At 37.6% G+C, this 62,432-nt stretch overlaps 5 protein-coding genes across 10 annotated transcripts; 3 read left to right on the top strand and 2 right to left on the bottom strand.

Annotated features, from left to right (window-relative positions):
• Positions 1 to 2,016: 2,016 nt before the first annotated feature.
• cdc42 (cell division cycle 42) lies at positions 2,017 to 13,854 on the bottom strand. 2 transcript variants are annotated; one of them, XM_039673644.2, is made up of 6 exons: positions 13,753 to 13,854; positions 8,522 to 8,664; positions 8,313 to 8,385; positions 6,878 to 6,987; positions 5,539 to 5,736; positions 2,017 to 2,694 (listed from the first exon to the last, which is right to left on the bottom strand). In XM_039673644.2, the coding sequence occupies exons 2-6, from the start codon at positions 8,624 to 8,626 to the stop codon at positions 2,605 to 2,607; spliced, it is 576 nt and encodes a 191-aa protein (XP_039529578.1). In that variant the 5' UTR covers positions 8,627 to 8,664; positions 13,753 to 13,854; the 3' UTR covers positions 2,017 to 2,604. The 2 variants fall into 2 exon arrangements, with proteins under 2 accessions (XP_039529578.1, XP_039529579.1); XM_039673645.2 differs by lacking the exon at positions 2,017 to 2,694 and adding an exon at positions 3,862 to 4,594.
• A 2,602-nt stretch (positions 13,855 to 16,456) lies between these two features.
• Positions 16,457 to 19,978, top strand: ap5b1 (adaptor related protein complex 5 subunit beta 1). Of its 2 annotated transcripts, none has more exons than XM_039673615.2 (3): positions 16,457 to 16,574; positions 16,685 to 16,846; positions 17,178 to 19,978. In XM_039673615.2, the coding sequence occupies exons 2-3, from the start codon at positions 16,703 to 16,705 to the stop codon at positions 19,836 to 19,838; spliced, it is 2,805 nt and encodes a 934-aa protein (XP_039529549.2). In that variant the 5' UTR covers positions 16,457 to 16,574; positions 16,685 to 16,702; the 3' UTR covers positions 19,839 to 19,978. The 2 variants fall into 2 exon arrangements, with proteins under 2 accessions (XP_039529549.2, XP_039529550.2); XM_039673616.2 differs by having other exon boundaries at positions 16,486 to 16,529.
• On the bottom strand, positions 19,979 to 34,024 carry c21h1orf50 (chromosome 21 C1orf50 homolog). Of its 3 annotated transcripts, XM_089124825.1 has the most exons (6): positions 33,886 to 34,024; positions 30,995 to 31,058; positions 22,304 to 22,419; positions 22,137 to 22,223; positions 20,840 to 20,971; positions 19,979 to 20,433 (listed from the first exon to the last, which is right to left on the bottom strand). In XM_089124825.1, the coding sequence occupies exons 3-6, from the start codon at positions 22,382 to 22,384 to the stop codon at positions 20,248 to 20,250; spliced, it is 486 nt and encodes a 161-aa protein (XP_088980951.1). In that variant the 5' UTR covers positions 22,385 to 22,419; positions 30,995 to 31,058; positions 33,886 to 34,024; the 3' UTR covers positions 19,979 to 20,247. The 3 variants fall into 3 exon arrangements, with proteins under 3 accessions (XP_088980951.1, XP_039529552.1, XP_088980950.1); XM_039673618.2 differs by lacking the exons at positions 30,995 to 31,058; positions 33,886 to 34,024 and adding an exon at positions 23,094 to 23,253; XM_089124824.1 differs by lacking the exons at positions 30,995 to 31,058; positions 33,886 to 34,024 and adding an exon at positions 23,094 to 23,227 and having other exon boundaries at positions 22,304 to 22,453.
• On the top strand, positions 24,959 to 34,842 carry p3h1 (prolyl 3-hydroxylase 1). The gene is made up of 15 exons (XM_039673617.2): positions 24,959 to 25,498; positions 26,333 to 26,485; positions 27,386 to 27,575; positions 27,801 to 27,932; positions 28,904 to 29,043; positions 29,202 to 29,291; positions 29,385 to 29,437; positions 31,013 to 31,134; positions 31,211 to 31,368; positions 31,476 to 31,568; positions 32,298 to 32,436; positions 32,536 to 32,626; positions 32,707 to 32,782; positions 33,897 to 34,037; positions 34,274 to 34,842. Exons 1-15 carry the CDS (start codon positions 25,043 to 25,045, stop codon positions 34,754 to 34,756), a joined length of 2,517 nt encoding a protein of 838 aa, XP_039529551.2. The 5' UTR covers positions 24,959 to 25,042; the 3' UTR covers positions 34,757 to 34,842.
• A 13,999-nt stretch (positions 34,843 to 48,841) lies between these two features.
• Positions 48,842 to 59,132, top strand: cldn19 (claudin 19). Of its 2 annotated transcripts, none has more exons than XM_039674250.2 (5): positions 48,842 to 49,502; positions 54,163 to 54,327; positions 54,751 to 54,835; positions 55,603 to 55,746; positions 58,982 to 59,132. In XM_039674250.2, the coding sequence occupies exons 1-5, from the start codon at positions 49,280 to 49,282 to the stop codon at positions 59,028 to 59,030; spliced, it is 666 nt and encodes a 221-aa protein (XP_039530184.2). In that variant the 5' UTR covers positions 48,842 to 49,279; the 3' UTR covers positions 59,031 to 59,132. The 2 variants fall into 2 exon arrangements, with proteins under 2 accessions (XP_039530184.2, XP_039530185.2); XM_039674251.2 differs by having other exon boundaries at positions 48,843 to 49,502; positions 58,554 to 59,132.
• The last annotated feature ends 3,300 nt before the right edge of the window (positions 59,133 to 62,432 follow it).

The raw sequence follows: 62,432 nt of genomic DNA, 5'->3' as shown, positions 1-62,432 counted from the left end.
TGCTTCACTTGGTCTAACGTTACACTATCACACTAAACAGCATTTAAATGTGTTGAAAGTTATGTTAATAATTATTGCCAAGTTATAATGTAACTAGCAGTAATCTAGATCAACATTAGAATAACACACTGACCATATTCTAACATTTCATAATATTGAGCTAACGTTATAAAACATTGATTTGTTTTATGTGCATTTGCTCACCTGTCTAATAAAGCTGTGGTGTCGTGACTCGTGAAGATCTGTCGAGTCCAAGCTAGTCGCGGACGTGGAGCTCTCGGCATCTCAAAAACGCCACGCTGATATTGATCCTCATTTTAGTTCTTGTTAGTCCCAAAGTCTGCTTGCCATGGTCTATGTTTGAAAGAAACGCTAAACGTTACGCACTACACAGTTGTCCACGTCTGTCGCCATGGTTACGGCATGGCTACTGCAGTAAGAACGGAAACCGAGGAGCAGGAAATATATAACACTGTGCAAGTTCTTTTGGGGTATTTTACTACAAAATTCTTACATATTGTACCATTAACAGACATAACCAAGCTCAAACGATCCTGCAAACCTCATTGGTTCTTGCTGAAGCTCAAACGTGCTGCGTAAAAAGATAATAAAGCTCATTGGTTCTCACACCTCAAGCGAACATGTGTGAGCTTCTGTTTACCACAACTGATGTGCGAGTTGATGAATGTTTCTCTACATTTATGATGGATGGATGCGCTTCTTTGGGATTCAAAATCTAATGCGCCATCCACTCCCATTATAACGCTTGGAAGACACAGAATATGTGATTGTGTTTCACTGAAAGGACAAGGATGGCTTGAGGGGAAGTAAATTATGGGATAATTTGTGGGCGAACTAACCCTTTAAAATCAACCAACCCTGATCAAACACACCTGAGCAAGCTACTCAAGGTCTTCGGGATCACTAGAAACTCACAGGTAGGTGTGTTTGATGAGGGTTGGAGCTAAACTCTGCAGGACAGTGGCCCTCCAGGACCAAGTTTGAGAAACCCTGCTTTAAATACTGCTATTATAAGGCAAATTTGAATGGATATTTGCATTTTCACATAAAAAGACTGAAAATGCTCACTAAACCTTCACTGCTACAGATCACCGTCAAAGAGACTGCCTTTTACTTGTCTGGTCATTCAGCACACCCTGCTGGCAGAAAAGACTCACAAGAGCAGCTGTGTTAAATCACACTGACCAACAGCAGTCTTGAGCCCAAAAACTGCTGAGGAATACAAAAAGTCTTGAAGAAACCGCCCTTTATCAAATGAAAAATACACTGGCATTCTAGAAATGTTCTCTTCAGCTAACAATGCATTTAAGAAATGGATTAGAACATGATAAAGGCAATTAAGGTATAAGTTTAATATTTTTTTTTCTCAAAAGAATGCATATACAGTACAAAGGAGAGACTTCATACACAGCATTTGGTTTCCACCAAACAAAAACAAAACAAACACGTAACTAGGGAGGGGAGAGACTGGAAATCACACCAATTTTGATCCACCTGTGTTGAACTATTAAACTTGGTTCTGTTGAGTGTTTAATGTCTGTGAGAGAGGTCATCTTGCACGACCACATAAACTGTTGCATGCTTAATAAAAAAATAATATAAAAAAAAAAACACAGGTGGATCAGAGAATCGCTGGGATCCAGCCACTGAACAAAAGGAGTGAAATTAACCTTTGATAAAACAAAAAAAATAAAAAATAAATCACAAAGGAAAAACAAAACATTTGGTAAAATAAAAACAACTGGAGCCTACAACATCTTTTGTCAGCTTACATAATTATTATTTAATGTTAACCTATCCAAAGGAACCTGGAGGCTTACAAACATGCATCACAAGTTCTGAAAAAAAAAAAAAAACGCTTTCATGGTCCCTAGCAACGCATTAGAACACGCCACATGTTCTGCTAACACTGTTAGAAAGATCCCTGCTTGAGATAGACCAATTTCCTTTAAATATGGAGTCATCCACGCAAAATAACCGAACCATTCACAGGGCTTTTGTGTCGAATGCCTATTCAATGGGAGTATTGGCAAAAGAATAAGGAGCTATTTCTAAGCACTTCAGGTGATGTTGTTCAAGGGATTACGGCAGAATTGCGAACGCGTCTCGGAGTAAAATAATTTTAGTTTTATTTCTTGGGCTAGTGACGTTTCAGACCAGGTCAGAGTGTTTCCGTCGCCATATTGAACGCCGCACAAAACGTTTGCACAGCACAATGGAAATTGATACAACCTGAATCTAGTGAATGCAAAGCATTATTACCGTATGTGTTACATTAACCCACTTAGATGTCAAAATTCAGCTGGCAAACCAAGGCAGCATCTCTAAATCTCACCATGAAGTACAGAAGACAGACTCCTGGAATCAAAACTAGAAAAGGCCCTCTAGGTTTTTATATTAATGTGCATGTGGGTTGTGTGTTTGTCATATGTATATGTATACGTGTATGGTGGGTACTCTATATTTTTATTGCAGAGCAAATATTGAATCTCACTTCTTTTACACATTGCTTTTTAAAGTGTAAAGCTGTGGACCAGCCTTAGCAGAGCAAAGAAGGGAGGGGGAGATGGGGAAACAGGGCGCTCATAGCAGAACACATTTACGCTTCTTCTTGGGCTCTGGAGGCTCCAGGGCTGCCAAAATCGCCTCATCAAATACGTTCTTTAGGCCTTTCTGTGAACACAAAGCAAGGGAGAGATGGACACTCAAAATGGGTCAACACGGACAGAAAAGAAGAAAGTAAATCGATGGGTGGGTTGGGAATTTCTTTCACACACGCATGATTGGATGACTTTGGACATCTTAAAATGGAACATAAAATAGCATCGTTGAAATAATGGGTAAATGTAGTGAAGGGAATGCATGAAAGTGCCACAAAGTAACGTTTATAGAGGAACAAAGCAAATGGGAATAAGCCAGAAAAGAAATCAATTTATCCATAACTAGGTCCACACAGAATTTGTGCATTTTCTGGATTTATTTTGGAAGAAAACCTGCTAAATTGATTTTAAAAAACAGGTAAAATTATTTCAAATTGAGCATGAGTAAAAAAAAAGATGCATTTGGTTGGCCAAAACTCCATAAACTTTACAAATCTCTATATATCAGCTGCAATTACTTAGATCAGAACCAGTGAACTGAAAATCAACCATGCGGAGCAGTCATTCAGACACAAGGTGTCAAACAAGAAAGTGGAAGTGCAAGCAAACACGGGCTCAGAGACTGAAGGGTTGGTGAGGTGAAGGGCTGCTCAAACAGAAACTCAAGCCTCTGGGTGAAATAACAAACAGACAAATGATCTGCCAAAGAATGCAACCTGTTAGAAGTCTGGCCATATCTGGGTGTAATGAGCAAGAACAACACTTTCGTGAAATTTCAGATCACTTCTGTTTGTTGACAAGTCAGGTGACAGCTAAAGCAGGGGAGAGTACGTACAATGTGCTTTTCTGTGCACATGCCCAGATTAGGGGCAAGGAGGAAGTGCTGGGTGCTTGGAAACAATAAGTATGGCATTGTTCGAAGAAATCGTCCAAACAAGAGTGGTCTGAGAAGTTATTGTCCAGTCCAGCGCTGTTAGCATCATGTCTCAAGTGATGGCTGTGATAAGACCCCACTGTGTGAGTTATAGTGAGAAGGATTTATCAGAAAACAAATGGTGGAATTGCACTTTGTGCAAAAAAAGTGTTCATAGTGTTCAAAGTATGCTATATGCATCCTTAAGTTATTAGCCAGTCACAAATACATTGGCATCAACTGACCCTGCCCAACTCTAGCTTTAAAACAAACACATTTACCGTTAAAACAGCATTAATTCATAATTAACGAGAGAGACGCATTGAGTAATGGCAATTGCAGCTGTCCTTTATTAATGGCACATATTTCACAGGATTATATTAAGCCATTTAAACTCTCAAGACGTTGTATGGATAAGAATGGCACCAAACTGCAAACTGTAGCCATACGTAAAGATTAGAATTAACTTTATATGATACAATTGTTGCAGTACAAAATAAATACACTGACATAAGGAATGATTCTTAGAAATGCAAATAAACTGAATTATTTTACCTTTCGCCGCTCATAAATAACTTAAAAAATAAAAACCATGAACTTTAATGATCCAATGTCTAAAGCAACATATCAGTATTTAAAGCAAAAACTACAAATGCAACCCTTCATTGTAAACTTCCACATTTTTATTTGAAAATCAAAGTGCAAATAATAATAATAATCTGTAGAAAGGAGACAAAATGTCACTCCCAAGAACTGGGTCTAACTTTAGCAATCTCCAAAGACAACAAAAGTTAGAAAAAGGAAAATAGCAAAAGCAAATCCTTTAGTATTGTTAAAAGAAGATACATATTTATGACGTCACTTAAGAGATTGGGATACTTGTCTTTTCTGTGGAGCAAGAGGTAACTAAAGGAAGCAGCAAACATCTGGGGAAGAGTGGGTTGTTAGAAAGAGAAAGAGAAAGAGAGGTTTAAAATATACAGCACTTCCGTTTTCGCTGCGTTTCAGGAGGTTCGAGGGCAGCTAGGATAGCTTCATCAAATACATTCTTCAGACCTCGCTATGAACACAGAAGGGAAGGGAAACAGAATAGAGCACCAATGTTAGCAGTTACAGAAAACAGGAGAAAGAGAGAGAAGAAGAGGTGAGATACAAGAGGAACTAGCACATTTCAAAAGAGAACAGCAGCTAGCAAGGAAGAGAGGCTGCTTGCAGAAGAGTACGTTGCACTAAAACAGTCATTCTACAGGAGCAGATGCCGTGCAGGCCTACAGACGACACTAACGATTAAGGAAATGGATACATTGGTTGATTAAAAACGAAAATCAGATTTAGACTGCCAACTGCAAGATGTATTAAACATTGCTTTCGTCACGTTTCTTCTTTAAACAGACTGCAAGCAGACACTTATTAAGTCGGCAACCAAAATTCAAAAAGTTAGACAACACCAAATTATAATAATTACTTTAATATATATTCTTGGCATTATTGTGCAATGCTCAACGCATGTTACTCTAAAAGAGAAAAAACAAACTTACCTTTCACCACTTAACACTAATTTTAGGCCACATGAATGCAAAATAATACTCATCAATAACATCTTTAGACTTTCTATGTGCGGTTTTATGTTGCCTATAGTATGAATATTCGCATTAGATAAGAATCATCTATCACATATTGCATTATATTTTAATATGCACGCATCACCAGGCAAAGAATAGCTGGTCAATGACAGATAGGCCTCTGACCACCAACCGAACCAAAGGTCAATCCTTAAACCTTATTAAAAAAAATAAATAAACAAAAAAAATCACCAATGTCTCTGAGCCTCTGCCATGAAGCTTCCACTTTCTTGTTAATGTACATAACACAAGATAGCATTCTTTAGACGCTGAAATCACACTGAGGATATTTTAGTATATTAGATGACCAACTAAAAGGCAGTTTCTGTTTGTAATGTAGATGATATACGTTCATGAACATATATGAGGTGTACCCCCTTACCTGTGTCAGAGCGGAGCACTCCACATATTTGACAGCCTTCAGATCGCGGGCCAGCTTCTCTGCCGTCTCCGGAGTGATGGGTTTCTGTTTGTTCTTGGCAAGCTTCTCAATGGTAGAAGGGTCATCTCTCAGATCAATCTGTGTCCCCACCAGCAGGAAGGGGGTCTTTGGACAGTGGTGGGTGATCTCAGGTACCCACTGAAGGACAAAGCATAAAGGATCAGGCTACTTTTTCCAATTAACACATGTAATAGATCTACAACTAGTAATTGACCAGGCTGCATTTCTCAAAAGTTGATCAAGAACCATTGGAACCAATGATCTCTAAGATCAACTTAGCTTAGAAACAGCCCAGAATGATTACCAATCGACAATATGCAACTAACAAAATGTCTGCTTCTGGCTAGGGCTGTCGCGGTTATGGAATTTCCCTTGCGGTAATGTTGAGTGGCTCAATAGCGCGATATGCGGTATTACCGCCATTTATTTATTTATTTATTTAATTTATGTATTTGTTGCTATATAAATAAAGTTTACGATGTGGACAAAAACGAGGACATTTTCAGTAACCAATGTAACCGAAACTAAACAGCGTCTACAGTATGCGCATTGAAAGACTTTCACTCAGCGTGCATATTGTTATGACAACGGACTTTGAGCGAGTCATTGAACCTTTCATTCAACGAACACGTTTAAAAAAAGCTGATTCATTAAAACAAGATATGTAAAGAAACAATATGTTAGGCTAATTATTTTTAACATTGAGATTCAACTTTTCAAGGCTCAGCTGAGCAGCAATGCGTCGCATGGGCAACGCTAAAGCTGATGCTTCACTTATTAGAGACCAATATAGCATTGATTTAATGCGTGACTCACTGATTTTATTTCACCGCGGCTTCCTTGTGCTGTGTGATGCTGACCAGCGGTGCCTCTGACGCGCATTTATGGGAAAATACCCGTGAAGAGAACGTTAATGATGATGTGACGAATATTTCGCTTCCCTTTGACACGACAAGCTTTTCACGACTTCAAAGACAGACGCAGTAATCGCACGCGCTCTGCAGATCTCTCTCATTCACTGTCTGTGTGAAGCCTGTAGGCTACACATCACCATGATAAACAGTCTTGTTATCATTATGAACTTGTTTAACATTCAATACACATGCATTAAGTTCAAAACAAGAAGGGTATAGCCTTATAAAAAAAAAAATACGTGAATATCGCGGTTGCTGCGGTTACGTTCAATCCTCTGCGGTTGACTTGTCAGAAGCACGGTACTACAATATTGCGGTTACCGCGACAGCCCTACTTCTGGCTGGTTTGAATGATTCAAGCTCACCTTTTCTTTGACGTTTTCAAACGAAGAAGGTGAAACAACTGAGAAACAGACTAAGAAGACATCTGTCTGAGGGTAGCTCAGGGGTCGTAATCTATCGTAATCTTCCTGACCTGCAGAGACATGGAAATAACAGGATACATTAAAACTAAGAATACAGTTCTAAGTCATTCAGTCATGTGGTCAATGTTGCACTCGAACACATGCACAGCGAAAGACTCTGGTCCCACAATCCTCCAAAATAACAGTTCCAAGCTCAACCACCCTCCACAGGAATGTGTGGCATTCTCCAAAGCTCCCGAGGTTTAATTTTCACAACAATGACGATCATTAATGTTTTTTTTTTTCCCCATCAGTGTGTGAGCTCCACCCTTGCATACAGACATTGTAAAAGCCAGATAATTTACTTCTGATTCAATAACCCTTCATGATAATGAACGTTAATCACTAGGCTATTAGGGCTGGGTAATAAATATCGATTTCTTGATATTAATCGATTCTCATTTTTACAAACCGATATCGATTCTTAAATCTCAAGAATCGATTAGTCATCCTGTTTCATTTGAATGAATGAGACATTCTATCGCGGCTGCGCATATCCAACAAATCGCACTAATCTTTGTCCTGCTTTGTTACTATTGATATGAAACAAAGTCTCAATTTTCAAATTACGTCCATTTTCTTTAGAAATTCAAAAACATAAATAGCGTTTTGCCGTTTTGGCGCTGTGGCGTGAGATCGCTCTGGCGCAGTTCCAGAGAAGCAGCAGCGCTGATCTCTCTTCCGGTTTAATAATACCAGCTACAGCGCGAAATAAACATGAATGAGCATCTGAAAGTGTGTTAAAAGATCGAGTACAACAAATCTAAATCCGTATCATGTCACATTGATTCGCTCAATCTGCGTTTCAACCGTGAAAAGACGTCAATTACAGCTTGTAATCAATGTCATGTATCGTCATATTTACCTCAGAAAACCCACGTCAACTCGTTAGTCCACACTCGTTAGTGTTCTTCAATATTTAATGCATATTTGAATAAATCTGGCAAGTTTTTATGACAGCCACCATTTGAATGTTTATATTTCATATAATCTTCTTATTATAAAAATAAATAAAAGTGTAATTTAAGTGTTTGTATAGCTACAAAACAGTTCATTATTACCTTCATATTAGGTTAATGAAGCCTAGTAGGCTACAACTATACTATATATATAGACCATAGTTTACAGCATTTAAGAGATTTGATTCCCTTGAGAAAAATTGCCATTTATTGTAACTGATATCCAAAATAATCGATATTGAATCGAATCGTAATCGAAATCGAATCGAATTGCAAGCTTGTGAATCGAAATCGAATTGTGAAATTTGTCTCAATACCCAGCCCTATAGGCTATATGTGAAAGTTTAAGATGTTGAGGAATATATGTTGTACCGTACCTGCGGTATCAAACAGCCCAAGGGTGTACGGCTCACCACCAATCATAACCGTAACTGCATAGTTATCAAAGACCTGTAAGCAAGCAAAGAAAATGTCCATTGTACTTTCAGGAAGTTTTTTTTTAGTTTTCAAAAACACTAAAATAATTAGAAATGCAGCAGGATATATGATTTTATATAAGTGAATGTGAAATGAAAATGTGACTCACCGTTGGTACATATTCGGAGGGGAATTTATTAGTTGTATATGAGATTAATAGACAGGTTTTACCCACTGCACCATCACCAACAACGACGCACTTGATCGTCTGCATAGCTGTGCTTTTACAAGTCCACTGTTCTCATTCAAGATCTGCAATGAAAGACAAAAGTGTTCACATGAGACACATGTTGAACTACATTCAGTCAGAGTTGCTCTCCAATGGTGTCACTCGAGTTCAAAAGGTGTAAATGGAGACACTATAGCACATGTGCATTACACAACACCTCCAGGTCCTCTAATATCATGTGTGCAGAGTAATGTGCAGGCAACAGTAAACATCACAAAATGTACCTTTAATTTTAATAAAATGAATTGCTTAATGTAGCTAAAAGAACAAAAAAAAATCTAATATAAGTTTGCAAGAAAAATGACAAGCCAAGACTTAAAAATAAAATTAAAAATTATCTAATCTTTCTTGGATTTTACCACATTTATTTAAAGGGAAAACAGAAAGAGGTTGTGTTGAGGTTGTGTTGCAAGCCTGGTTCAAACTTCCGAAGCATTAACCACTACGCCACAAATTATTGATGACAATAAGCTATTTATAGGTTTTAGAGGCCAAAGTCAAGTTAATGTAAAGCCTCCTATTCTGTATCTGAACTGACCGTATGATTTAAATCAGTGTTTCCTGCAGCACAAGACAAACATACACTGGAAGCAGTGCCAAATGAGACAGTACTTTAAATGAGTTATAATCAATCCATAATGAATGGCTACTACATCAACATCAGACTCACTTACTGTTAAAAGGTTCATAAATGACACAGTTTTTATAATAAATTATATTTTGATAAAACATATTTTGCATTGGTGGCAGGTGCAGAAACCTTTTTTTTTATAATCTTATCATCTAAATTTGTCTGTATTTACCAAAACACCAAAACAGACTTGAAGAGAGGATCTCTCATGCCTTTAGATACCAAAGGTGTTGTTGGTCTGCAGATTCAGATTATTTTATTTCATGCCATGTCAGCAGTCAGAGCTATTTTCATGGCAAAAATGAATTTACAAAAATACAAACATCATATAAATACAACAAAAACAAAACAAATATAAACAAGAAGTCATATTATACAATATATTTTTTTTAATTAACATATGATAAAAAACCCAGAACCTTTTCAGGCATAATCTCATTAAATATGTCCTTCAAAGAAGTTGTTGGTCTGCAAGTATAAAACACCCACATTAGAAACTGTGAGAGTCTTGGCTGTGTGATCAACTCAAAATGTGAGAAATTATTAATCTGTCCCCGCTTTCTGATGCAGAAGACGGAATACATAGTTCAAATCAATTTCACACTCTTCAATGCTTCACAGACAGTTACATTTGCACAGCAAAACATTTCCTTTAATTAGTCTGACATGTTACTGGTGATGTTACACATTATATGCATCAACTCAAATGGTTTGTGCAAAACTAAGACTAGTGCATACTACCAGAACCAGACTGAAAATTGAACACCCTTAAAAGGTTAACAGTAGCTATATCAATACAGACACCTTTTGTTTAGATTTGTAATTAACTTATTCTGATAAATACTGTTTAAATGAACGCTAAATAAAGTAAGTGATCAGGTTGATGTGCATAATGTCACAAGCTTCAAACTGGATTTGATCGTTTGACATGTGCACACTGCAGGAATACAGTTTCCAATCATTTCTTATTTTCAAAATGCAGACTTTATATTTAGTTTTCTATAGAGATTGGATTCGGAAAACTTAAGTTTAAACCACCCCTTACAATCTGAATGAAATTATATCGGATTTGCGTACTAAAGACAAACTAAATCCAACTTCAATTTGCTCAACTGTATTTAGACAAACACACTGGAGTTTATGCATACAGCATATGCTGAGTTTAAGCACTGAGTTTATGCATACAGCTCACAAGCAAAGTTCTTTTCTCTGTAAATTTAGTCTCTGATATCTTTTACATTTAAAACATTCAAATTTCCCCCTCTCTGACAGGCCAGTCGGCCCCTCCCCTGTTCTGATTGTGGGTCACTGCGGCTTTAAACTCAAGCATAACGTCATTGGTTTAAGCACATCGCTAACAGCGGGTCAGCATGCTAAACCACTATTCACACAACACAGATCCCAAGCCTGTGGAGAGGAGAGACACGGGGCAAAATAAAATAGTACAGCAATATCCCTTTCCTTTGGTGTGCGGAGGTGTACGGGTGACTGAAGCGTGAGACCGAGAGAAGCACTTCCCACTGTGTGTGCCGTGCCTGAGCAGAAGCTAAGCCTCTGCAGAGCTGTGTGAAGCAGTAAGCGGGTGAGCCTTCAAGCTCACAGATGGTCAGGACGAGGAGATGGAAGCCCATCCCGGCTGTTTCCTTCCCCTCGCGCACCCAAACCAGAGGAAGCAAGGCCTGACCTCATTCTACTGTCAGTGGAAAACACACAATCAGAGTGCAGGGATCTATTGGGTCCTGTCACCTGTCCAACACAAATTATTGTCTTATTCTTATAAACTACATCGCAGTTACAAACACTCTCGGAAAGTCTCCCCTGAATTAAACAACAAAACTCACATGCTCAAATCTGTATGACTATGATATATTAAACAACCAATGACATCCTGAGCAATCATATCGAGGGAAAATTTCCATGCGGACAAATGCGAGTGGAAAGTTTTGAACTGTATCAAGGCCAAACTTCAGCTCACTTCAAGCAATAGACTTCATAAAGCAATATAATCCAGACCCATGTGCATACCCAGACTGTAAATCCCCACTAAAACCAGGGCACATTTGGACAAGCCTATGATTTGAATCAATCTCACCTCTATTTATTATTTTTTCCCTAAATCCACCCTTATTTTTTTTTAAATGGAAAATATTTGACTACATACCACTAATAAGACTTGACTAAACACACATTCAATTATTAAATATGCTGTGGGTATAGAGAAGTGAATGACCGATATTGCTTTTTTTATGAACAATATTACTACACTATTTTTGACAAGTCTAATAAACAGCCTTATAAATGAAAAGCAAATTTGAATTGTTTTTGAATTTCAACTTCTGACAACATCATAAGAGAGATTTGCAATAGAAATAAATTATACTTATTTATTAGTAGAGGCACACTGATACTAAATTTCTCAGCTGATACTGATAGCCGATTATTTGGAACGGTTTCTGCCGATTATCAATAGTTTGATTTTTCTAACAGGAAAAAAAAAAGAAATCTCTCCCAACCGGGAACCCCTCTTATTGGTACATTACTATGATATTTGAGGTACAATTAACAACAGAACATAAACTACTATATTTCCAGGACAGGTATAGTAATTAAACAAAAACTGAATTGTATACAAAAAGTTGTACATAAGGTAGTTTCATAAACACTTGTCTTTATGACAAATTAATTCAAACATACATACATGATAAATAAGATTTTTTACATGGCTAACTAAGGAACTGTGAACATTGAATACCATTCCAGAATCCAGAGGTAAATGCCAGGTTAAGTGACATCTTTCACACTTTTGAAACACTGATATACATAACATTAGATGTTCAGGCATGTTTTTTTGTGTTATAACTTTTATTAATGTGGAAGAAAAGATTGACTGCACTGCCACTAGAACTGAGGAACTACAGCATCACATTTAAGAGCACCAAAACAGCATTTAGGCCTATGGTTTGAATTTTGTGATCAAATGGATAGAATTTATAGATTTCATATCAGAAGCAAGGCACAAAGCTTTGCGATTATTGGACTTCGCGAATATTGATTATTGGATGTTTGGTGTAGAGAAAAACCACGGACCTTGCAACCCAGGCTTGAATATGGTCAAATGAAGTCTGCTTTAACGCAGCAATTTTTTAAACTGTTATTGACGCATTCAACAGCCCTAAATTTGACACAAGAGACAATTTTGACGCACATTTCTTAAATTGCAGTTTAATTTTGCATTTAAACCAATACCGCGAGAATATCAGTTAATCGTGATTTGAATTATCATCTATTTCTACTTTAAAGCACAAGGCTAGATCAGTTCTAGATGCTAGATTTGCCCATTCTTCTCGTTCAAGTTCTGCCTTCTTCCTGTGATAGTTTAACAATCCATTTGTGGCAGGAAAAGCATTTCCTCAGTAACAAGAAGCGAAAGAGAACTTGTTGCAAAATACACATTGATAAAGTAAAATGTATGCTGTGTCCTCCCCGATAACTTAAATTAATTTGAGAATGAGTGATGCTTTGGTACTTTACATCCTTCAGTGTGCAAGAAGGGGAAATAAACCAAAAACAGCAGTAAAAGGATGCAAATATTCACCATTAATGCTGAGTGAGTGCTTCTTTTTTTTAATTTTCAAGACCCAAAACCTGCTGACAAGTCGATAACAGTGCTAAAAACACATGAAACTATAGAAATAATATGTGTTAAAGAGACATCCCTGACACAAAATGTGTTTGGCAGCAGGAAACGATGGTCAGCTACCAATAGAACCACAAATCACTCAAACTATTAATATCTATCGAGTTTGAAATGCAGTGAAGTTTGCAAAATGTTGCCGAGATCAATAACACAATTCGGACAATATCGTCCATGTTAAACAAACAAACTCAGATTCAATGCAGGATAATTAAAAATAGATAAATGCAGCATAACGTTACTTCCATTTCCAATGATGCTGTAACGTTACAACTGAAGGCCATCAAAACACAACATTTCAACTGAGCAAACATGGACTGCACAATTCTTTTATATCAACCAGAATAAATCCATCTGTATTTAAGATACATTAGCAATAACATGCTAATATGTGAAAATATTAAATAATTATGACATCTATCCGTCGTCAACAGGCGACTGCAACGGATGACAGATTGAAAGCCAGAAAGGTCTTTATATGAAATACTGTCATATCATAAATCAATTATTACATTAAAACAGACACTAAATATGTTATACAATATCACGACAAAGATATTAAAACTGCCTATGGCCAAATCTGACCGGTTCTCCTCAACCTCGTTTAGCCGTCTGTGCTAACTGTCCTCCGGTGCCATTAAAAACGTTTAATTCGTTAAATACTCCTTCCAAATACATATATTAATACCGTACATATTCATAACTCGATATTCCACTGGTTCAAACGCTAATATTGGTCAAAGGAAGAGAAATATGGTCAATATTTTGAGCGTCATTGGCACTCACCGTATCCTTTCTGTTTGTTTCTCTGCGCCGGGCGTTGGCAGGTCCGCGCGCTTGGGGTTTCCAGAACTGAAGAGCAGGGGCGAGTCGCGCGCTGCGTCACTCTATCGCACTTCATTAGAACCTCTTTTACAGTCTATGAACTAAGAAATTTTTGATATTATATTTTTTGTCACTTCTTTTTTATATATGTACAGTATACCATTTATGCATATCGTTTTTATTTGGATTAAGATGAATATTTCATCAAAAAGGAGGTAGAAACACATTCATGTGTCATTTACAAGTTCAAATTAATTTGTTCAACAAAAAATAAAATAATAATACATTGATAATCATGTATATCAAATATTATTGTTATTATAGATATGATGAGAATATGAATACAACATTGATAGGCACATGTAAAATGATGTCTTAAAAAGATAATATATTTACATATTTAAGTATTAATCACTAGAATGGTCGACATTTCTTTTCATATACATTTTGTATTCTGCTACTGCTATTTTACATTTCTTCCTTAAATTGTTTTGCACATATTGACTGTAATGGCAACAATAAACTCTTCATTTTCAATATATGATGAACATCATCTTAATTTACTAACCATGACATTATTATCAATTGTGAAGGGTATGATTTTATCTACTGATTTTTTTTCAAATTCGGGTTGCTTTTTGACCTACTTCTCTAAATACTTAAAACACCACACGATGGCAGTCAAACAAAAAACATGTGCTGTGTCCCAATGTGAAGGCTGCGTACTTCGAAGGCTGTAGACTTCGAAGGATGCAGTCTATTTGGCCTTCGAAGGACGCTTCATGTAGCCTTCGTGGGATTTCCTAATTGCGCAACCAGGTGTTCCCTATTACTGCTCCTGGCGCCAAGCAACGGAGCGAGAGTACAGCTGCCACCCTGATCATTCATTTAATGAAACTGAGTAAACAGCTATGGAGAAAGGCTATTGTCATTTTGTTGTTTTATATTTTAATGGAAATTTTATGTTTTATATAGTCCTGTCTTTAAATGAGGGGCAATATATATAAAATCACATAATTTCAATTCACATAACCACTAAAAAAATATTTCGAGTCATGTATTTTCGGCTCAAGAGTTGGCCAGAGCTGGTTTAATGCTAGAGGCTGCGTCCTGAATAGCCAGATTACACTGTAAACTGTTCAAATATTGGGTGTTAACCTACGTAAATATTGTAATGAAATAGCCTAAAAAATAATAATGATAAAACATAGGCACATATATAGCCAATAGCCTATTCAAATGTTAATCGTACCATACGATTTTGTAGGGTTTTCTTTTTATTGTCTAAATGGACCATGGTGAATATATTTATACAGGCTGTCAATCCTATTTGAATATTTTAAACCAAATATAAAAAGTCCAGTGCAAACGTACTCCCGCTCGTCGTCGTCAGCTGTCAGTCACAGTTGCTAGGCGACAAGAACAATCCTCCGCAGGCTAGACCGGTCCGAGCGCTTCAGGTGCGCACTTTGATATGGGACGAAGTTGAAGTTAGCAACAATTTGTTAATATTGTGACAATGGACCAACAATTTGTTACTTTAATTTTTAAAATAACCAGTGGGAGAATGTAAGGAACTTCATACTGCGAAAGTATTCATGTACAAATGTGAAGTAGCCTACCCTTTTCCCTCACAGGACCACAACACTACACATTTTACATTAAACCACACAAAACAAAATTATAGTTTAAATGTATCAACCTTGCAAACACTCACAGACCCTTACAAAAATAAACAAATATCCAGAGCCATGAATTCTCTTTTGTGTACACATTTAAAGTTGCACAAAATAATGAAATAATGAATAATAAAGAAATACAATGTACAAGAAATGCAATACAAGGCTATAAAAGCCGTTTTCGCATTTCCACTTGACAAAACCATGCAATGCTGACGAATGAGTTAAGATGAATAATAAGAAGAAAAAAAACGAAAAACAAAAACAAAAAACTTTTGGCTCTTAACACTGGTTTCTCTGGCTATTTGAGTAAATAAAAACATAATACTTTTACATTTAAATGTGAATTTGCCGTCCACCACTGAACTCTCGGCCACCCTTTTTTTAAATAAAAATGCTGTCGTCACCCGCGCAATGATTTATGGGGTAGGATCGGGTAGGATAGTCCGCGAAGTGTCCATTTATGTATCGTTCCTTTCACGGGGAAATGAAGGGTGCATTTGGCGTCGCTTTTGAATTAGGTAAGCCTTCGTCGCGCTGCAATGACGCAACCGCCCTTCGAATACGGCCTTCGGAGGATGCATAACTGAATTGGGACAGCCTTCATCCCACCGAGATGACGCAATCGGCCTTTAAATGCGGACTACGCGGATGCAGCCTTTGAATTGGGACGTACTTCGTCGCGCGGCTGTGACGCAATCGGTCTTCAAATACGGCCAACCGTCCTTCAAATACGGACTTCGGAGGATGCAGCCTTCACATTGGGACACAGCTAAGATCACATTGCCGTGTCAAAATAAAAGTCCACTGTTTAATCTCAGTAATGTAAGCGTAAACAATATGTGTAAAATTAAGAGAAAATTCTAATAAAAAAACTGTTTTATATATTTATAATTACTATACAATTAGATAACAAAAACTGACATAATTATTATGGAATATTGGAATATTGGCAAAGACCTTTATTTTGAAGTATATAGATTTCTGTCACTACCTGGTTTATCATATGACAGCCAGGGAACACATGATTTTCAGAGACGTCAATAGATGGACTAAACAGTAATTTGCTTGGTTTTTTTATGTTTTTAATGTGTTATGTGATTGGTGAGTCGTTAAACTTAAAGAATGCACTTGTTATTTTACTGTTTGTGTACATTATTAAATCAATGTAGCGTCATTGCCGTGAACATAAATTCTTCTGTTCTGATCTGAAGTCACAGTTTATCTCCAGAATGACTGTTGCGGATCTCTGGGATCAGAGAATACCTGCCTTTCTACTGAGTCCGTCTCAGTTTTTGGCCACCACCACATCTGAGAGTTTCTTGGCTGAACTTCTAGACGAACTGCGGAATGATAAGGCCAATGATCAACTCAAGGTTGAAACCTTAAATTAAACCTTTTAATAAATAACAAATATAGTATATTATATTGTTGTCCTTTTATAATGTTTAGTTAACGTTATATGTTTCATAATAAAATGACAATATATAAAATGTATAAAAGTTCATAAAAGAATGTTCAACATTTTATGTGTTAAATTAGCCAGATTTAGCTCTGTTTATTAGCCAGAGGCGCAACTCACTATTCAGTATGGTATATTTCAAAAGAACAAACATGCTACCATCACATTTTCTTCATTTTGTGTGCATTTTCCCTGTAACTAACTCACGTTTGTTTAATATTGTTATTTCTCTTCCTTATTATAAGATACTCATTGTGTCCGTGCTACTGGAGCATCCAACCATTCTCTGCCCTTCTACTTCAGTGGGAGAAGAAACGGCCCTTGAACTGCTGTCAGTCTTCTCTCACACGCCACAGAAATCCATCAGCCTCAAGTGCAATGTCATGCTGGCCATCACCAATGTGATAATATGCACGTCCTGCTTGGCCACCCACACAAAGATGGCTGAAGACTGGCTGGACCTTCTATTTCAGACAATTCAGGACACCAATGACTACAGATGTGGGCTTTCCCAGCAGCCTTTAAGGGCCACCGCCTGCGACTGCCTCCGAGAAATGGAAACCTGTAGCCCCGGTCTTCTTTCTCAAAAGTTAGAGGCCCTGTATCTTCTAAAACAGCAAGAAACTACAGTTCTGCATCAGTCCTACTGCATGCTGTATACACTAGGGCTGAAGAACGCCATACGGATCTTGACGAACCAAAAAGATGTTACTGACCTAGTGTTTAAGAGCATCCTAGGAGGAAATGAAGGGTTTGCATGGAAAAGTAACCAGTTAGGCTCGACCTTCTTGCCGATAAACATGATGGTGCAAGTCCCACAATTGCCACCTGGACTGGATTGTAAGGAACTCAAATCTATATTGTCTTCACTCTTGGAGGAGTCTTACCTGCTAACACCCACTTCCCAGTCTGCCCTGCTCAGGGAGCTTGTAGAAGTTGTCGCCATGGTGCCGGGACTTTCTCCAACGTTATTTAAATCGCAACTTCTGAGACTCTTCGGAACTGCAGAAGTCGAGCTCATGCATGCCACACTCTTCATGAAAGAAACGTTCACAGACAGCCTTTTCACAGCTGAGGATGAGAACTTCCTCCTCAAGCGTCTCGTGAGCACGGCCCAGCATCCTCTCCTAAGAATTCCTGAGAAGCTCTTCTACATGGACTGCATTCTGCACTTCCCCGAGAACCGGCCCATATCCAGTAGCGGAGAAGAGAGTTTACCGGTGCTGGTTACGCCACGTCTGGCAGCATCTCTTCTTCCAACAGTTTTCAACGATAGTGCTACGATGCTCTGCAGGCTAAACCTTCTTTGTCTGGTGTACCTAGAAGCAGATGAGGGCGAAGAACAGAAAGGGATCGACTACCTGTTTGATCACATAATGGCCCTTTTGAGAATCGTAGACGGAGATGGTAGCAGAGAAGTGGTGGTGACCTCTTTCAGGGCGGTGTATATTTTTCTCATGCACTTCAGCGGCATGGAAGAACTCTCTGAGAAGCTGATCGACAAATTATGCGACATGTATTCCCGACAATGCCGACTAGCTCCAAATTTGATTGACCTCGTGGACCGCACCCAGGAGTGTTTCGACGACCATGTCTGGTCTGTTAAGTTGTTGAGAGGGCTTCAGAAATGCATTACGGAAATGCCTCCATTGCAGTTGACGATTCATAATTTGAGCTGGCACTTGAAAGTCTTGAAAAGAGTGGCTAAAGAGGGTCGGATCACCCAGAGGAACACCATTTACCTTCTTCTCAATGTTCTCATCAACTCCAACTTGTGTGAAAGAGGCAAATGGCAGGTTGGAAACGCAGTTCTTGCGGTTTGCCGCAATCTTTTGGAGCACCCTTCCATCGATCAAGTGTTTATCGAGTTGGCTGATCTTTTGCAATACATATCGGTTCATTATGACGACACGGACATTAAGGATCACGCTCGATTCTACTACTCATTGCTAACCAATCTTTCATGGGAAAAGATGACGGGGGTTCTCGCCAAGGGTCCTGATGGAGGACGTGCCAAAGAGCGGTCGCATTCTGCCACAATGGCTGAGAGCGAGGGGATCGCCAGTAACCTGACTGTGCGCAAAACCGAGCGGCATGTTTTGCGACTCGTCAAGGTGCAGGAGAAATCCTTGCAAGTCTCTTCGGAAAGTCCAGAATCGTTGGAAGCAACAGAAGAGACTAAGAAATGGTTGGAGGTTTATCAAGAACAGTTCCAGGTGCCGGGTTTTGGGTCGGAGATCACTTTGAGGTACAATCTGACTCATGCAAATGAGGCTGATACTTTATTCAGTAGAGTCTTTACGATTTGTCTGCATTTCGAGCGGAAAGATTTAAATTATGCAAAGGTAAGCGATATACATGTACCATGTGTGTTCAGAGACCGAAAGCCACCCGAGGTCAACGTAAAGCTCAGACCATTTCAACCCTACCCCACTTCTTTATGCGTCAGTGCAATATTTACCACCCAAGATGGACGCACTTGGCACAGCCGACTGCCTGACGTGAGCATTTCATTCCCTGAGATATTCCTTCCTCTGCCTTTACCGCTAAGTACATCACGTGCATGTAAAGAGGAAGTGTTCGACCGCATCTGGGAGGCCGCAGCCTCTGGGAGTCCTGACAAATCTGCCATTAGTCTGTTCTGTTTCAAAACTGGAGATGAAAGTCTGGCTGATCTGATCAAGACACATTTTCAGGGTTACCTGATTACTGACGAGGAAAGCAAAGGATTGTGGAAAGTCTTGTTCTTTCTTCCACCAATGTGCCACGTCCTTTTGAAGATTACTCAAGCTGAGGACGCAGTTCAGGTCAGCATCGCAACGGACAACTGGGAGCTGTTACCCTTTGTGAACTCTTACCTCCAAAACATTACTGATCATTGTAGCACAACAGGAACAGATGGCTAAATGGGTGCTTGGTTCATTCGGTCAATTCATTGATTTTTACCAATTCAATTTATTTTATTGCTTCCTTGTATTGATATAACACTGTTTTTTTGTATTTAAAATCTTTGAGTAATGTGTTTAATAAAGTATATGTAAGGCAATGTAACTGAACCATTTAATGAAAACCAAATGTCAAAAAGATGAAGTTCTTAAATTAAGATACATTTGAGAGAGCAGCATTTAAAATGGAAAAATCGGAGCATAAAGACATTAAATGCATGATTGAATGACAAGTTCAGCAGTAGTAACAGTAGTCAAGTCTGCAAAACTGAATTTTCATTCAATTTATCCTGTATATTAATAACCAATAAGCATCTTTTAAGACCAGTTGGCCTCCAGATAAGACAGTCCATGAGTGAGCTTTACTCTTTCACTCTGATATACCCTCAAAATTGGGCTCTGTGCAGGCTGGTAGGGCGATTTGCCTGTTCAACAGTTTGTCCATGATGCTCATTTCAGCGTCCCGCTTTTCAACCTCCTCTTGTGGTGTCCAAGACATGTCGTGTTGGAGTTTGTATCCGCCAAGGAACTTGTGAGGGCAATTGGGACCCCATTCCTGTAAGAGTTTGACATAATATTACATTACCATAGACCTGCATTATATGACTGACAGACAAGAATGGTTTGACCTAAAAATATCAAAATTCAAAATACTGTGGAAACAAAGACACCTACATCTTGGATGCCCTTGAGGTAAGCTATAACATATCAAAAATTAAATTCAAAGTGAACTACCCCTTTAAGAAAACAATTGTGTAAGTGACTTTTTTAAATCTTTCATTACTAACCACTGCACAAATCCTTATTTCCGAGGTTATGGTGCAATTTCAGTAATGCATCCTAAAAATGTTGTTTCACTATCATTACTACTCGACACCAACATATTCAGATTGATCTCACTTCTCACTCATAACATAACAGCTGATATGACCAAGAGACTCATAATGTGGCAATCGACTCACCCGAGGAGACAGAATCGAGAAGTATCTCTGTCCGGATTCTCGCATGTAAAGATAATACATGTTTCCTGGCTTCTTCACGACATTGCAGGCGGCGTGGTGAAGCTCAGCGTCTTTCTTGGCATCTTCCAAAACCTGAAGTGTAAACAGGAAGTGATTTAACCATTATGTATTTGTCACATTTCAGATTATTTTATTGGCACATATATTTAAAGGTAGGGTAGGCATGTTTTCATAAACACTTTGTAATACTGGTTGAAACTCTTCACATCCTGATGGCAATAAATAATAGAAGTGGTCTAAATTTTAAAACATGTTCATATATCTTCTGTGGAAGGTATAGGACCAAAAAACATTAATCCAAATTCCTCCTAAACCAAAACAACGAACTAGGGATGCACTGATATGAAAATTTTAGCTGTTACCGATAACCGATAATTCTTTATATTTGAAAGCCGATAACCGATATATCGGCCGATAAACTTAAATCCAAATTTTTATCTAATTTTGAGAGCCTGATTACAAATACAAAAGTCTCACAATTAAATCCATGTCCCAAGCACACAATTATAAAGATGTTCTCATTATAGTGTCGTATAGCCGATATGATAGATTTGCTGCACATGTTGTACCGAACCGTATTTTCATTTTTTGAAGAGATTTCAATCATATTTCAAGAAATTTAAAAACATAAACAGTGCTCAACAAGTGTCTCAGCTGAAGGGAATAATACATTATTTATCGGCTTTAATATATCGGCCACATTTTTTTACCAGGCCGATAACGATAACATTAAAAATGAACATATATCGGCCGATACCGATATGCTGGCCGATATATCGTGCATCCCTACAACGAATCTATGCTACGTTCACGCCACGTTGCAACCATAATTACAAGATGCCAACCTGTGACGTTTTACCCGGAGCTGTTGGGAATATACGTTTCTCTGCAGTCACATGGTACAAGTAAGCGCTCTGTAAGTTGTTTACATTCATTATCATTGTAATGTTATGTACTTTGATACAAGAGATAATTTAACTCTAAAGACACTTTGCAGAATCTGCTCTGGCTGTGTTTGCTTTCATGTGGAGAAGGCGTGACTTTGGAGAGAGAGAACTCTGAAGGGAGGGTGGGATCCTATGCTTTCAAAACTAACTTGCGATTGCAAGCCTCTCCGAAATTGCAAACCCTACCTTTAAGACACATATTGAAGTGCTCCTCCCAATACAACTCCAGTGACATTTATCAGACTGCTGTATAATAGAAATGGTCATTTGATTTGACAGTGCAATCTCACCTTTCTTGCTTGCTCCTGAAGGTATCTAATCTGGTCCGCAATGACTGTCAGTTTGTTGCAAGCATTGGCTCTGATAAATTCATCTCCCTAAAATTCCCACAGAAAAAATCTATCATTAAAAGATGATAAAATTGTATATCACAAGTGTGATCTAAAGCATCACTTACCTTCTGTACTTGTTGTGCCAGAGCAACTAGATTCATGGGATCCCCAACCCGGTTAGTCTGGTAGGGACTCACCAGCGTCATTCCACTTGGGTTACTGCTGGCCTCCACCAAACTTACTGTAAGTTAATATTAATGTCCACATGTAAAATCCTGTTGCATAGTAAAGACATGTTTTTGTATTTATAGTAAAAATGATGCATAAAATCCAAAGAATAATCGTATAAAACTGTACTATGGTAACCATTTCATAGTTCAGCAAAAATGGAATAGTTACTACAATAACTATATTAAATTTCTATGTAATTTCACTTCCATAAAAAAGAAATTACAAATGCTGGAAAGACTTCAAAAGCTGCCTGCACTGAGATCTGAGATACCACAGTAATTCATTAGGAAACTACTATGGTGAATTGTGTAAGGCAATTATGCAACCGGTTAGATAAGCTCTCAAGAGTAAAAACATCATGAGGGGCAGAGCAGATACTCGGGGTGAAACTACTACTTCTTTAAAGTCCATTTTGGATCTCCGTATATTAAAAAAGAGAGCATATTATTTATGATCGTATTTAATTAATCATATTTTTCTATTTTTTACAAGTTCCACACTGACACCAAATGTTTGCAAAAGCCAAATGTAATGCTTGTGTGAATGAAATCGAACAGTTTGAAATTCTGAAAATGCTGTTTTCACTCTAATTATCACTCATGCAAGTTATGTTGCGTTTACAGTGAGACAATACAGTTGTTCAATATAATTTCTGAATTTAACATTGAAAGCCTTTTGTCTTACCCGTGGTGGTTTTGTTGGGTTGGTTTGGCAGACTGACTGTTTTATCCATTCTGTAATAAACTGTCCCTCAACTCTCACAGAAATAGACTTCTCGCCGGTCTCACAAAAAATTCTGGCACAACACGGTCACGTTCACGTAGGAGGCGTTTCTGGGGTCCTACTGTTGTTGTTGCCTTGAGTAGTAGCCGTGATAGTTGCCTGTTGAAAGATTCCTCTATTTTTATCGTCTAATAATTTCCACACATATTTAATGAGGGGTTAAACTATAGCACATGTTTCTATGATAATAATTTTTAATATTGAAAGAAATATCATTATTTATAATTCGATTATTCAAATTCTAAGCGATTGTGCATGTTTCGAGGCAGCCTTCGCGTATCGTGTTACGCTGACTGTAGAAAATGTTGAAACGTGAGTTTTCCTGCAGTTATGAAAGATCCGAGTTGGAAAATTATAAAACCAAAAATTGTCTGCACAAGTTTATCATTTGTTTTGCTCACCACTTTTGGACTTTTCCTGTTATCTGAATTATGCAAGCTGTTTTTAACCCAGTTATTAATTATAAGGACAATCAGTTTATTTTGCAATGTACCGTTGCCGGTCGATTTTTGCTGCCTTGTCGAAAAATGCTACCGTAGCGCGAATTGATCACAGAATGCCGATTAAAGTCGTATGAAATACAATTATAATACAATTCTAAGTTATGAGTAGCTACTGTATACTGTAGACTAGGCTACTGTTTTTTTTATTTTTAAAACGGTGTGAAAAGTAAAAATTATCATAAAATATTCATCTTTGACTTGTCAAAGTACACCTTTCCTCATAGTAAATGAAACTTTCAGTTATTCTTTTTCAGCTGGCTGACTGTACAAATATTCATATGGTAGTAAGCATTTTTTAAAGGGAAATTATACATTATAACTGGAAAATGAACCTTTTGTTAAAAAAAAAAAATACTATGAGTCCGCACAAGCGCATAACCGGTAAGTAGCTAATCTCGACGGGGGTAGCATGAATCGTCAGCAGAACACCTGTTGGCAGGCGTCAATGACTCGCAATAATATGACAATTTTTGTCATTCAAATACATACTATGGTCGCGCTGCTTTCCCCCACGCCGACCACGCCCCCCATGACGCGTTGCCGACTGTATGCTCAAACTAACTAATGTTAAAAATGTGAAATCATAATCAACTACCCCTTTAAGTAGCCTAGTAAATTGTGTTTCATAATGACTCAGTAAATAATGTTTACTGTGTAAAGTAACCAGCTTTTTCTACTGATAAAGAAAAGCAAATGAAATGTAAAAATATGACCAGACACCACTTTAAGAGATTACTGGACCCAATTGTAATATTTAAGTTACTCAACTCAATTCACACAGTTTTAGTACACTGTATATATATATATATATGTTCAACTTCATGATTTGTAAACACAACATTTTTTTCTTTTGTCAAATCAACTTAAATAATTAATGTAGTTCAGATAATATAATATTTTGAGTTTCTGATGATTAAATCAATCTCCCCCATTGTATTAACTCAATTTTTCCATTTCAATGAACTTTAGGAATTTTTAAGGCAACCAGGTTACTTCATTTTTTTAAGTTAAACCAACAATATTTTCTTTTACAGTGTAGGCCTATACTTTATGCATATACTTTGCTGTCCACTCGATTAATTGCGATTAAAAGTTAATCTATAAAGGTTTTTATAGTATATAAACTTAGATTAATCGTTTTGACAACACTAATACTCATAATCTTAGTTCTAAATGCCTTAATTCACTCAAATCTGTGTCTGAATCCATATTCACATAATTGCCCTGAATGTCCCAGGACTCGCAGAGGCTTTCACACAGTCCTGGAGCTCCACCCTCTCCAAAGACTTTAGGAGACTGGAGAGTTTCCAAAACCGAGCTCTACCTCACAGGCCTACGGTCTCCAAGATGTGGACCTCACTGTCCCTGATCTCAATCCTCTGCATTGTACATTTCACCTTGTGTGAACCCCAAATCAATGGAATACTTGAGCCTTACGATCTGCTTTTTGACAACGCGGTGGAGGCGTATTATAAGCAGGACTGGCTGGCTGTGATCCTCAACATGGAAAGAGCTTTGCGGAATAAAGGAGCGCTTCGTAAAATCCAGACGTACTGCCGCTTATCCTGCGCGAATAACACCGCTTTCGGGGATTCTTTTCCAGGTTTGGGTGTCCCGGTGCCAGGAACCGGAGCCGTGGAGGATTTAGCGTTTTTCCAGACGATTCTCAAACGGGCCGACTGTGTGAATGCATGTGAAAGCGAGAAACTGGGACCGCCGACACTTTATAAAGTTAGTGAAACTATAGAGCAGGAGTTCAAGAAGAGGACGCCTTACAATTATCTGCAAGTGGCTTACTTTAAGGTAAAAATAAATAAGAGGCAAGCATGAATGAAATGCATGACAAACTTTTTTTTATAAAAAAACGCAAAGGCATTTAAAAAGTAAGCCGGAATGGGAACAAAATCAGTGCGTCTCATTGGACGAGCTTATTGTAAACATTAATCAGAGGACACCGAGTTGTGTCAGATGCTGTGCATCGGATGTGCATAACTGTTCACAGCGCAGATAGCATTGCATGGTTAAATGTTTGAGAAGCTCATCCACGTTTCCCCAACCCCCCCAAACTCACTTCACTGTGCCACGTCTTTAGGTGGAGCCTTGCAGTCTCAAATGCTACAGAACTCAAATGAGAGGCTCTAAAATACAACTGCCTATTAAAATTATGGTTTAAAATGAGATATCCGGGCACGTGAGACTCAGACTACTAGGCTTAATGTAAATGCATAGTTCTTGCATTAAAATCATGCTCTCAAAGTTATACTTTAGAGACCAAATTGTTGCTAGAATATAGCTAAGCATAACAAACAAAATAGGAAATGTATATATATACACATACTTATAAACATTTTTTAATTAGTTTGTTTGTGTGCATATAGGCTATATATGAGTTTTGCATTAAAAATATATAATTACCATAACAATTAGAGTGAGCTGTTGAAATGAAGAAAAAAAAAGATGACTTAGACTTCTACATCCATGGTGAAAATGATAATGTTTAATTTATATAAATGCTTTTGTTTGTCATGCTTAGCTAGCTATAATCTAGGAACAATTTTGTTCTAAAGTATAACTTGGAAAGCATGAGTGTTTTCTAACCAATATATCTGAATATTTTGGTCCTCTTTGTACCTACAGATAAACAAGCTTGACAAGGCAGTGGCAGCAGCAAATACATTTTTCATAGCAAACCCTGAACATGTCGAGATGAAACAGAATTTAGAGTACTACAGGATGATGGCTGGGGTGCATGCGACTGATTTCAAGGACCTGGAGGAGAGACCGCACATGGTACGAGGAATGTTTATTAATCTGAATATATCAGAGATGATGGATGAAAAGGAAGGTGGGTGGATGGATGGATGAATATATAGATGGATAGATGAATATAGGTAGGTAGATGGATGGATGGATGGATGAATTGGTAGCTGAATGGATGAGTAGGTAAGTGAATAGATGGATGGATGGATAGATGGATGGATAGATGGATGGATGGATGGATGAATTGGTAGCTGAATGGATGAGTAGGTAAGTGGATAGATAGATAGATGGATGGATGAATAGGTGGATGGATGGATGAATATAGGTGGATGGATGGATGAATTGGTAGCTGAATAGATGTGTAGGTAAGTGGATGGATGGATGAATATAGTTAGATGGATGGATGAGTTGGTAAGTAGATAGATAGATAGATAGATAGATAGATGGATGAATTGGTAGCTGAATGGATGGATAGGTAGATGGATGGATGAATATAGATGGATGGATGGGTAGATGGATGGATGGATAGGTAGATGAATGGATGAATATAGGTGGATGGATGGATGGATTGGTAGCTGAATGGATGAGTAGGTAAGTGGATGGATGAATAGGTAGATGGATAGATAGATAGATAGATAGATAGATAGATAGATAGATAGATAGATAGATAGATAGATAGATAGATAGATAGATAGATAGATAGATAGATAGATAGATAGATAGGTGGATGGATGAATAGGTGGATGTATGGATGAATATAGGTAGGTAGATGGATGAATGAATTGGTAGCTGAATAGATGTGTAGGTATATGGATGGATAGGCAGATGGATGGAATGGATGATGAATTGATAGATAGATAGATAAATAGGTAGATAGATAAATATAGTTTATAAAGCTTTAGTATAATTGACTGTCACTGTTGTTTTCAGGCTGAATTTTTAGAAGGCAAGATCCATTACAGTGTGGAAGATTTTGCGCCAGCCATCGAGCACTTCGAGGCCGCTGTTGAGGAATACTTCAGTGCTTATGAAGATTGCAGAGTTCTCTGCGAAGGAGCGTTCGATTATGACGGTTACAACTACATGGAGTACAAAGCCGACCTCTTTCAATCTATGACAGGCACGTGGGATCCTGATGCTTCTGGTTTGGAGTTAACACCAGATTGTGCTTGTTTCTCATGGAGAAGATTCTCTTTGATTTAATCATTTATGTAATTTTGAAATCTCGTGGCGTTTGATGTCTTATTCGAGTTTGTTTTTTTCCTTGTATGAATTTGTGTTTCTCTGAATGTTTCATGAATAAGGATTTTTGAAGTATTCATGTCTATATTTGCTTTGATCATAGATCATTACCTTCACGTTTTGAGCTGCAAACAGAACTGTGTCGTGGAGCTGGCATCCACCGCTGGAAGAGACAAGCCTTTTGAAGATTTCCTCCCCTCACACTTTAACTACCTTCAGTTCTCATACTACAACAGTACGACTATAACACTCTTATTCAGCATAATCCGATTCAATGTTGTTATTGTTTACTTTTGCAAAACTATTAAAAATGGTGTATAATGTATGTATAATTAATTATAAAGGTATTCATATGTACATTATATCTCTTCATAAATAATTGTAACCATATTTTAAGAGTTGTTGTCACATCTGAAATCTCTTGTTTGTCATGTGTTTAATGCATTATACTTTCTAAAGATGAGTTCAAACTGGTTACAATTATTCATGAGACAATACAATGCGTTATAAGGTGCATTACAAGGCATAATTAATTAAAGGGATAGTTCACCCAAAAATAAAAAATCGGTCATCATCAGACTGCATGAATTTCTGTCCTATGATGATCACAAAAGATCTTTTGAAAAATGTCAGTAATCAAACTGTTGATGGGTGCCATAGACTTCCAGATATTTTTTTTATTAATAATGAGTACTATATAATTACATGAGTTTATAATTACATATGAAGGGTTTATTTTTTGGTGTTACAAAAATTAAAAAATTCAGTTAGAAATATAAATCAATAAATAGAAGTATAAAAAACAGATACAAAAAATCAATAAATAATGAAAAATTATCTTGCATTTGCAACTTACTGAAATAAATTTAAGTACTAAAATTACTAAAAACCAAAACTGAAATGAAAAAATAATTAAAGCTACAGAGAAATATATAACGAACTGAAAAAAAAAAAACAAAATGACAAGAGTAAGATGACAAAATTATTAACACAAGCCGAAATTAAAAGAAAAATGCCATTTAGAATTCTAATAAATACTCTATAATAATTTATAAATAATACAAAAAAGAACAGTCTCAGCTTTAGCATAAATATGATTTTTTGTTTTTGAAGATACGCCAAAGTTTGCATGGCAGTTAGTTGCACTGGACTAAATGCATCATGTATTATTTCTGTCAGAGTGAATTTGAAAGCTTTCTGTCCCAGGTGAGAAATACGAGCAGGCCATTGAGTGTGCTAAAACATTCCTGCTGTTCCACCCTGAGGATGCGGTCATGGCTCAGAACTTGGCGTACTACTCCGCCATGCTGGGTGACGAAAAAGCCGCCAACATTACAGCCAGAGAGGTAGCGTCTGCACTTCGCAACGATGCACGAGCATTCTTTTGATCGACAGCTCGTTTACTTGTCATGTCGATTGAAAATACATGTTTTTATCAATGGAGTTACTATGTGCAGACTCCACTCTCTATGAACAAAACATTGTATTATTGTACTTGATGCAGGTTGTCAAGCAGCATATCAACAGGTCTCTGCTGGAAAAAGAGCTCCTTTACTTCGGCCATGAGATGTTTGGTAAAACTTTTGTTGATCCAGTAAGTGTTAACATGCGTGCAGTGCTGTACTTCTCATATTTATTTGTGTTCAGTGACAAGTTATGATCAAATGTTGCTCTCATTCCTTCTCAGGACACGTGGACCCCTGAGAATGTCATGCCAAAGAAACTAAGAGACAAACAAAAGTAAGTTTATCTTTGAAGTGTTATTATAATTTAAAATAGCTGTTGAAATATATTTTAATATATTTATATAGCGCTTTTCACAATATAGATTGCATCAAAGCAGCTTCACAGTATCAATCAGAACATAATAACAATGTTTGTTTCTTAGTGGAAAAACGTCCATGTTTGGTAGAGCTGATCAAGGGTATTACTGATTGGTTAATTAATTTGAATATCCCCAACTGAGCAAGCCAAAGGCAACAGCGGCAAGGAACCGAAAAACTCCTTCAAGTGACCTAATGATGTCCTAAAACTCCTTCAGGTGACCTAAAGGTGTCCTAAAACTCCATCAGATGACCTAAAGGTGTCCTAAAACTCCATCAGGTGACCTAAAGGTGTCCTAAAACTCCATCAGGTGACCCAATGGTGTCCTAAAACTCCATCAGGTGACCTAATGGTGTCCTAAAACTCCATCAGGTGACCTAAAGGTGTCCTAAAACTCCATCAGGTGACCCAATGGTGTCCTAAAACTCCATCAGGTGACCTAATGGTGTCCTAAAACTCCATCAGGTGACCCAATGGTGTCCTAAAACTCCATCAGATGACCCAATGGTGTCCTAAAACTCCATCAGGTGACCCAATGGTGTCCTAAAACTCCATCAGGTGACCTAATGGTGTCCTAAAACTCCATCAGGTGACCCAATGGTGTCCTAAAACTCGATCAGGTGACCCAATGGTGTCCTAAAACTCCATCAGATGACCCAATGGTGTCCTAAAACTCCATTAGGTGACCCAATGGTGTCCTAAAACTCCTTCAGGTGACCTAATGGTGTCCTAAAACTCCTTCAGGTGACCTAAAGGTGTCCTAAAACTCCATCAGGTGACCTAAAGGTGTCCTAAAACTCCATCAGGTGACCTAAAGGTGTCCTAAAACTCCATCAGATGACCCAATGGTGTCCTAAAACTCGATCAGGTGACCCAATGGTGTCCTAAAACTCCATCAGATGACCTAATGGTGTCCTAAAACTCCATCAGGTGACCTAAAGGTGTCCTAAAACTCCATCAGGTGACCCAATGGTGTCCTAAGGTGTCCTAAAACTCCATCAGGTGACCTAAAGGTGTCCTAAAACTCCATCAGGGGACCCAATAGAGAAAAAAAAAACCTTGGGAGAACCCAGGCTCAGTCGGGGGCCAGTTCTCCTCTGGCGTTTATGAACTAGACGCTGGATTTACAGTAACTGTAAGGTAAAAATATAATTGTCTCGAAACAGACGAACCTGTGATAAACGCTGATGGCATTCAGATGTGCATTAAGAATTGAATCCATTGTTATGTGCGTTTGAATATATGTGCGCAGATTTGTAATTCCCTCATGCCTAAACAAACTACTTGTCTTGTCTATAAATTTGATACAGAATTACTCCAGTCTTCAGTGTCACATGATCATGATCATTCTAATATGATGATTTGCTGCTCAAGAAATATTTCATATTATTATCAATGTTGAAAACGTAATTGTACCTTTGTAGAATTGTAGAAGTAATTGTACCTTTGCTGTTGCATGAAAGTTCAACTGACCTGGCGTTGGTTTCGCAGGGCGGACAGAGAAACAGCCGCGAGGATTACAGAGGAGATTGGGAACCTGATGAAAGAGATCGAGACACTCGTGGAAGAGAAGACCAAAGAATCATCAGACATTTCCATTATAGTAAAAAACGGTAATATGTAGGGATAAGTCACATGACCAATTCCTCCCCTTGTACATTCAGTGATACAAAACTGCTGCTATTTCAGATATCAAACCAGCACCTGCTCCAGAAACTGACAAGAAACTCCCAATTGGTGACATCAGGGTTAGCATGACATCCACGGCCCTGAACGGCTCACAGCGAGTCGTCCTAGATGGCGTAACCACGTCTGATGAGTGTCGCGAACTTCATCGCCTCTCCGGTGTACGTTTACACTTTTGATCTTCCCAAAAGAGTGAACTAAGATGTTTGTTTGCTGCAATCAACCAAATATTTCTTTCTTTTTATATTGCTTGAATGAAATCTCGCAGGCGGCAGCTCTTCAGGAGGGTTTTAAAGCAACACCGTCCCCTCATTCAGCGAGTGAGATGTTCCAGGACATCACCGTTCTCAAAGCTCTGCAGGTGAGGCATACTTTACTACAGAAGTCTTGAGTGAAACAATCATCCTGAGTGCAGTGAATTTACTACTAATAAGAGACTAATAATTACAGTGTGATAAAGCAACACTTGCAACACTTGGTCAGTTGTTTAGTTTCTAATTTTGTTGGGCTTGAATCAAACATTCGGGGTCGGTTATACTTTTTTACATTTTAAAGTTCCCTATGCTCGCCAAGGCTGTATTTATTTGATAAAAAGCACAGTAAAAACAGTAATATTTTTTAAATATTATTACAATTCAAAATAGCTGAAAATATATTTTTAAATGAAATTTATTCCTGTGATCAAAGCTGAATTTTCAGCATCATTACTCCAGTCTTCAGTGTCACATGATCCTTCAGAAATCATTCTAACATGATGATTTGCTGCTCAAGAAACATTTTCTCATTATTAATGTTGCTGCTTAATTTGTGGAAACTGTATAATATTTTCTTTAGGACATTTACAATCACTTCTGATAAATTTTAATATTTTTTTTTGATAAAAAAGTATAAAAATACAAAAATAATTCTGACCTCAGACTTTTGTTTTAAAACAAAATTAAACATATAAAAAAATTAGCTTGAGGTATGGAGATTATTTTAGATTATGCAGACTCTGTATTGTAAATAAAAGTGTGATACTCTATCAGGTATGTTGTGTTTAAATTCATCATTAAATGTTTCATTGTTTTTGGTCTCAAACCTTGTCCAGGAGGGTCTAGTCCCCTTAAAGGATGCTCATTTGTTTTCCGATCTCAATGAGAAGGTCCATAAGGGTTTGGAAACCTACTTTGGTCTGGAATCACCCCTTTATTACTCCAGCTCAAACCTGGTTTGCCGATCCATCATTGGTAAGCTGACTTTTTAAGAAAGATATATTATTTTTGCATCTTGAACACAGACCTAGTTAGTTCCTAAGCAAGCATATGTTGGTCTCTCTTTCTATCCAGAGAAACAGGAAGACCGGGCCGACTGTCTGCTCATCTCTGAGCTCAATGAGTGTATCAGAGAGCCGTCGGCATACAACGATCAAGGCTACAGGTTTGCCACTTGAGGAACTAGTGAAAGCATTATGGTTATTTAGTTTATAGTGTTTAAACTCATACATTTTTGCTTTGTAGTGCCATTTTGTACCTCAATGATGACTTTGAAGGGGGAGATTTTATCTTCACCGAGCCAGACGCCAAAACAGTCTCTGTAAGACCTCTAAATGTTTTAATGTTTGTTTTTAAACTTTTTAAACTTTTAAAATGTTTGTTCATTCAAGCTAGTGAGCTGTGTAAGGGAGTAACTAACTAACTAATTAACTATCTAACTAACTAAAAGAAGTGACTACAAACATATCTATATTTTTTAGTAGCGTGATACTAGCACAGCTACTAAAAATAGTGTAGCTTTAACCAAGCACTTAAAGGAGTAGTTCACTTTTAAACATGTCATCCAAGATGTCCATGTCTTTCTTTCTTCAGTCGGTTTTTGATGAAAACATTCCAGCATTTTTCTGGACTTCATTGGGAACCAAACGGTTCAAGGTCCAAATGAGAGTTTCAGTGCAGCTTCAAAGGGCTTTAAACGACACCAGACGACAAATAAGGTTCTTATCTCGCGAAACGAGCGGTCATTTCAAAAATAAATAAAAAAGTTTAAGTTTTGTAAGCACAAATGCTCGCCTTGCTCTGTTCTGTGATGCGCGTTCATCGTTCATCAAAATGAATGAATCCTTTTTCGAGTCATTTCGTTCGTTGAATGAACCAAATGACTCGGAAAAGATTCGTTCATTTACGCCTGGTGTCGTTTAAAGCCCTTTGAAGCTGCATTGAAACTGTCATTTGGACCTTGAACTGTTTGGTTCCCATTGAAGTCCATTATATGGAGAAAAATCCTGGAATGTTTTCATCAAAAACCTTAATTTCTTTTCGACTGAAGAAAGAAAGACATGGACATCTTGGATGACATGGGGGTGAGTAAATTATCAGCAAAAAATTTTTTTAAGTGAACCACTCCTTTAATTCTGGAATATGCTTTTCCCTCTCATAGTCTGATTCATTTTAGCAAATCAGTTCATTTCAATGAACCAATTTTTAAAAAATGGTTCATTTAGTGTTTATATTTTTGCATTACATTAAATAAATACTACTATTTTTCTATATTGCTACCCGAGCAACGCTTAGTGAGTCATTTTAGAGTTAGTAGAGTCAATCTATGAGGTAGCATGCTCTACTAAATGAAATTTGCAAATTTTGAAATAAAATTTGCTGTGGTGACATGAATTTTCTAAAAATGATATTATTTCACTCTACCTTCTCTTCAGGCAGTGGTGAAGCCTCAGTGTGGCAGAGTCGTGGGATTCAGAGCTGGGCAGGAGAACCTTCATGGAGTCACCGCAGTAACCAAAGGCCAGAGGTGTGCTCTAGTGCTTCAGTTCACGCTGGATCCTCAGCATAATGAGAAGGCAAGTGTAACTCAGTGCACTTTTGTGAATGGTAACATAAAGCAGTAAAATAGGAAATTTTGTGTGTTTCACAGCTAAGCTAAAGCTAATTTAAAAAGAATAAAAGAAACCAAAACTTTTATCCAGCAGGGATGCATTAAATTGATCAAAAGTTAAAGTTAAAGACATTTAAAATGTTACCCAAAATAAAATTTCTTCATTTTCGAACCTTGCATTTTGTTGGGTCCACTCCACAGGAGCGTTTACAGGCTGAAGAACTTCTGAAGAAACTTTCCGCCCCAGCCGAATCTGACATCCAGAAAACAGTAACGGACAGTAAAGAGAAACCCTCTGAAAATAATGGAACAATTCCTGCTAAAACAACAGAGCAAGACACAGTAAAGACAAGCACGCCTGCAGAACAACCCAGCAAAGCTACTGAAGACAACAAAACGGGTGGCAAAGTGGTCAAGAAAAGCGAAAAACCAAAAGCCAAAGCATCAAAAAAGACAACCCAAACAAAAGCTACAGCAGACAAAACAAAGAGCAAAAAGTCAGACAAAACAAAAAACACATCAACAGAAAAAAAGAAATCAAAAACAGCCAACAAGACAAAACCTGTAACGTCAGATGAAAAAGAGAAAGCAACTGTTAAAAATACTGCAAATGATGAGAAAACAAAGCCGAAGATCACAGAACCTAAAGACTTTAAAGCTGAGAAACTCACTGATGAGTTATGAGCCTCACAAGGTGTTCTGTTTTATTCTGTAGTTTTTTTTAATCAGTGATGGATCAGTTTTTAAACATTTTTCTAAAACTTCTAAAATGTTTTGCCTGAATTGTATTTAAATCTATCCTTGTCTCAGGAACCGAAATACAGTATGCATTTGGCAGATGCTTTTATCCAAACATTACAACATTTCAAGGTACACATTTACATTCTTATCAGTTCTTACTTTCCCTGGGAATCGAACCCATGGCCTTGGTGTTGCAAGCGTCAACGCTCTACTGTTTGAGCGACAGGAAGGCTTGTAACAACATCATACTCCTGGAAAGAGTATGCAACTTAAGATTACAATTACCACTTTGCATTCCCATAATAATTCCTGAATAAAAGCAACATGTTTTTTTTTAAATTATAACACTGCAAAACATTTTATTTTTTGGGGGAGCGGTGCTTGACTATGCAAAACTTGCAGGCACAATGCTAAGGTGCTGTGGGATGATGCTTATGCAGTTGTTCTGGGCAATTAAAATATTCCCTGGAAATGGCTCAGGTTTCTTCTTTAATTTAATAATGTTTTTTTTTCGCTTGTTTTATCATCTGCCAAGCAAAACACTCTTCTCTTCAAAAAGCCACACAATTTCAGGTATTACTCAGCCGTTTTCTTCATAAGATATTAACATGAATATGCACTGACCTAACACTGCACTAGGTGGCAGCAAAGAGCTAAGCAACTGTCCGTGTGTTTTCGGTAATGATCTCCCAAGTACGTTCCCTCAGTAAAAACAAGGCTGTTTGTACTGGTTTAAGGCATTTTTATATAAAACAGTAACCCTGAAATGGCACAATGGCTATTTGACAATACTTATTCTTTTACTTATTCACTTTTTCCTTCACTATTTGAAGTATTTTGTTTGTTCTTCCTCATGCTCGGTCCACCCAAAGCAATTTTCTGGACAAGTGCATTGGCAATTATATTCAAGAGATGTCTTTAGAGCACCTACAATTACTCCTTAACAAAGAGCGTCCTCTTCTATCTGCTTGACAAAGTCATTTACTGCTGCAAATAGATTAGAATGACGTCCTTTTATCAACTTACCGCGCCATATGGATTTTGCATGCATGTGATCAGATCCAGACCCACGCAACCACGATGCAAAGAAAGACGACTACTCTCTCATTCAAACATCATCAGGCTAATGACTCAACTGCTTAATTATAAGACATCATTCGACATCTATGCATCAAAAATACTTTTTATATCTGACAAAGACTAAATAAATAATATTAATACTATAACATTGACACCTACTGCAGAAGAACTGAGGGAATTAACCACCAAGATCACATAAGCTAGCTTATTAGCGATATTGGCAATAAGGTATAATCATGGTGTTTGAGTGGTCAGTCATTTATTTATGTGAATTCTTTAGTGTCTGTTAGCTTACATCCTCTCTTTCTCATCTCTTTAAAGTTTAGTATTATTTCAGTCTTTCAAATTTACAGCCTTTCGCTTTGAGGAAAACAATTACAAATATTGATGATCTTGACTCGCATCTAATTTCACTGTGTAATAAAAAACCTCTTTGAAATAAGGATGTCCTTCCATCTAAACCAATAGCAATTATCAAATCATGGTTCATAGCTAAACAAATCTTTCTAGGATATTATGTAGGCCCACTTGTTTTTTGCACATATTTAGCAAAGGCTATTTAGCATACTTAGCATTTCCATGCTAACCAGTAACCAATATTCAAGATTTGTGGTAAGGAATTGGCTGGTAAACCAAACCCCATTGTTTTGGTGGTTTACTCATAATCTTTTTTGAGGAAATACACCATGTTCTTGCAGATCACCACAGTCATTAGCATCTTAAAAACATGCCTGGTTTTAGCAAGCCTCGTCGTATAACAAACTGGTTTTAAAGGGGTTTTAACCACTTCTTTAGCTAGTTAAGCTGGACCAAACGCTGAACACTAGCTTGGCCAGGCTGGGAGATCAGTTTGAGTAGCTTAAACCAGCTACATCCAGCTTAAATCAACCAATTAGCATAAGACCAACCAATTAGCATAGGCTGGTTTGAGCTGTTTTGGAGTAAGGTCTATAATGCACAAAGTTTTGCAGCATGAGTGCAACTGTTACAATTCATTCTAATATAGTTTGGACTTACTCATTAGGCCACAGATTGCAAAGAGACATTGAATAGTCCACCTGAAGCGTGCTGGCAGCTGAATAGTAGAGGTGAATGGGAAAGGTGACCTGTGGCAGCTGCAATGAGACCTCTCATGTCCCTTTACCTCCCCTTGTTAGTGGTACAAACAGTTCCTCTTGTGTACCTCCCACTGCTGAGGAGTGGGCAGAACTAGCCATGAGCAGAATGCCAGGGACTGATGGGGACAATGGTCTATTTTCACTTTAGATGTCTGTAACACCAATGATATTAGTCTCAGTATAAGTTTTATGGTAGAAGACATATTGTTGTGTATTTCAGTTAGCAGTTCTCCAGAACATTTATCTGGTTTCTAGCTGGTCTGAAGTGGTTTAGGGGGTTGACCATCCATTTAGGATGCCACCGAAGACCTAGGTCAAGGTTTCTGCTGGAAAACAGGTCATAGCAACTTAAGGTGGTCAAGATGGGTTTTGTACCATGATGGACCCGGCGCAATGCAGTGGCAAGTGTTTTTTGCCAGTTTCAGCCCAACGTAGTTATCATTTTCACGTCCTGCACCACATTGTTTAAAGGGATAGTTCACTTTGAAATTAATTTTTGGTATGTTTTAGCTTACCTCAAGGACATCCAAGATGTATGTGTCTTTGTTTCCACAGTAGTTTCAATTTTGATATTTTTAGGTCAAATCGTTCTTGTCTGTCAGTCATATAATGGAGGTATATGGGGTCCACCTTAAAGAGCATGCACAGAGAAGTCCAGATTAAACATGATTTAATGACTCGTAAATGTGAGTACACATTGATGGCCTTAGACACGAAACGAGCGGTTTGTGTGAGAAAACGAACAGGATTTATATAGTCTATACCTCAAAATGCATGATGACATGTAATGATTTTGCACACCTTAGGAGTTTACAGTACTGTGATTGCTGGGTGTTCGGATGCTTGGTGCAGACCTTTACTGTTACCACACATCCATTGTCTTTTGTTTGAGCTGATGAGATGTAAAACAAATGCAAAATAATTCAGAGTTCCATGGTAATGGCTTTGGAAGCACTTTCTATAGTCTTGCCTCTTTTCTTTTGTCATTTACACACCCCACACGTGTCCATCTGACCTTTACATGAGGACATTGACTTTGTGTGCATAAGGGCTGGGGTCAATTAGCGTTGTTGTTGGTCAGTTCAAACTGTGACGCATGTCACTTTACTCTAAAATGCATGACATGTCGAGACTTCCACGAAGGAACAGTCGCATGAAATTTGTTTGCATTCTGACATGTTTGACGACGGAACGAGAGCATTTACAGTCCTTGTGTCTTCGCTGTATGCCGTCTTTGTGTTGGGTTGCCCGCCATGTCATACAAAATCTGGCAGACACAGACCACATTGTCTGCTTCAGGGATTGTGGCGTATGTGGCTAGCTATTGTTCGAAAAGAATAGAAAAGCAAAGCCTTAACACTGTGACTGGCATACAATGCAGTACTACATGGATTTACGCCTTTTCACTCAGAAGTAATCTGTGGTGCGTATACTACGCGGTATGAAACTTGTTCTGTTGTGTTCATATACAAGCTCTTTTGTCTTATATGGAGTATGTAAGTATGAGACGTTTATAATGGCAATCGCCCCTGAGCCTTATGGGACACAGGGGGGGGGAATTCACTAAACAACCTGCGTCTTATTCACTAAAAGGGATGTGCAGAACAACATTTTTAGCATTGTTTAGTTGTTGGGTTGCCTGACCGATCAGTCGAGGAATTGATCTTTAGGAAAACATGTATAATTAGGCTGGTACGACTGGACGACTTTCAAGAAGACTTTACATAAGACACGTTGTTGCGTTAAAAAAAATGGAAAACAGTGATTATTTTTAACATGATAATCTTAAAGGAAGTAGCAACAGGTCTTTTCTTGCATATTTGTGACACATCTGAGTGAAACTTAAAGGGAAAACAGTGAAATATATAAAATAATTCAAACCAATTCAATCTCACTAAAATAACACTCCAATAAGATCAACAATATGCATTTAGAAAATAGATGGAGTGACTCATATAATTTCATGCTGATGCAATACTTCCTTCAAAGCAGCATGAAACGCTACGCCAAAATATGTCTATGTGCAAGGACTATTAATGGCATTAATGGAAAAAAATATTTTTCAAATAAAAAAACACTTAAAATGCTAATTAAGCTGCAGTAAATTTCTAAACCAGGTCTCATAATACGGTAATCTATCGACAATTGCTCCTTTCTGTAAAGAGAGGAGTAAAAGTGAAAGAAACACAACCAATTCTGGGAAGTCAATGATGTGGTCTTTAAAAGAAGTGTCAGTTGAGACTAAATAGGCAACGTTTCTCTTGTTTTCTCTTCACAGAAGAAACGTAAGCTGAAAGTGAGGAGGTTGAAAGTATCCATTAGTGGTTGTTTCCCCGGAGACAGAGTCAGCACGTCTCACCCAGGACAGGATTTAGCCAGACACAGCAGGACACGTCCTGACGAAATTAATTCCAACTCTACGGCTTGAAAAGGTGGCCGGGAAAAGAAAAACAGCAGACTTAACAAGATCTGACATGGAATCGGCCAGTGTTTCCATGAAGCTAGAGCAAAAGGACATAAGTTAGACATGAATTTGATCCTTTTCATTATAATCACATCACTTTCTTAATATTTCTATAAATAGTGCTAATTAGTTGCAATGCAGTGACTCTAAGTTTTAAAGGGATAGTCCAGCCAAAAATGAAAATTCTGTCATCATTTACTCACCCTCAGGTTGTTCCAAACCTGTATTTCTTTCCTCTTGTAACCACAAAAGAAGATATTTTAATTTAAAGAATGTCGGTAACCAAACAGTTGATGGGGCCCATTGACTTCCATTGTATTTTTAGCCCATCAACTGTTTGCTAAATGTCTTCCTTTGTTTTCAGCAGAAGAAATGCATACAGGTTTGGAACAATTTCACTGTAAAAAAAAAAAGTTGACGTCTTAATTTTACAATCAACTTCGATGTTTAAGTCATTTCACATTAAACTGATTTAAACGATTAGTTGAATCTTGTACAACTTGTTGAAAATTTCTTAACTTATTTTGATGAGTTTAACCAAATTTAAAAATCAAATGTTCTAGTAACTTATTGATCATATAATTTTTTACAGTGTTGAAGGTGAGTAAATGAAGACAGAATTTTCATTTTTGGGCGAATTATCACTTTAAGTAGTTATTTGAGCCAATGAATATATATATATATATATATATATATATATATATATATATATATATATATATATATATATATATATAAAGAATATAAGATATTCTTTAAATCCTTGCCTGGTTTATGCTACTCTGAGAAATGTTTGAACTTTGTATTTTGAGCACTTCTTGTGTTGTTATTGCCTCTTCACAATGACTCGTTTGATTTAGTCCTCAGATGTAAGTCATCTGCTAAATGACTAAATGTAAATGTATAAAACTTAACTGATAAATCCAGCTTGACAGTTCTTTTTCCACGAAACCAAGAAAAAACTATTGAAAAGCTTAAATAAACAATATTATGTCGACAAGTCAAGTTGTAAAGAAAATTAAGAAAAGAAAATGACAAAACAAGTCATAAAAAACTATAATGCACGGTCTATTGGGCTTCTGTATTTAACACAAGCTGAAATTCTCAACTGCAAAGCCCTCGACAGCTCACATTTTCTAAAATCATAAATCCACATAAATGTATCCTCATATTTTATAACCAAGTTGCTTAAAATCTTAAACAAATCTTGTCTAAATGGATACAGAGGGTGGCATTGTTGGTATATTTTGATGGATGCCTGAATGATGACTTCAGTGGTTGCTGCAATGAACTGCCGTCTTATTTCCCGTAAGACTTGGATCACTCTGGTGCCGGGCTGGGACAGTCTCCAAGTGAGTGTGATTGTGCTTTAGGGAACCATAAAGCTCATCCTTACTGGCTGGAAGAGGGAATGTCTTCAAATGGTAGAAGGTGCAGGTATATGAGAAGAAGCAACCTATGATAAGAGGTCATGCCTTTGAAAACAGTGGCTCCCCATTTCAATATCAATTATGTAATGTCATTTCTATGCAGTCCATCTACTTAAGTACATCAAGTCTAAAAGTGCAAAAGTGTGCATTGGGGGCACATATCAGCTGCAAAGTGGGTGCTCATGAACTCTTCTGAAACCCAAAGGCTACGTCCACATTAATCCGGATACATTTGAAAACGGGGTTTTCGTTTAAAAACGTTTTCCGTCCACACCAGCGTTTTCAGACGTTTTCCGACGTTTCAGTTTGGATGAGAAACTTCTAAATTCACTTCACTGCGCATGCGTGAAACTTCACAAAAGCTCACTGAGATAATAATGTTATCGCACAATAACAGGATAATTTTATTTAGCAAAATATCTCACCATCACTGATGCGTCCAGGTCGCGTTCCCATAGTCACCCTATGTTTGGTCTAAAACGCAACTGCTCTCCTGTTTTGCCGCAGGACAGCAAATGTAAGTACATATTAAGCACATATTAGGTAACATATTTTAGCAATAGTGTAAAAACGAATAACACATAACAGGCACAATACCGATAAACATGAATATCTATTGGTACTACATGGATCACATGACTAAACTTACGTCATTGTTTTGAAATACCTCCGGTGTCACTGTCCACGCTACAACGCGAAAACGGCGTTTTCAAATTTATCCACTTTGGAGAGCGTTTTCCAAATGATACGTTTTTGTTGACTTAAAACGGCGTCTCAGTGTGGACGGAAGGCCAAAACGGAGAGAAAAATATACGTTTTCAAACGAAAACCTATTAGTGTGGACACGCCCATAATGACAAATGGGACACCCTAATGAACACACATGTGGCAGTCCACAATACCTTAAGTGCACATGAAGTGTGCTATTTGGGGCAGGGCCAAAGAATTTGCATGATTGGGAGTTTCATGCAAGGGTGATAAAGTTCCCCATGCAAGTTGGTCACACGAATTTGCTGCACTGACCAACAGAAAGTGACTTGTGCTTCATCCATCTCTACAGTTCTGACCTACTTTCACAGGCTGCTAAATGCGATGCACCTTTAGGCATTGCTCGGACAGTTTTCTGGTTTTCTTTGGGCGGCAGAATGCCCTTCTACTCTTTGAGGTCACTAAAGACCTGAGGGCCGTGGCATAATGGTGGATTAGCCCAACACATTCCCCCTCTAATCCCCCATTTTCAAACCTCTTCGTCCAACTCAGCTGCTCTGCCCCAGGGCTTGGCCCCCTTGAAGGGCATGTTGACGTTGGCTACTCTCTCTCTCTCTTCATTCGCAGGGACCGTCTCCCTCCCTTCAGCCCAGGTGGAAACTCTCGAGTCCAACTTTCTATAGGCACCACTCCAGCCTGATGTTTTTCTGTCGGTCAGGTGGAAGTGGCAATTCACTGGTCACGGGCAACAAAGAGCCCATCCGGACCAAGATAAGTGCATAGCCAAATAAAAGGGACCCCCGTTGTTCTCATTCCTTTCCAGACGTCGCTGGCGTTGAGTGCACTCTGATGTCTTCAGAAGCGCGCTCAACACGAACCCTCCAAATGTACATTATAGAAGGGGGGTGAAAGAAAAGATCCCTCTATCTCAGTGGGATGAATGCAAGAGGCTTCCCTTAGCTGTATGCGTACAATAAAGGCAAAGGAGGAAGAGTGGGCGACGACAATGGAAAAAGCAATTATGTGAACGGTAATGGGGCTCGAGCCACAAAAGTCGGTCCTTTCCCATGTCGGAGAGCACGGCGCAGGTTCCCGTCCTCTGGGAGGTCTCCTCCATGCATCGGGAACACTCCAGTCTCGTTAGCTGGAATATGACTTGGTATCTTTGATCATGTCAGCTGACTTTTAAGCTCAGCTTAGTGTTGTAAGGGCCTGGAAAAAGAGGAGTGGAAAAACGGACAGGATCTGACCACCTTCCCTAATGCAAGGATGGATTGTGCGCTCGGTGTATCTGGAACGGGGTCATATCGCCACATGTGGGAGAGTTTCAGAGCGATGATGAGGAGAGGCACCGTCACATGAGATGGCTTCTTTGATCATACTCAAAACTCTCTTTCCTCTTTTTATTAACACTATTAATGTTTCATTGACAATTGTTTCCAGTACAGCTGTTCCAATTTACTCATTTTACCCTCCAATCTACATCCAACATCAGAGAGCTTTTGATTTTGGCCAGTTTTACTGCCTTTAATCAAAGTGACAACTTCAGATAACTACGACCTGTCTTGACAGCTTGCCTTTTGGAAAAGGAAATACTCTTAGTCCTAGACATATCCTGACAGCTCAATGCCACAGTATATTGTGTCAACCAAACACATCTAGAACTTCTGCCATTCTGTGTCCCTCTTTGTACAAAATTAAAGGAGTAGTTCACTTTAAAAAAAACTTTTGCTGATAATTTACTCACCCCCATGTCATCCAAGATGTCCATATCTAAGTTTTTGATGAAAACATTCCAGCATTTTTCTCCATATAATGGACTTCAATGGGAACCAAACAGTTCAAGGTCCAAATGACAGTTTCATTGTAAACTGCAAACTGTTTAAAGGGCTTTAAAAGATTCCAGATGATGAATAAGGGTCTTATCAAGCGAAACGATCGCTCATTTAAAAAAAAAAAATAAAGTTTACGTTTTATAAGCACAAATGGTCGCCTTGCTCTGTTCTGTGACGCACATTTATGACTCTCCTGTTCAAAATGAACGAATCTTTTTTCGAGTCATTTGGTTCATACAATGAACAAAATGAACAATTTGACTTGGAAAAAGATTCATTGATTTTGATGAATGAGTTCAAACAGGAGAGTCACGAACGCTGATCACAGAAGAGAGCAAGGCGACCATTTATGCTTATAAAACTTTGTTTAAAAAAAAAAAAAAAAAATGAGCGATCGTTTCCCTTGAAAAGACCCTTATTCATCATCTGTAATCTTTTAAAGCCCTTTGAACAGTTTGCAATTTGCACTGAAACTGTCTTTTGGACCTTGAACCATTTGGTTCCCACTGAAGTCCATTCTATGGATAAAAATCCTGGAATGTTTTCATCAAAAACCTTAATTTCTTTTCGACTGAAGAAAGAAAGACATGGACATCTTGGATGACATGGGGGTGAGTAAATAATCAGCAAAAATGTTTTTTAAAGTGAACTACTCCTTTAGATACAATTTTAGAGGAAGATGGCATCGCAAGATTCCCACCCTTCTAACCACATGAACATGACAGTGCCTGAGTACACATTACAATTTGATAATGCCCTAATTTGTTTAGTTCGTCAACTTCATTACACAGTTTCCTGCTAAGACACTTGGTCATGTGATTTACAGACTTGCACAAAATGAAAACAACACTTCTGTTGTATTCAATATTAAGGCAGGAACACTCTACACAACTTTTTTCTCAGATTAACAGTCTGAAGTCGTCAGTACTACCATAATCTAAAAGTTTTGGGCCGTAGGAGTTGACAAATTTCACTGAAAAATCACAGTGGATGGGCACAGAAATGCTTTATATATTGAGCTTATTTTAGAAAACACATTGTTTTCATTTGTCACGTGGCATAACAAGGCGAATGCATCTGTGTGAGTTTGTTGTGTTCAAAATGATGAAGTCTGGTTGGGTGTGATCCTCAATAGTTTTTGTGTGGGGTGTCCAGTTTTTCTCTGAAATCATAATGCATTACATTCTGAATACACTTTTACAGTCCTAGCGAACGAGTATTTAGATCAAATGTACTCTGATTTGACCCTAGTCTGGATATTATGTGTATATATGGTACATTTATTTCTTAATTTCCTATTAATAACTAATACTCACCACAATCAAGTTCAGATTTAGCTTTTTGAGAGGTGATGGCTAATTTGGACACATTTTTTGTGACCAGTAGCAGTGTGAATTTCCTAATATTGGCAATACATTAGCTTGGCAGTTGAATATAATATTGTATTTTTCTTTGGCATTTCAACCTTGAACACACTGAACAACACATACGTGTATTTTTGGAGTCAAATAACATAAATCATGTAGTCCATGTTGTTAGGATTCACATAAAAATAGCATTCTCAATCTATTTTGTCTGAACTGCAGTAACTTTCTTTTTTTATAAGTCTGCTGTCTCCAGAGGTGAAAAAAACCCTTTGAATGTCTCATAACTAATTAGCCAGCAGTGAACTTGACCAGATGGTCTTTTCAATGGTCAAAGTTTCCCAGAGAGCTTCTAAGCCGCTGAAGTTTGGACCTGTGAAGGAGGGGGGACTTTCACTAATACACTTCAGTTTCTTCTCAACCTCCATCTGTATCTATACTGCTTTTTGCCTAGCACATAGATGATGAATAAAATTATAGCTAAAATAGTCTCAAATTAGGTTTTTTATTTGTATTATTTGTTCCATGAAGTATTAATAGTGCCTTTATATAAAATTGTAAAAGTCTCTGGAGAGAAGCAACAGAATAGCACTTGCCTGTCATAGACTGAAAGAGGGTGGTTTTGTCCTCCATGTTGTTTTACCCATCATAAGCAGTGAAATATTCTTCACAAACTGTCTTGACTGTAATCAATGGCTGAAGCTCCTCAAACATCTTGCCTTCTAAACAAATCCAAAGAGACATTGAAGTAAATTATATTCCAGCATTACAAAAACATTTTACAAGGCCAGTATATAAGTATGATAGAGCTTTTTGTAAAGATCAGGCTGAGAACAATGAGAAACAATACATCGTATTATTTCATTTTGATACAGTTGTCAGCAACACATTTCTGTTGGGGGAAATGCCATCAATGCCATCAGACTAAATTAACTTACTTATCAATAATTTATAAGCCAATTTATTTTTTTTAAATGCCCAAATCTTTTGGAAAGACTTAACTATTCCTACAGGGATAAACTCTATGTATTAAATAAATAAGATACATTGTCCACGGAATCTATAGTTCAGTCACATATGACTTAAATAACCAATAAATTAATAGAGAGCAAAGGGAGCTCTGAAATGAAATAAATGTTGATAGACATTTGACACACATCGTGCCTACAGATTAGATTGTTTCCATGGCCTATGCAAATTAGAAGTACAACATTATTCACATTGACACAATATCAATGAAGCATGCAATTCAAGTTAATTTACTCTTTCTATCTGTCTATTTATCTCCTACGCTGACCCCAGTGAACAGTGGATCTGTCTTTGGTGCAGCCGCATACAAGCATGGTTACATGGTATTTTAATCCATGCAGAAACATGGGCTGATGAGCTGTTTGTAAAAGGGCTTGTCTGAGCTACATAGTTCAGCGAGACCCACTCAAATGTAAACAGCAACTCTGGGGTGATCGGTGCATGGGATGGGGGCAGGGATAGTGAATTCATCCTTGTGTGACGCGTATATGGGACGGGTTGTGGATGAATGGAAAGGAGGAATGGATCAGGCAGTCTTGTGGTCTCTGGAAAAAAAAAGAAGGTTCATCGCTATCTAGATAATTAACCCCTCTCCTTGTAATAACACCAATCCCAGGGGCCCCTGAGTGCGTATTCGACCCCTGCTTCCATGTGGGGACGGACCGTGGGGGCTAATCCTGTTTCGAGAGGATGCTTCAAAGAAAAACCTAATGAGACGGTATGGAAAACACAGAACTGCCCCACCTCTCTGAGGTCAATGAAATAATGACTTGTTTTTCATAAGACCTTGTTCACAGCGTTGTGCAATGGCTATCTACAAGGTTTTAGACGCCAGATTAATTATCTAATTAAAATTAGGTCAAAAGTTGATTGCAGTTTGTGGTCTGGAGTATTTTGTGAGCTTTTTGTTGATGTAGCTGTAGCTCTATGATTGCCAAATATGTAGGACAGTGAATTGTGTTCTTTCTCAATGCTGTATATGCTTTACTGGTGGTGTCTGGATAATAAGGCAAGCATCACTATTGTTATTACTCATTCTTAGTGGAATTTGGACAAAACCACTAACCCCAAACATACAGTAGGTGCGTAACTCTTTCTACAACATTTATGCTACATACATGAAGGGTACCTCAAATTCATGTGACTTTTTGAATAGAGGTGTGCTTTTAATATTGATCCTTGGCAGTGGACTCTTGAGCCAGTCAGCAATCTGTAAAAAAATATATGTATATATATATTGAGAAATGTATAAATCAATGCCATGAGGCTATTCCACAAGAATAGTCCACACAAAAATGTAAACGTCTGTCATCATTTACTCACCCGTAAGTTGTTTCAAACCTGTACACTGTAAAAAGTGATCAGTTGACTTTATTCTCGAAATTGAATGAGTTTATTCTCAATATTGTATTTCGAATTTTTTTCTAGAAATTTAACAAGTTTTTTCTTGAAACACAACGACTTTATTCTCGAAATTTTTTGAGTTTATTCTTAGGATTGTATTTCGAATTTTTTCTCGAAATTTAACAAGTTTTTTCTCAAAACACAACGACTTTATTCTCGATATTTAATGAGTTTATTCTCAAGATTGTATTTTGACTTTTTTCTCTAAATTTAACTAGTTTTTTCTCGAAACACAACTTTATTCTCGAAATTTAATGAGTTTATTCTCAAGATTGTATTTCAACTTTTTTCTCTAAAATTAATGAGTTTATTCTCAAGATTGTATTTCGAGTTTTTTTTCTCGAAACACAATGACTTTATTCTCGATGTTTAATTAGTTTATTCTCAAGATTGTATTTCGACTTTTTTCTCGAAATTTAACACGTTTTTTTTTCTCGACACACAACGATTTTATTCTCGAAATTTAATGAGTTTATTCTCAAGATTGTATTTTGACTTTTTCTCGAAATTTAACAAGTTTTTTTCTCGCAACATGACTTTTATTCTTGAAAATTAATGAGTTTATTCTCAAAATTGTATTTCGAGTTTTTTTTTCCCTCGAAACACTACTTTAATCTCAATATTTAATGAGTTTATTCTCAAGATTGTATTTTGAGTTTAATCTCGCATTATAATGACTTTAATCTCGAGATGTTTTTTTTTTCATTATTGCTTTGCCCTAATCCTCTTCCGTAGGTACAAAACTGTTGGTCTAATGTCTTTTTTTATAGATTCAAAATAATTCTTGGTATCTGTGAAAATAAAATATAATAGCTTTTTTTTTTTTTTTACAGTGCAGAACACCTTAGCAATGCTATGGCAACACGATGGGAACAGGCCATTGCACCCAAGCATCAAATTAACGAACTCTGCATAGGAAAGCCACTTACATCGTCTTAAAAAAAAAAAATAAATAAATAAATAAAAGTTATACTTTTGTCACTGAAAGTTCTCTACAATCTGTTGATCTGCTGTATCCAGACCCGAAAGGCGCCTTCATTCCATGCAGCAAGACCCGCTGTGTGTTTCCCTCGATCGGTGATTAAACCGAGCGGGTTCCCATGGAGATCCTCCGAGCTGTCACAGGCCAACCCCTAAATCTCAACCAGAAGCAAGAGTTTTTGTGTGCGGATGACACTTCCTTTCAAGCGAGCACAGTTTAAACACTGATTTATGCGCCTCTGTGGTGCTTCAAAAGGGTCAGTGCAGGAACACGTTCAAATGGGGAAAACAACTCCAGCCAACAGATGCCACATTACTGACACATAACTTGAACCTGAGTTTTACGTTTCATTGACTCTGCAAGACGCGAGGATTTGAAGACACTTGCTCACTTTGAGTATTTTATGCAATTAGGGCTTTGTGGCGTATCACACGTCCCACTTTTTTGAGGGTTGACTCCACAAGTGACATCTGGGCTTAATTAGTCCCTCCTGCACTAGTTTCAAGAGGCGTTTCTCTTCACTAAAGCACCAATCAGAGAGTAATCATCGGCTTGGCACTCCACCCCCCGTTGCATTCACTCCGTCAAGGCTTTTTTTTTTGGTCTGTGAAGTATTCCCCTTCCTTCCCCCCCATTCCCACTGCTCTGCTCCCTGAGCACCATCCAGACGCACTGGTGTATGACCAGAACAGCTATGCAGACAGTAAAGCAGCATTCAACCACATCCTGACGGCATCCTTGGGCACTCTTTCTACAGCCTCCAGAAGTTGGGTACCTTCAGAAAGGAGACTTGAGGGAGCAGTTTTAGCCAGAATCAAGGGATGTCACAGGCTGCCACCAAATGAGAGATACTGAAGCAAACGAGAGCTACAAAAGGATATGCGAGTGACCAAAGAGTTGGCGAGAATCAGACAGACTTTAACTGCTTGACTTGTTCGATTCATTCCGAGCCAGGTGGATTTCTTTGCACGTTCATAAGGGAATTGCAGGTGGAGAACGTCATTGAACTCAGTCCAATTCTACACTAAAGCAATAGTTTAAAAAGGACAATTATGGCCAACTCTGGGTTTCAGCTCCTGGGTTATTTTCTGGCTCTGGGAGGATGGATTGGGATCATCTCCACTACGGTCCTGCCCCAATGGAAGCAGTCCTCGTACGCAGGGGACGCCATCATCATGGCCGTGGGCTTGTACGAAGGCCTGTGGATGTCCTGTGCATCTCAGAGCACGGGCCAGGTGCAGTGCAAGATCTTTGACTCCTTGCTCTCGCTGGATGGTAAGTACTAAACAGTTCAATATGTTAACACAGACAGATGGTTAAAGCTATAGTTCACCCAAAAATCTGAGTTCTAACATCATTTTCTCATTCTGTATGGCTGAAGAAAGTGGAAAATAGAAGATATTAACAAGTCAATGTATGAACAAAAACATTCTCCAATATCTTTGTGTTCCACAGAGGAAAGGAAGACAACAACATCAGTTTAATTTACATATAGTGATATACACTCTTAAAAATCTTTTTTTTTTCTTAGTGTGAAGAACACTTTAAAAATCTAAAGGAACTTTATCCACTAATAAAGAACCCTTTGTGGAATTGAAATGTTCACTGGAAGATAAAGGTTCTTCATAGAGCTATGAATACCAATGAAGAATATTTATTTTTAAAGAGTGCAGTCAAGTATGTTCAAGTCTGATATTTGGCTCAAATTAAAAAAAGAGCTTCATATGAAATAATAATTAAATCAAGATTTTTGGGAAAAAAGCGCAATCAACTCTGTGAGCTGCTGTGTGCACATGGATTTAATCAACTCGGTTAATCGTTCAAATTAAAATATGTGCGTTTTGACATATTATAATGAAAGTCTTATGTGACACAAACCTCACTGAGGCGCTGACTCTAGCAGACTGTCGAAATGCCGTGGAATGTAATTACATCGCGATTAATCAACATTTAGCGCCACTGTCATTGTCAATTTTATGGTGACTTGTTACGTCTAATCAGAATCAGTCACTTCTCGCCGATTTCTGGGACGGTCCCGTGAAGAAGATGTCCGTCCCTAACAATCAATTCTAAATGGTGGCTGATGATTGTGCGTTTAGGATAATTCAATTATTTTTTCATGACAAACTGCATCACATCCACATCTGTTTGCGATTCGTGGTCAAATATTACAACACTGCAGTCAGTGAACAAAACATTGCGGTTCTGAAGAGTTATATGATGCCCTCATAAAAACAAATGTAATATAAATGTGGCATGGTTCAGAGAAAACAGTTTGCCATTTTCTATTCTGCTTCTTTGCTTTAATAACAGTGTATTGTCTTGAAGTGATGAATGGCAGTTGTGTTGAGAAGAAAAGGCCAGTGTTTAGGCAAACACTAAAGATATGTTCAGAATGCACATCCCCACACAACACACAGGTCGTCTTTATTGCCGTTTAGAAGAGATTGTATGCAAACAAACGTTTGCCGACATCTAAGATAACTATGTTTGAAGATATAATGACTTATTCAAACATATCTAAATCTAAAATGTCTACAGATCTAAGTATCTGGTTGACTGATCAAGTTTAAATACAAAGGTTCCAAATGGAACCAAAATAGTTCTTACAGCACGATGTCATTGGAGAACTTTAAGTTCCACAAAGAACTTCTAAAAGCATCTATGGATGCTTTAGTTTAAAGAACCCATAAACCAATTTTTTAATCTCCAAATACAGTAACTTCAAGAAAAATTTAAAGCCCAAAATGATTCTTTAGGAAAATTGAAAATGCTACAGAAAACCATTAAATTGTTGTTATTACTTTGAAGAGTGCCATTAATCATAGTCATAACTGTTGTATCTTTGCTAAGTCGCCAATAGCAAACTTAGTGTTGTCTAAAACTAATACTGACATTAACACATGTGTGTTATGGCCACTTCGCGTCATGAACTTTGCACATAAGATCTGACGGATTTATGCAGAGAACATTTGTCTAAAGTACTTTCATAACCCCGGATGCCAATTTCTACTTAAATACTGATAGGTTTTGTGGAATATCATTTGGCTTTCATAGCATCACAGACATCAGCCACTCGTTCACAAAGGCTGCACTCAGTACTGTACTGCTGGTGGAATCTGTAACCCTCGGCCCACAAAGGGTGACGGGACCATCTGATTCCACTGCCCCCCCCCCTCATCCCATCCTTAGGTCATCTGGTCAGATAGTGACTGCAATGTTCTGGCTTCTGTATGTACAGACAGCCTCCCACAAACTTGCATTGTTTGCCCTTTTCTGCAGCCGTTCTAGTGTCTTTTCGTGAATAACTGTTATTATGTGCTGTCAACTAAACATAGTATTTAGGATAAAGAAACATCTATGTGAAGCACACTTGAGCCATGTTAATACAAAAGTTAGTACAAAAATATGGATGGTAAACAACCATCGAATACTGAAACAACCATTTAAAACGAATACTGCATGCAGTGCAGACAAAAATGATAGTGTTTTGTTGCGTCAATCTAAAAATGAAAGTATATACCATGACCAAAAAAAAAAATATATATATATATATATAGTTAGCTGGGGTTTAAATCTGAACTCCTAGAAGAAAACATTATTTACATCAAATGCATTAATAATTAAAACATTTATATCTATATATCTGTCTATCCATCCATTTATTTTAACATTTTATAACACAAATAAAATAAATAAATAATAGACACATTTAAGAGAAATATGTTCTATTACTGCACTGTAAAAAAAACATATCAACTTAGATAATTTATGTACTGTACTTCAGATAACATAATATTTTGAGTTTCTGGTGATTAAATCAATCTCCTTCATTGTATTAACTCAATTTTTCCATTTCAATGAACTTAAAATTTTAAGGCAACCATAGTTTTTTAAGTATTTTTTTTACAGTGTGTCAATGATCTTAAAGAAAAACTTTCACTGTTGGTTAATTTAAACCTATTAGTCGAGCTTTATTTTGATTATAACGTATCCATTAGACTATAATGTAAGTAGACAACCAAGAAAATAAGAAATGAAAACTAAATTTACGTGAAATATGGTTATATATCGAACTAGACTTTCTCTCTTCTAAATATTAATGGTAAAAATAACATTTAAAAAAAAAAATTATCGAAGGCATCAAAAATGATTATAACGTCATAAATAAGTGATTGGTATGAGGAGCGCATTGAGAGATGTTTTCAATGACGTGTCAAGCAGCCCACAAGCGCAAACAATAGACAATGGCTGAGCCTCACATGCAGCTTCTCTTGAAGCATGTTCTCCACCACTGTGCTAGTGCTTGCCTTCCTTTCGTCCGTGCCAGGCGCTGCCAACCTTGGCACTGGACAAGGGATTGTGGGAGGACCCCTCCACCCGGAGTCTAACTACCCTCATTCAAGCATGACCTTGAGATCACAGAAACGCTCTCCTTACAAATCAAGAAATTAAGCCAAACAAGGATGAAAGACGAGAAAATAAGACCTTTCTTATAAAGCAATAAAACCCCGCTTCAAAAGCGGCTTCTTTGCACATAAATCATACATCAAAAGTTGTGTGATAATATCTCCTTAGTTCTCAACTTCTTTGAGATGCTGTTCTACTTATTATATGGCTTCGATTTATGTTTGATGCAACACTTGATGAAAGCAAATCGTTCAACAATGGTGATTTCCATTAGATGTGTCTAGGCTGAACGCTTCTTTTGAGGTGGGCATAACAATGCATGCATGGATAGTTGGGTTGGTGGTCTGCATCTACTGTGGGATTCTGAGTTGAAGTTGAAGTCATTATCTAAGCTGAACTGACATGTTAGCATGTAGCTGTCACACAAAAGCATTGAAAACAATTCGCCTTTGTGGAAAAGTCACAGTAATCCCCTCTGTGTGTGAAGCATGTAAAAATGTCACTCCCACAGCTTTATGCATGAACCGAACACCGTGTGGGTTATCTGTGGGATTTTGATGTAATCAGCAAACAAAAAAGAAATCACCACCCAAAAGTGCTTAATATAGATGGGAAAAGGTGCTAAAAGGGTTTTAGGATCGGGAAGGGGGAACGTTCCATTTTTTTCAGCCAATTGAAAAAAAAAAAGTCAAAATGTAAAGCATGAATAAATTAATCTGTAAAATGACTGTTTTAAATATGTATATATGCAAATGCTGTGAGAAAAATGTAAACTTAAAGGAGTAGTTCACTTTTAAAAAACTTTTGCTGATAATTTACTCACTTCAGTCGAAAAAGAAATTAAGGTTTTTAATGAAAACATTCCAGGATTTTTCTCCATATAATGGACTTCAATGGGGTCCAAACGGTTCAAGGTCCAAATGAGAGTTTCAGTGCAAACTGTTCAAAGGGCTTTAAACGATTTCAGACGATGAATAAGGGTTTTATCAAGCGAAACAATCATTTAAAAAAATCGAAAAAAGATTCGTTCATTTTGTTCAAACAGTAGAGTCACGAACGCGCATCACAGAACAGAGCAAGGCGAGCATTTGAGCTTATAAAACTTAAACTTTGTTATTTATTTATTAAATGAGTGATCGTTTCGCTTGATAAGACCCTTATTCATCGTCTGGAATCGTTTAAAGCCCTTTGAAGCTGCACTGAAACTCTCATTTGGACCTTGAACCGTTTGGTTCCCATTGAAGTCCATTATATGGAGAAAATCCTGGAATGGTTTTTTTTTTCCGTCCAAAAACTTCATTTATTTTCGACTGAAGAAAGAAAGACATGGACATCTTGGATGAAATGGGGGTGAGTAAATTATCAGCAAAAGTAAGTGAACTACTCCTTTAATTTAAGGGGAAACAATTGTATTTTTTTGACCCCATTGACAATTTTTATCTCAACTTTTTAACTTTCTTTTGATGATTATCTTTGGAAAACCAACATTTTTGTTGTGTCCAAACCAAAATGTTTGTTTTTGCAGTCCACATTCAGACGTGTCGAGCTCTGATGGTGATCTCAGTCCTGATGGGATTCTTGGCTATCATTGTGAGTGTGGTCGGGATGAAATGCACGAAGGTGGGCGACAACAACCCATCCACCAAGAGCAAGATCGCCATCTCTGGTGGGAGTCTGTTCCTGCTCTCAGGTGAGACTCCAACCCAGACTGAACACCTCACATTGATAATAAAACTTGAACATTTCCTTTAATAATGGTAATTTAAGCTCACTAAGAAACTTTAGGCCTCGCCTTGAGAGAAATCGTAAACAAAGTCATTACTACTCTCTAGACGAGTGTAAATGTGCTAAGAATGAGTAAATTGTGTTATCTAGGTCAACATACCTCAGTGCCGTAAATCATTCAGTGTAAATTAGTTTTGGTAAATAAATTGACATTCCTCCATTAGCCTCCACATTCTTGAGGTCTGTTCTGGTCCTCGGCCACTGTATCACTTCTGACCCATCTGACATGCAGGAGTAAACAGGAAGTGGCTATTCTAGACACAAACAAGCAAACAAACAGAGATGTACTCGATGACAGTGCTAATATTGTGATTTCTATTATGTCTAGGTCTGTGCACACTGGTGGCTGTGTCCTGGTACGCAACACAGGTGACCAACCATTTCTTCGATCCGAATACGCCAATTAACGCCAGGTAGGCTACTCATAGATTTTAACTCATTGCCCGCTATTGTCGAAATTTTACGGCTTTCCATGTTTTCAATTTTATACGGTAGGGGACGCTATTACACATCTTCTGAAAGAGTACTGAATCTCTTCATCAAAACAGAACAGAAACAAGCGATAAAAGCACTGATTATAAACGTTATAAACAGATTATGAAAAAATTTGTTCCAAATGTCGCTTTTTTAAATTTAAACTTTAAAAAAAATTAAAAAATAATAAAAAAAGAATCCATGAAGTTGGAACAAACCATTTTTTAAAGCCAAGGCTCTGTTCATTCATTGGATATATTGCATGTTCAGATATTCATACAACATAATATTTTTGAAAAAATAAAAAAATAAATTGTAAGTAACTTTTTTTTTTAAACGCTTGCGGGAAAAGAGTTAAAATTATGATGAACTCTAATATTTTTTTGCATTAATTACACACACACATAAATATATATTTTACTTAGGCTAAAATTAATCTATCTATACATTTAAAATATATAAAACTTCCTATTTATACAGTGTATATTCATACTGTAGGCCTACATTTTGTTAAATAAGGATTAAGATACATTTCTTCTTTATTTTCGGTTTATTTATTTCGGAAATGTTACCTTAACATGAGAATCACCTGGTTATATATATATATATAATATATATATTTATATATATATTGGTTTTATAACTGTTTATATAGTATTATTATATATACCGGTTTTAAAATGTAGGCATGGCCTCTGTCTTCCAGGTATGAGTTTGGCCCCGCCCTCTTTATAGGATGGGCGGCTGGCATCTTGATGATGTTGGGCGGCTCGTTCCTCTGCTGCTCCTGCATAAATGCGGAAAGAAGAGGACAACTCTACCGGCAATCTCAACCCTCTACAGCCAGGGAGTACGTGTAAATACAAAAAAATAAAAGCACAGCAGAAAAGGAGAAACTGTAAATGTAAAAGAGCAGCGGGTAAAAGAGACAGAGCTCTTCCCACCATGAGTACACCTTCTCACTCGCACTGACCGTTCATCCAGGTCCAAAACACACAAACTAAACAATTACATGGACAAACACTTACATTCCCTACGGTCAAGGAGGTGTGTGTACTTTTTTCAGAGATACTGTACAAGCATGTATTTTACTATTCATTTTAATGAAGAATGGAAATTCTGTACTTTATTGATATGAACGGCATTCCCAAAATGCCTTAATAAGCTTCTTTTTTTTTTGCCAAAAAGAGACTTTTTTTATAAACCAATTTGAAGTTACACAGTAAAAAAGCATTTACACTGGACATGTTTTTTTTATATTATTAATTTTACATAGGTTTCAGGGAAAACTTCCATGTACACTCAAAATGTTTTCATGTAAAGTGAATGGAAATACTGTATAACCACAAAGTCTAACCGATAGTAACCTAAAAGGCAAATAAAGTCAAAGGAGAAATAAATAGAAAGATTCAAAGTGGGATACAGCGGCTATGTTCGGACTACTCTTCTAATATACTATGAACCGCATGCATTGAATACATTGATGACTACTATACAGTACATTTTCCAAAACATATAGTATAAAAGAGAGCACACTGGACAGAATACAGTATCCCACAATGCAATGAGCTTGGGAGGATTTTAAACATCTCTTTCATCACTTATTCAATCAGACTTTGCACAAAATTAAATTATAGTTGTAAAATAACCATTGTACAGTATATAGCAAGTAGTAGACTAGTATTTCATTCCGAACATAGCCTATAGATTAGAAACATGTCATGCTGTTCTGATTGGCTGGTGGGAGCTCTGTTTGCCAACTATGCGTGTTCCTGTCAGCCATGGTCACACTACACCACATTGAGGAGACGAGGAGTTACGGCACTTCCACTGTCCGCTGAAGTACAGGGACTTCCACTAGAAGCATAGAGGACATTATGTAAAACCATTGAGCTCCAGCGCTCCGGTGTGGGAACTGGGATTTGGCTGACTTGAGTCAAAAACTTCCAGCACAAGCTGTAAACATGTTATTTAGACACAGCAGCACTTTCGAGGGAAAGCCCGACGCTAGTTTTAGACCAAAGTATGTGGTGCTTTTGGCATTTTTAAACACCTCACCAGCAGAGTTTAAAATACTATCGGGGAATTCACTAAGGATGAGTTATAACAATGATCCTGCCGCTGACTTATAGTTTCTTTCTTTTTCTTTTTCAGAGCAGTGTTCTCTGTTAGACCGAATAAATCCCTTCTGTGGGAGACTATGAGCTTTGTAACTTTACAGATTTTTTACACGCAGAAAGCTAGCAAAGAGCAATCCGTATATAATCACTGAAGCTGTCAAAAACGTCAGTGCTATAATGCTCAATGCAATGTAAATAGAAACCTTTGATGGTCTTCAGGGCGTGAACACAAATATGGGATGGTTTGAAAGCAGATGCCTATCAGCATGTACAGAATTGAGTCGAAATAGTCTTGGTTATTGGATCCACAGTCTATTGGATATATTGATTCCTGGCCTAGCACCACCAATGACAACGTAAATATTGTCAATAATGACAACGTAAAATATCCATCCATCACATCAAATAATTATGGAAGCTTGTTTCTGACACAGAATGAAAAATAAAAAAGGTAATTGCGCCTTTTTTTCTCACCATTTTTTTTAAACTTTTTTTTTTTAAGTTTACATCTTGCAATTCTGACTTTATTTCGCAGAATTGCGAGATCTAAAGTCAGAATTGCGTGACATAAAGTTAAAATTGTGTGATATAAAGGCAGAGTTGCGAGATATAAAGTCAGAACTGAGAGATATAGTCAGAATTGCAAGATATAAAGTGAAAATTTGAGAGATATAGTCAGAATTGCGAGATATAAAGTCAGAATTGCGTGATATAAAGTCGCAATTGCGTGTTATAAAGTCAGAAATGCGTGATTTAAAGTCGAAATTGCATGTTGTAAAGTCAGAATTGTGAGATTTAAACTATTCTGAGGGGAAAAAAGTTTTCCTTTTTTCCCCTTAGAATTGGCCTGACAACTCGCAATTGCGAGTTTATATCTCACAATTCTGTGAATTTCGAGATATAAACTCGCAATTATGTGTTATAAAGTCAGAATTGTGAGATGTAAACTGGCAATTGTGAGATAAAAAGTCAGAATAGTGCGACTTTATATCATGCATTTCTGACTTCATATCTTGCAGTTTCGAGATAAAAAATTGCAATTATTTATTTATTTCATTATTTTTATTCAGTGTCGGAAACAAGCTTCCATAAATATTAGCGATATCCACGTGCAGGACTCTGGCTGGAATAACGCGCAACCATTTCGTGAATTGGTTCCCACACCATTTTCGAATCAAATTCTCTGTAATGAGTCATGTTTGAGTTTTGTCTCCTGTCTCCTGGTGCTGGTTTTTGGACCTGGTAAAAAGTTAACACCCCTTAATTAACAGATGCTTCACTGCTCATTGTCATCTCTCATGCATGCAAATGACATGTAATTCAAGACTCTTTCCTTCTTTCTGAGATCTCAAATTGTTGTGCACTTTTCGTCGTCCATTTTTCCTAACATTTCCATGTTAACAAACAGCAAACGTTTATGTGGTGCCACATAACACACTAACATCCAATTTTCCGAGAGGCTCTTGTGAATTGTCTCTATCCCAGGTTCCTCTAATGCTGTTCTTCTCTGACTGTCTTCTTCTCTTCTCTAATTCAGGGATGAGTTGTTGAGTGAGACTAGTTTCCCTGACTGACCAACCCTCCCTGCCTTTATTCGAGGACTGTCCGAGCTCCACTCTCTGTGTCTGTGTCCCTCACTCCCACCTAGAATCCAAATTTGGACACTTGTCTGTATGACTGGACAAATGTCCCTTCTACACCCTACATACTTAAAATCCATGTGCCTTTTTTCCAACATATGATCAATAAACGTGTTTGAAAAGTTGCCTCCCCATATCTGTTGTGTGCATTCCCCCCCCTTTGTTTGTGACCCCATAAACTGCCTTTGTAAATAAATATGTATTATTGCAATATGTAAGTGACTACACCCTAAAAGCATGGACTGTTTCATTGCAATACGGTGGATGACCCGATTTCCGTTTCCTTTGTAACTCAAACATGTTTTGTTTTTCTTTTAAATTGCAGAGCAAATGTTAAAAGTTCTCCACCAGAGAAAGGCGAGCAGTACTTGTAGTTTGTGAGAGGGCGACTTCGTGGGTCACAAGCTGTTAGATTTTGGCAACAGACAAGACACTCTCTTTCGGTAAAAAAGCAAAGAACTACATTTAAAAACTGTTATTCTAGTCGAAAACAGAAATCCAGCTGATATGTTTCCCTGTAATACAGACAATGCAGAGGTTCATTAAGCCAAGCTATGCATTTCCAAACAACATGACTTTGTACTGTAGCATTCAAATAAACGTCAGAAATTTGATAAGGAGTGAGCATGACCGCATAGTGTTTGACAAATGAGTCAGTTTTTGTTACACTTGGACTTTGTTGTACTTGCCGAAAAACTATATCACTCATCTGGAGAGCATTGATTCAGGGTACATTATAATGCATTTAAATAATTATGCAAATCTTCGACATGTGCAGTGTAATATAACTGTGTTTTGACTCACAAATCTCTTTTAGTTTGCTAATAGTTTATATTCTATCTTGGCGTATTTGAGATGGATGTTTTACCCATGGTAAAATCAGTTGTTTTTCTTTTTTTCTTCTTCTTCTTTTTTATTCATAAAATGTATAGTCCATAAACTATGAAGGGGGTGTCGCTTTTGATCTAGTTTTTAAAGAGACCCAGATCCAATTAAATCTCTTCGAAACTCTGTAGTGCACTTATGATTTGTCTTGGTGAATTGTATTCAACCTGCATTGAAAAGGCACTATTTATCACAAATAATGTCTTTAAAGTGGTCGAGGAGTGTGTAGGTTGTCATTAGAAATATTTTAGTTCACGTTCCACCAGTTATGTTACTTAATAATGAAATATGTATCATCTCATATGATGTATCAAGCTTTCTGTTTATCTGTTTTAAAATAAAATAAACAATACAAAGATATATTTTTGTGTGTCACTTGGGGAAAGTGCTGTTTGTCTGTACGTCTCTGTTAGCCGTCACATGACTACTGTAAGTCGCGTGACTAAGCCACCTATTTTGGCCAGGACAGTCAAAATAGCCAACAAACTGGAAAAAAAAAACTGACCACTCTTCTGTATGATCACAAATATTAATAATAATAATAATAATAATAATAACAAAAGAAATATAAAAGCCAAACGATTTTGAATAACTCTTGAGCTGAATGATTTAAAGGGATACTCCACCGTTTTTTTCATATTAAATTATGTTCTTCCCTTAACTAAGACAAGTTGATGCATACCTCTGTCGCCTCAGTGCGTGCTAGACCCCGATCGATAAAGGATTTTGAAGGCCGATACCGATACAAATATTTGTTGGTTTTAAAATCCGATATATATCGGCTGATATTTTTTTTTCCCAGAAGCCCACAACAAAACATTAACAGATTTCTCTAGTTGTTTATGAGTTAACTAAAATAATATGATAATGCATTTTAAAAAGAAACTTGTCATAACAGAACAGAGGAACATCAAAATATATTTAAGTTCTGATAAATAAAATAATAATTAGTCCCTAGTCCCTACATTGCCTTATAAGCTACCTGCAACCTGGATCAGCAGGTTGCAGGATGTGTGGTGCGTTAAACAGGAACGGTGAAGAGTGCCCTCTGGTGGACAAACTATACAACTCCAACACTCATGACATGGTTGAAGCGTGATTCGCCGAAACCGATAGTTTGGAAAATGCCTAATATCGGCCCGCCGATAAATCGGTCTGGCTCTAGTGCGTGCATTAAATCACTCTGGCGCACAAGACACTTTGATAGCACTTAACTAGCCTAGGACCGAATGGTGACACAAAATAAAACGTTGCGCTTTTCTAAGCGTGTAAAGTGGATAGCTATAGACCCCTTTTGCACCGACGTCACAGTTACTTCACGGCGCTAGCTGGAGGCAAAACAAAGTGTAAACTGGAGGCGGCCAATACAAAACAGCACAGATTCGGCTACATAATAAGGAGTTTAAATAATTGTTACTATTATTAAATATCATCTTGTTGTGTTGTTTGGTGCAAGAATTAATGAAAAAATTTATATGCATCTGGAACTTTTATTTTACAGTGACATCGCACTGTAATGTCACTCTTTACATTGTCGTGGTCTCGGCAGAACTGCGGATCGTACACACAAGTCTTGTACAGGAGAATATAGGCATCTAAAGATTTATATGCCCTCAGTTTCTATTTACGATCGGTTTCTCTATAAGGTAGGTGTAGAAGTCAGGCCACTCAACCGAGGTAACGTACGTTAATCCTGTCAGATCGTCCATGCATTGAGTGAGCGTGTAGGCGGCTACAGGTCGGCCAATCTGGTTCTGCGCGTTAAAAATAACTTTTGGAAATAACAATCGCGGTCCTTGACACTGAGTGACCTTACACATTAAGATAATATCGGATTCTCTCCAGTCATTGTTAAAAAACAAGCTAACAATCCTTGCTAACTAGCGTTAGTGAAGCGGCCAGAGGGATCTTTCTGCCTCCACCTAAGCTCCGCCCACAAAAAAACGTCACCAAGTTTACCAACTGAAAAGGGTAAACATGCGCCGAGTCGAAGTGCTCATCCCAAGGCATCATCTAACTGGCAATTTTGACCACGCTTCAATATCCGACGCTTTAGGCACCCGTTAGCATCAGTTAGATGACGCGGACCAGTTTAGGTCTGGGTTAGGGTTAGACCACTAGGAAAGTGTCATCTAACTGATGCTAAAGGGTGCCTAAAGCGTCGGATATTGAAGCATGCTCAAAAGCTAAAAGAACTTTATGATACTATTCTGCTACATACAGTGTGACCCACTTTCAATACATATTCATGTCTCCACCGGTGGAATTACCCTTTAAGAGAGGTAGACGAGAGAGGTATGTATCACAGGGAATAACATATGAAAAAATGGTATCCCTTTAAAGAACTACACAGTTTTACTTTCATTTTTGAAAACGTCTGATAGTTAGTGGTTAGTGCTTGCATCAATCCTGGCTTCTTTAAAAGTTCTTGTACTGTCTCCATTATCATTTAAAAGGCCAAAAAAAAAAAAAAAGTCAAACTCACTGACTTCACTTCATCAATTAAATAGGGCATATAAAACCAGATTAACAGTTAGACTAGGTCGAACTGAGTGTAGCCAGACGATAAATCAGACCTGAGAATGCCTGTGTGCGTCTCACCCCCATCTCAGTATCTCACCACCATTCAGACCTGTTTTTTACACCTGGATGATCATTTCCTCATGAATCCTGTGCTTGACCGAGCGTCTGGACCCCTGACAGTGCTCAATTTGAGCAAAAGATAGACTGTTTTGTTTGGACTGCCTTGGCCTGGTTTTGAAGTCATTAATGTAATCCTGCAGACTGGCATTTGGATGATGGTTAATGCTTTCGCCAGTCTCATGTCATGATAGAGTCTTGCATTTGTTTAGTAGCAACTGACAAAAGCATTACATATATAGTCTTGATTC

This window comes from Pimephales promelas, chromosome 21, assembly GCF_988280905.1.
Source record: "Pimephales promelas chromosome 21, fPimPro1.hap1.1, whole genome shotgun sequence".
NCBI lineage: Eukaryota > Metazoa > Chordata > Actinopteri > Cypriniformes > Leuciscidae > Pimephales > Pimephales promelas.
The sequence above is the reverse complement of the archived record's forward strand: the minus strand, read 5'-3'. Positions and strand labels throughout refer to the sequence as shown.

Coding starts and splice junctions, on each gene's coding strand:
- p3h1 (XM_039673617.2), top strand. CDS start 25,043: ATGTGGACCTCACTGTCCCTGATCTCAATCCTCTGCATTGTACATTTC. Junction 32,437..32,535: donor GGTTTGCCGATCCATCATTG/GTAAGCTGACTT, acceptor CTTTCTATCCAG/AGAAACAGGAAGACCGGGCC. Junction 34,038..34,273: donor ATCCTCAGCATAATGAGAAG/GCAAGTGTAACT, acceptor TCCACTCCACAG/GAGCGTTTACAGGCTGAAGA.
- c21h1orf50 (XM_039673618.2), bottom strand. CDS start 23,142: ATGGATAAAACAGTCAGTCTGCCAAACCAACCCAACAAAACCACCACG. Junction 22,420..23,093: donor ACCCAACAAAACCACCACGG/GTAAGACAAAAG, acceptor ATTAACTTACAG/TAAGTTTGGTGGAGGCCAGC. Junction 20,972..22,136: donor TTCAGGAGCAAGCAAGAAAG/GTGAGATTGCAC, acceptor TTTACACTTCAG/GTTTTGGAAGATGCCAAGAA.
- cldn19 (XM_039674250.2), top strand. CDS start 49,280: ATGGCCAACTCTGGGTTTCAGCTCCTGGGTTATTTTCTGGCTCTGGGA. Junction 54,328..54,750: donor GAGTCTGTTCCTGCTCTCAG/GTGAGACTCCAA, acceptor TATTATGTCTAG/GTCTGTGCACACTGGTGGCT. Junction 54,836..55,602: donor AATACGCCAATTAACGCCAG/GTAGGCTACTCA, acceptor TCTGTCTTCCAG/GTATGAGTTTGGCCCCGCCC.
- cdc42 (XM_039673644.2), bottom strand. CDS start 8,626: ATGCAGACGATCAAGTGCGTCGTTGTTGGTGATGGTGCAGTGGGTAAA. Junction 5,737..6,877: donor TTGAAAACGTCAAAGAAAAG/GTGAGCTTGAAT, acceptor TTTGTCCTTCAG/TGGGTACCTGAGATCACCCA. Junction 2,695..5,538: donor AGTGCTCCGCTCTGACACAG/GTAAGGGGGTAC, acceptor TTGTGTTCACAG/AAAGGCCTAAAGAACGTATT.
- ap5b1 (XM_039673615.2), top strand. CDS start 16,703: ATGACTGTTGCGGATCTCTGGGATCAGAGAATACCTGCCTTTCTACTG. Junction 16,847..17,177: donor AGGCCAATGATCAACTCAAG/GTTGAAACCTTA, acceptor CCTTATTATAAG/ATACTCATTGTGTCCGTGCT.